The sequence below is a fragment of the Rhinolophus hipposideros genome (assembly GCF_964194185.1).
Source record: "Rhinolophus hipposideros genome assembly, chromosome: 2".
Classification (NCBI taxonomy): Eukaryota; Metazoa; Chordata; class Mammalia; order Chiroptera; family Rhinolophidae; genus Rhinolophus; species Rhinolophus hipposideros.
The window spans coordinates 46,883,477-46,955,565 of record NC_138048.1 but is presented as its reverse complement, the minus strand read 5'-3'; the positions used below and the strand labels follow the sequence as shown (position 1 = coordinate 46,955,565).

The 72,089-nt window shown below is 43.7% G+C and overlaps 1 protein-coding gene across 2 annotated transcripts; it reads left to right on the top strand.

The window, feature by feature from the left end:
- Positions 1–15,518: 15,518 nt before the first annotated feature.
- On the top strand, positions 15,519–70,264 carry FSTL1 (follistatin like 1; the record flags this gene model as incomplete). 2 transcript variants are annotated; one of them, XM_081030395.1, is made up of 11 exons in its annotated part: positions 15,519–15,648; positions 15,809–15,865; positions 50,971–51,075; positions 53,326–53,455; positions 54,342–54,374; positions 55,694–55,824; positions 60,014–60,132; positions 61,432–61,544; positions 61,855–61,965; positions 64,368–64,444; positions 67,591–70,264. In XM_081030395.1, the coding sequence occupies 11 exons, from the start codon at positions 15,646–15,648 to the stop codon at positions 67,633–67,635; spliced, it is 924 nt and encodes a 307-aa protein (XP_080886521.1). In that variant the 3' UTR covers positions 67,636–70,264. The 2 variants fall into 2 exon arrangements, with proteins under 2 accessions (XP_080886521.1, XP_080886520.1); XM_081030394.1 differs by lacking the exon at positions 15,519–15,648.
- Positions 70,265–72,089: the final 1,825 nt, after the last annotated feature.

Below are 72,089 nucleotides of genomic sequence, written 5' to 3'. Positions count from 1 at the left end.
TCTGTGGCCTATCTACTTGGCTTCCAGATGGCCCTCTTGTCACTGTGTCCTCACTTGGTCCTTTCTCTGTGGATACATCACATCACATTTAGGTGTCCTAATCTCTTCTTATAAGAACACCAGTCAGATTGGATTAGGACCCACCTTTATAGCCTCCTTTAAACTCAATCAACTCTTCACAGGCCCTATCTCTCCAAATACAATTACATCGTGAGGTACCGAGGGTTAGTGCTTCAACATATGAGTTTTGGAGGGCACAATTCAGCTCATAACAATCTTTGGGAAAAAGAAAGAGTTTTGAGCTCTAACATACTGGCTTTTAGTTATCAAAAACCAATGCCCCCATAAGACTCAGGGCATAAAATCATGTCACACTATTATTATGATGTCATATTATTAAATTATAAATCCCATATTTCATACTTGGCTTAGATTCCTCTGAATTTCAACTAAGCTCTAAGACATTTATCAATTACAGTACTGGTTATAGGAACAAATGAGAAATTTAAGATATGTTATCTTTACACTAAAGTCCCTAGATGGCATTGATGTTTTAAATGTTTATACCTGATTTTTGTTGTACTTCTGACTCCTCCATCAGTATCCTATCAACAGTGATTCTCACTGTTTGCGATATATAACGTGATCCATCAGTCACCAACCCCCAGCTAGCCTAGAAACTTGATAACTGAATATGTTTGAATATGTAAATAAAAACAAATCAGCTTTATTTGAGGGTTTAAGGGGCTTGCCAACGAATGAACTATTTGGTGTGTGTCTTCTATGAAACTTGTTTTAGTGATCTAGAGTCTTTGCTTGCTACTTCCTACCCCCAGCTGTGTTTAGATTGTTGAGGTTGCCCCATCCAACCCAAGTTTCAGGTCCATGAGATCTTCCCCTATGTTAGAATCTTGGCAAGGCAAAACCTTATACCTTTCAATAGAGGAAAACCTTGACATTGGCAAGGAAACTCTGGGATCTACTTAAATCCCCAAATTCATGAATACTCCATTGGCATATAGAGTGGTTAATATAATCTGAGTGTTCTCCTACCCACCCCTAAGGTTTCTTATATCTCTTCACGATTCTCCATTGGACCTAGACCTGAAGTTGTCATTGCCTCAGGGTAGGTTTGTTACAACAAAATGCAAATAACAAAGAAGTCAGTTCTTAGCGTTTAAGTTTCAAAATAAGCTTTGCAAGAAAAAAAATGGTTTTGAGATCCAAAAGCTTGATCTTTGGATATCAAAAGCTAATAATACTCAAAATAATTCAGGGCATAAAATTATGTCAGATTATATATTACTACATTTTGATTCCCATGTTTCTAAAAAAGCAACCTAGAAAGTCTCTCTTTATTAATTCTGGTTATTTTGTAATGAAAGAAAACAACAAAATATGCTATTTCTGGACAGCTACTAGAGTAAGAATAAAACACGGTTTTAAAAGAAAATGTGCCATAAACAGTAGACTGAGAAGAATTCGGGGGGGAGGGGGGAGGCTATGATCCAATCCCCCATCCCAGGGTTGCACAGGAGGAGAGAGAGAGAATGTCACCTAGGTGACTTGAGAAAGACCCTTGTACCCTTCCACAAACTAGGGAGGAAAATAAATAGAACTCTCAGAATCTGTTGGGGAAATTTAAGCCCAGGAAGTGGTAAGACTCCACCCCTGTGGGGCAGGGGGCAGGTAGATGGTCTGGCCCTAGAAAGGGTGTGCAAAGGACCCTAGAAAGGGTGTGAGTGGAGAGGACGGAAGCTCCCTCAGAGAGTCCCTGTGCACCCAGGCATCGGGTCTGGACCCCAAAAGCTGGTGGGCCAGGAGAAGCCCCACAGTGAGAACTGGGAGAACCAGAGGGTGAGAGGGACATTTCTGGAGAAGCCAGGCCTGCGAAAGTGGTGATGACCCAGGGTTATAGCCCATCCTCCTCAACACACGCCCCCAGGGGAAAAGAGGGAAAACACTGAACTCAGTGAAAAAACTCAGATTCTGCTACTGGGTAGAAGGAGACAATAGATAGAGCTCAGCACAAAACAGGAAAGAATGTTACTCCCCCTGCCTCCACCCCACACTTGAGTTTGTATCCTGAGGAAATGTTCCCACTACACATATGATTTTTCCCCCTCGAAAGCTGTAAGTATAATTGAAAGTTATGCTTCCAGTTAACACTTGCATTTCATGTCCTACACACTCCATTGAGATGCAGATCCTAGCAGCCTGCTAGGCACAGTTTCTAGCCGAGCAACTCATTTCATGCACCAACTCAGAGGAAGTGTCCCATATATGCCTCAGTGCACCTGTTACTACAGGCCTGCCAGAGGGCTTGATGGGAGCCCACTTGTTTACAAGGACCAGAAATACTCAAGCTATCATAAGCAAAACATTTTTAAAGAATTTATTAGAAGGATACCTGGGTATCTCATGGACCCCAGAGTCAGAAAGAAGAGCCAGGCCTTGCACTGGAACAAGGTCTCTGGAGTCAGAGCCAGGAGATCAGGAACCCAGCCTCCATTCCCCATTCCCCAGGGATCTCAGGCTCACTCCCCTCTGTGTGTTTCTGCACCTCTGCTTCTCTCATCTCTCCCTGCAGTGTAGCTTTCTCTTCTGTGTGTGCTTGGCCCCTCCACCCAAGATTAACTCGCAGTTTCTCAGCTCAAAGCCTAAGAGAGATGGCTGGAGCCTCTGGAGCTAATTTCTAACTTAAGGAGTTTTGTTATCTTTTGTTTTGTTTAATCTTTATAAAGAGACTTTAAATTTTCCATTAAAAACTCTTTCTAACTTTTAAAATTTTAAAACAAAGAAAAATGGAAAGAATAGTACAATGATCACTTATGTACCTTTTAGTTAAATTTACCAAACTCTGTGATGTTTGCGCGCGCTCTCTCTCTCTCTCTCTCTCTCTCTCTCTCTCTCTCTCTCTCTCCAGAACCATTTGAAACTACCATGAGATGTGATTCCCAATTTCTTCCTCATATATGCCCTGAAAACAAGAATAATCCAGGAGAGAAAATTGGGTTGGCTCACTCCCCAAACTGGCTCTCCTTGGATCAGGTGTCAAACCAGCTGTGATGAGGGGTCATGAGGCACAATATCAGCTCTGGGAGCCATCTCCCTGGACAGGGGACCAGTTCTCAGGGAAGGACATGGCTGGGGGTGGTACTCAAAATGATTCTCCTATATCTTGACTGCTTTATATCACTTTTAGATTAAGGTGAGATATATATAAATAAAATATACCATGTCATGGACCCTTGAGGTTGTCTAAGAATATCTGAAACTGTAAAACTGAAATCCACAACTGTCAAAGGTCTACTACATTTTACAGTCAATCTACCTCTGCTAAATGTCTATAAAATGTTCTGCTCTTGACCACTTCCAGTGATGGAATTCTGATACTGGACAGTTCAGGAATAAAGTAATCATATGCAGGACTCGGTACCTATGAAAACACAAAATAGTTAAGTAAATAGCTAGTAGTAATTGAGTGCCCCCTGTCCTAGGCAGTATGCTAAGTGTTTTGCATACATCACCCAATTTCATCCTCATAAAAATGCTGTGCGATATTATTATTGTTCACATTTACAGAAAAAACAAAGGAGCAAAGAGCTTAGGTAACAGGCCCAAGCAGATGGTAAGTTACACTCCAGAACCTGTGGTCTTAACCACTAGTCTGTATTCAAAAGCATAACCATGCCCTGAATGCTTAAGGAAGCTATTCATTTCCCACCCCCACCCCATAGAGAAACAAAACGTGAACCCATTTTTAATAGCAAAGGACGGAAATGGCCTCAATACTAGTAAAATCGGATAGTCTTAGACAATCCTTATCACTTTCACTGCAGGAAGCTCACTGGGGAACAATCATCACAGAGTAAGTATTCCTGTGCCATTTAGCGATATCTCTGAACAGCCCCAAATACTTCAGGTTCAACTAAAAGGTCACATGCCAGATAAAGAGAGGTTATCCTTTCCTTAAGAAGGTGAAGGTGTTGGAATGAAAACCATTCTTTCTAATCGCAGTCCTGCCTCCGCCAACAACATGTCAATGGGAGTCTCTGAAGTGCTTAGCCAGATGGCAGATGGTGTGTTCCCCCCACGAACCGCGTGTTCTGAGGGGCCGTTCACAAGGACACTTCTAATTACCCTCAGCCTTGTAGAGTCCCAAAATTTGACTCTTGCAATACATTTAATCCACAGACAAGTTGACAAATGCACTGTACTGCTGCCTCTGAGCCTGAGTTGGATGGAGGGGTTAAATACTGCCTTCCGCAGAGCCCATCAGGATGCTTTAGCTCACTGTTCATGTCAGGGGCTTCTGGGGCTTCAATCCTCAGGGGTTATTCTCAACATCACCGTCTCTTCTGACTGACTCATCGAGAGTAACCTTGCTCCATATCATCCTGGGTTCGTCCTGCCTGGGACTCTATGTGTTAAGGACACATAGTTATGTCATAGGAGATCACTCTTTTCTGACATCCATCTCATAGGAGAGGAAATACTTCCACTATTCCAACCTTTTCCCAATAACTTCTTATGACTCAACCATGCTAATAATTTTGAAAGCTTTTCTTAAGCCTACTTATTTATTTATGTATTTTTATTTTTTGTGGGAGTGGCATGTGTTCTGAAACTTCCTTTTTGCAGTGTAAGGTACTGCTTCCTGTTATTGACCTAAACTATACTTTTTCAAGTTTCCTTGGATGCTCTCTAATACAACTATTCTCATTTTAGTCACCAAATCCCTTTCTAAAGGGAATATGTACCCCTGTGGTTAGCGAGGTTTTTTCAGGCTGTTTAGAAAAGACACACCCCTATTAGTGAAGGAAATGTGCTCACTGCAAGGCTACACAATGTGAGGCAGGAGGCAGAATCTCTACCTTGGCCACAGACTTCCAACACTGAGGAGCACACCAGGCTGCAAGAGACCTGGAACCATAACTCAGCATTGTTTCCACTCAGTCTAAACTCTAGTCACCCACTTGCCCTTTCTTCACCTAGCATTTCTTCTTCCACAGACAGTGGACTGGATCAGTTTGTCACACACCCCCACACACACTATAGCAGCACTCCCCTTATTGATCAGACTCTGTGACTCTTGGTCTTAATCATGCCCAACCATACCTTTTAGCTGTTGACTCAAGGAGAAATCCGTTGTTCTGTCAGTAACGGCCAGGAGAGCAGGATGAACACACGGCATATAAGTACTATTTGAAAGAAAGCTGGAGACATGACAGACATTTGTAACTTCATGGTGCATCTCCTAATTTATATTTACTAAGGTCTGTTTCATTATTTGAAGTTTTCCTTAATGCAGGAAATGCCATGGTCACTGGTAAATGGTGGAGATCAAATAGTTAACATAGCAGGCCTGAGGCTGCTATCCTTAGAAAGCCCTGATACAAGGTTGGTCCGTGACTGACATCAGGAAACTTGAATTTCAGGAGGGTTCCCAGCATTCCTAGCAATGAGAGTGACTAATTATGCCTAAACTGTGTAAACAGTATTATGCCTTATGCTGAACACTTTCCTTCTAAAAGTCCGGAATTCTGGTATGCATTAGGCAGAGAGTGCCAATGTGACCAGTCCCCACTAAAAACCCTGGACACTGAGTCTGTAATGAGCTTCCATGGTGGACAACATTTCACAAATGCTGTCTCAGTTTGTGGCTGCAGGAGTTAAGTGCGTCCTGTGTGATTCTACTGGGAGAGGTCTCCTGGAAGCTTGCACCTGGTTTCCTCTGGTCTTTGTCCTATGTGCCTTTTCCCTTTGCTGGTTTTGCTTTGTATCATCTCACTATAATAAATCATTGTCATGAGCACAACTATGTTCCCAGTCCTGTTAATCCTCCTATCACATTGTGGAACCCGGGAGTGGTCTGGGGGATTCCCAATACACAGTCAGTGAGTCCATACATTTTCATTCATAGTGGAGTAGCACCATGTCTTCAAGCTGGAAAAAGAAACTATATGTCTCTTCCTTGCAGAGATATTACATCCCCCTCTCTCATACATCCATTACAGCTATTTAAAGCAGTAACTTGAAAGAGTCAGTTTTCTTTGGAAGTAGCTATAAGCGACTGAAAATTTAATGAGAGCAAAGAGGAGACATCAAGGGGGCAGACTCAGCGGGAGCGGGGCTTCAAGGCAGACCCACTCTGAGTGATATTCAGCAGGTTAATGGCAGCATTTCTATTTTGCCATGAAAAGCCAGTAAAAATGAGTATATTCTGCCACGTTCACACATTCTTAATGAGCCAAATTCTTCTACTGCACGACCTTCCTATGCAGGTCAGTTCCTTTAACCAGATGTATTTATTATCTTCCATTTTTAGGTTTTGCTGGTGCATTAAAAATAATAACAAAAGGTCTGAAAGTAGCCCTGTTCCAAAGAGCCTCATTGTTCCAAAGAGCCTGATTTACTCTTGGGGAGTAGCCCAGGCTCTAGGAGAATCTCTGTCAGTGAGGTTTTATGATAAATATCAGTGATCATGCTGATAACAGAGTGTTCCTGCAAATCTAGGCAGGGGAAGACATTTTTTCTTTTCAGTGGGGAAAAAAGCATCACCTGCTTTCTACAAAGCCCACGGCTAGTGTGTTAGCATCTTGCTTCTTCTCCCAAGGGTAGGAATTGGGAGAGAAAGAAGGAGGGGAGGCAGAAATAGGGAAAGGAAGTGGCCAGAGAATGAGGAAAGGCTCTCTTTAGCATTGGGCTCTGGCCATGAAAACCCCTATCCCCAGGAGTCTTCTCAGGGGATCCCCAATGTATCCATAACCTGATGCAGCCAATTAACTTCATGGTGCCACTGAGGACATCCTCTCATCTCATGTAGACCAGTCCCACTAGGACTGGTACCTATAAGAGGGTGGACCCATCATTTTGATCAAACATGCAGCTTTTCCCATTTCCACATAAATTCCAAAGGCAGTGTTTTACTCCTACATCTAGATTAAAGTGGGGAATGTACAATGTCCCACGTCCCCAAGATGTCTGTTGTTCTTCTGCCCACACTCCTACATGTCCTTCTGGTGTCTGTCTGAAGGTGGTAAAGAGCCCAGGAATCTGGCCAACTCCCTTTCAGTGGACATTTGTTGTTTTAGTCTGCCCAGCATCCCTTCCTTGGAAAAACCTCCTCCCTGGTATGATGTGGTTTTTGAAGCTGTCAATCAGTGTGCTGTCTGTTATAGGTATGATGTCATGACCCAGCCAAATACAGGACCTCCCCCTTGGCAATGTGCTTTGTTCTAGGTGGGGGAGGAGACACATAACACAAACAGGACCAATCAGAATCCTTCCCTGAGTTGGATATATCAACTTTGGGAAAACAAATGCTCTCTTCTTGCTAGGGTTCTACAGCTGGAAGAATGCAATTCTGGGATTTGCTAGCCATCTTCTCAGCCATATGGAAAAACTAAAGCTGCAGAATAAGCTGAGAGTCTAATGAGAGAGAGGGAGAGAACTTACAGCATTGAGTCCTGGATTCATCATTTCCTGGGACTGCCATAAAAAATTAGCACAGCCGTGGTAGTTTACAACAACAGAAATTTCTTCTCTCCCTGTTCTGGAGGCTAGAAGACTGAAATCAAAGTGTCGGCAGGGCAGTGCTTCCTCTGAAGGCTCTGGGGAGGATCTGTGCCTTGCCTCTTCCAGCTTCTGGTGGCTGCCAGCATTCCCTGGTATTCCTTGGTTTGTGGCCACACTACTGCAGTCTCTGCTGCCATCTTCATGTTTGCTTCTCTGTGTGTTTCTCTTCTCCTCTGTCTATGTCTAATATCCCTCTGCCTCTCTCTTACAAGGATGCATGTAATTGCATGTATGGCTCATCTGGATAATCCAGGATAAGCAACTCCTCTCGAGATCCTTAACTTAATCACATCTTTGCTGTACAAGACAGTACTCACGCTTTTGCATATAAGGTAACATTTGCAGGCTCCAGAGATTAGGAGGTGCCTATACCTTGGTGTGGATGGAAGGAGCATGTTTTTTAGCCTACCATAGTCCCATTCAAGTCCCTGAGACCTTAGTCCTGCAGCTCTCCCTTCAACCCCATGTACCCTCACCAGTCAATAAGTTCCCTTTTGGCTTAGGCTGGTATGAGTTGAGTTTAGTCACTTAAATAACACACATCCCCATGTCTGCAGCAGGCTGGGAAATAGAGAAGGCAGCCTGGTGCGGTGGACAGAACATCTGCTCTTCTGTAAGTGTTTGAGAAAATCATTTCCTTTTCCCAGCTTTGATGTTTCATAGCTATTACAAATATTAGGCTTAAAGGACTGTTGCATTTATTTATGCTGTTTTATTGTTTTAAACACTCTGTAATTATATTTATGGCCTGATGATCAGTTGGGAGTTTTTTCAATTGTGACCAAATACCCAACCTAGGATGCTTGAGCAACAAAGATGAAAAGTATGGGGCTAATCAAGTCCAGCTCAATTTGACACAATGATGGTATTACTGGGCTCCACCTCTTGGCTCAGCCTCTTTAGATTTGGCAGTATCTCAGGCCCCAGGAGGTACCCCCTGCAGCTTCAGACTGACATTATCTTGTACCCAGGCCAGTGGAAAAGATGGCCAGTTCCCCTGGTGGGTAGAACAAAAATCTTGGAATTGGATCTCATTGGCCCTACTGGCCTGACTTCTGTCAGATGCCTACCCCTGAGCTGTGGCCACGGGAATGAAATGTACTGATTGGCTTACCCTAGATCAAAGCTTTACTTGTAGAGTGGAGCAGAATGCACAGATGAAGAGTGAAAGAAGAATCATATTCTAAGCTTAAATAAAGTCAGGAGAGTGTAGTCCTGATACTGCTGGACTTGTCTGCCTATAAGGAGAGGAAGAGTTACCTGGGACACACACACACCAAGGAAAAGCCATGTGAGGACACAGTGAGGAGGTGGCCATCTGCAAGCCAAGGAGAGGGGCCTCACGGGGAAACCAATCCTGCTAGCAACTTGATCTTGGACTTCCAGCTCCAGGACTGTGAGAAAATAGACTGCTGGTGTATAAGCCACCCAGTCTGTGGCATTCTTTCATGGCAGCCCCAGCAGACTAATGCACTCCAAACACATGTAGCTCTAAATGGAAAATGTGCAGCACTGGTTCACTCAAAAAATTACAACATTCATTTTTGAGTCCCGTAAACCAATCATGCAAAAGTTTTGGTTAGAATTTGGCTAGCAATTTTTCATCTGCTCTAGAAATTATTTGTTCTTCAAATTAATTGAAAGTTGTTACATTTTTGTATTTTTCACAAATAAGTACATAAACCACTAGAACTCTTGGTGGAAGATGTTTTTAAACAGATTAGAAAATCTTGTTGAAGTTCTTAAAATGTGCATATCGGGGGTACCAAAAATATGTATACAAGTTGACACTTTGGTCCACGTTGCTCAAACAGTAGTTCACCATAATCAGAAGTGTCTGGACGCTGATGGTAACCACTTTGAGCACGTCTTGTAATTGCAGAAGCCAAATGTGACTTGTATTTATGTTTTGTAATTGGTACATATTATTACAATTTTAATACAGTTTTCCTTTCTAAAAATGTGTATACATTTTTTGGCACCTTCTGTATATAAGGGTTTTTATGGGTGCCACACCTTTATTATTTGGGACAAGAAATTCACCCAATGATGAATATTTCCAAGTATCCAATTTCAAAATATTTTCTCCAGGGCACAGGTTTTTAAAAGCAATTACTTTCTCACGCATTATTAGTATCACAAATTTTCCTCAAAGTGGTAGATTGTGTGTGAATTGTTTTTAATTGATAGGTAGCATTCTACTTGTTATCCCATAAAAAGATAGCTGTCTTTATGTCAAACAAAGATTTGTGTTTTCAAGTTTGACATTTACGGCCTCTGCCCCAAGATCATGTGTGAGCCTCAGTGATGTAGCAAACATTTTCAATCACTTCCCATATCATTACTAAGTATTACAAATATTCTATTATATGTTAATTTATAAGATGAACCACACTCGTGACTTTCTACAACAGGTTCTGGACTCAGTGTCTTTGCTGCAGTAGCTCAGGTGTGAATGGTAGCCAAGGATTCCATGAAGGTGGCTGTGGCACCTTGCCCTGAAGCCTCCTCGCAATCCACTCAAAGCAGCCACTCCTCTGTGGCTTCACAGTTCTTCCAGAAAATGTTACTTTCTTTAAGGAAGTAATTTAATATTAAGAATGTATCTTTTCCAGTATAGCATTCCTTAGTTGCTCACAAACAAAGCAGTTCTTTGTTTACTTCATTATTGAAACAGAATCTAGCCATATAATAATTTGAAACAAGAAACATTTGAAACATCTGTAATTTCATTCCCTGTATAGCCATGGTGTAATTTACTTTAATACTTGTTCCCCGCCCCCGCCCCCCGCTAATCTTCAGATATGGATATATAGATAAATAGATATAAATTTTTTTGCCAATTTCAATGATGTAGGCTGACTACAGATGCATTTTAGCTTGTCATTATATTGTTTTCCATGTACTGCTTCAACTATTCCTGATTAGAGCAGGAAGACAATTGTTTCCCTAAAGGTATGTCTTTTGCCATTAAGTAAGAAAGCTAAAAGAAAGTCTCTAAACATTTAATATTAAATTGCGTGCAATTTTGTAAAGTACTGAATTAAATATTGCGTATTTTCAAGCATCACCAAAAAACAAAAAAAAAGTAGTTATTTGTCTTTGTGTTCTGGATACCTGGTTTTTAATGTTCTTGCTAATCCTAAGTATTTTTAACTGACGTCTCAAAGTATATTTAGCATGAGGATTATACATCATTAATAATATTGAATGTAAATCTGTATTTCAAACAGCCTTATTGTTACTTTTAATTTTTTTTAAGGACGGTGCAGCTCACAGCAGCCCCTGTGGGGAGCAAACAGGCGACCTTGGCTCTAACCACCCTACTTTTGAATTTTTTGACTGACTTATTGTCAAATCTGACTGAGTCATTGTTTCTACCTTGCTCAAGTGGCAGATAGCCAGCTCTTTACAGAAGTAGGAAATATGTCAGCTCTGCCCTTTTCTTATTGATAGGAAAAAGTTTTATCCTCAATTTTTGGTTTTGTAGCTGAAATGTTTTTAATCTAGTTTAGTTTAAACTAGATCGTACAGTAAGTAAACCCAGTTCAGGGGGCACAGTGCAGTACATCACAATATGTTGAAGGGAACTAGCTGCTGTCAGTCCCTCTGTGTGGGAGAGCACCCACTCTCCTCACAGTGCTTGGCAATGGGGGTGTAATTCATGACTGTCTGACACAGGAACCAAATATAGGAGGCAGAGTCTACCTACATATTTGCATAATCAATTTCTATTTTTAGGTTGGATATAAGTAAAAATATATAATATTCTTTTCCCATGCCCTCTGGGGACCCTGCACCCCACTTTGGAGAGCCCGGGTTTCACAGTGGAAGTTGGTTATTCGTTGCTGCAGTGGACACTGGCTAGTCGCATCATTCATTACCAGCATTTCCTGCCAGCATTAGCCTGATTTTCTGGTAGGTTGGTCCTCAGCCCTATCTCCAACCCAGTGACTGGCATGGGGATATGGGGCTATCAAGACATTTAATTTAGGCTTTAAAAAAAGTTAGTCCTAAGACTTTTGTAGCAGCTGCCAAGGCTCTTTCCTTCACCTGGATAATGTAGTCCAAGGGCATGATGAGGCTGGCACTGCAACCTGTTTACCACCTTGAGCTCATAGACCGGAACTCCCAGGAGCCACAATGTGGAACCCAGGGATGAAATAAGATTGCTGAAGGTAAAGGGAAGAAATGGCAAGAAACTGGATGCTTGGTGACCTTACTGAGCTCCTGGATGGTCTTTCCTAAACCCAGACCTACCCCTGGATCTCTTGGTTATACGGGCCAATAAATTCCACTTAACTGCGTAAGCCATTTATTTAATTTAGCTTCTCTATCACTTGGAACACAAAATTCTTCACTGATATAACTGTCAACTCCCTCATGCAGTTTGTTTTATTGATATCATTTTTTGTTTGTTTTGTTTTTTGTTTCTTGTAGAGAGTGAAGTTAACCATACTCTGTAGCACAGAATTATCCTCAGTACCTGCAAGGCATTTCTATTAAATGATTTCCTTAATAGCATACATTAATTATAAGCTTATATACCAGGCACTTATAAGTAATTTACATATTTTAACACATTTAATCTGCATAATAACCCTATGGAATAGTACTATTATTATCCTCATTTTACAAACGAGAAAACTGAGACACAGAGAGGATAACTGCCCAAGGTTACACAGTAAGAGGAAAAGGCAAGATTTACTACCAAGGCACATGTGAAGCAAGGCAATCTGGCTCTTAAACCCACGCTTTTACTCACTACAGCACACCAGAAAGACTGTAGTACTCACATACTAACATTTGGCATTGTCCAACTGTCTAATTTTTGCCAATGTGATAAGTGTAAAATAGTATTTACCACTTATTGTGTAACCTTGGACAAATTATTTAAAATCTCTGTCACAGTTTCTTTATTCGTAAAATGCAGGTAATAAAATAATATTTCAAAGGGTTGTTGTGTAATTTAAATAATACCAGTGACCTTGAGCATCTTTTTTCTACTTGGTGGGCATTTGGAATGGCTTTTTGGGGAATTACCTGTTCATATCCTTGCCCACTTTTTCTACCAAGTTTCTTGTCATTTTATTATTGATTTGCAAGGGTCACATACATATTGCAGTTATGAGTTCCATGTTAGTTGTAGATACTGAATATCTCTTTCTATCATTTTTTCTTAAGGTGCTCTTGATCGAGCAGGAATCTTTAATTTTGATATGGTCAAATCCACCAATTGTGCCCTAGATATAGAGAAAATAAAGATATGAAAACATTGTTTATGCCCTCAGCAACTTAAAATCTAGCTGGAGAATCAAAAACAACAACTATGTGAACAAGTGTTAAAGATTATACTATAACAATGTGCAATAAAAATGCCAAGTTGTAAAGCTATATTACTAACTGTTAACCTTAGAAAAGTATCCATATTTTTTCTGAGCTTAAGTTTCCTTATTTGGAAAATGGAAACAATTAAAAAGTACATTTCAGTGTGTTGTAATAATAAGACATGTTGACTGGCTCTATAGTACCTGGCAATAGTACCACTGCCATTCAGATGCAAAGCAGATTGATGAAATAATAATAAGTACCCTTTATGGAGGTCTATTACCTGCCAGGTACTTTCTATAGTGTACCATATTTAAATTTCACATCCTCCTGCAAGGCATTATCTCTGCTAATTGTCAGGTGCAGAAACCTATGTTCAGAAAGCTTATGAAATTCGATGAACGTCACATAGCAAGCTAAGTAAATGGTAGTGACAGAATTAAAAGCCCGATTTCTTTGACCTCAAACCTCATGTGCTTTCCACTAAGCCACTATCAGAAAAGGTGCTAGAGAAGCAATGAAACTTTACTTAGGTCATGAAAAAAAAGGAGACAGAATTTTAAGACACAGAACAAGTAGGAGAGCAAAGGAGATCGTGACAGATTCTGAGGGGGTGCAGTGCATGTGCAAGAGATGAAAAGTATTGTAAATTTTTAGAAGACAGAAGCAAAATCTTGTGCATCACAGTCCTAGCAAAGACACCGGGATAAAGTAGCTAGTGAGGGACATCTGTTCCCTACTTTTCATATTTCCACATTCAAGAAGCAGGAGTGAGTTATCTGGCTAGTTATCTAAGCTTGAAAGAGAAACTATATAAATACGCGTATGTGTGGCTCTGACCCCTCAAGTTTGGGGAGCAGGCCTGCCCTACCAAGCATATGTTTTCTGCTTTTCCAGAAACGGTAAAACTGCAGTCAATTTTCACAAGAGTGGTCCCTCTGCACCTCCCCTGCACCCATCCGCTGTGAGGGGCATCTCCAGATCCCCAATTTATACAGATTTTCCAACTCTACTTGTAACTCCCAGGTACTAAGACAGCCATTCATCATGTCTTATTTTATTTATTTCTGGGGTAAAGTATTAGCAGGTCCATTGTCCCCGGAGATAGAAAGCCACAGCCACCCATCAAGCTTTTACCAGGAACAAAGCTGACATTTTGCTCTCCATCAGTCTGACTCTGGTAGCTATTTCAATGGATTGTGAACAAGCATGAGGAATATGGATGTTATTTGAAGCCCCTAAAACCACAACAGTAGGCACTCAACAAACCATGGTAGGAGAATGAATGTGACAGGTTCAGAGGACAAGGGAAAGACTGGCTTGATCTGAGCAGCAGGAGTATATTAAGTAGCTGAAATAAGGTTAGACGGATGGGGTGGCCCCAACAATGGAAGACATACAAGAATGGCAGAGTTTGGAACTGATGTGGAAAGAAGGCTGAAAGTTTCTGAGCAGTGGAAGAGCATGAGGAAGGCAGTGTTTAAATTAGGTAGTGAGAATATGGCAGTGAGTTGTGCTGGAGACTCCAGGCAGAGAGCCTGGACCTGGAGGGCAACCAGTGGTGGTTTCCAGAATTCTCCAGTAAGGGCGAATGAAGGTCTGGCCTAGGGACATGGAAATGTGAATGACAGTAAAGGGATACAAAGGAGATTTCAAAGGGAAAACTGCCGGGATATGGTGACAACTGGGGCCTGGGAAGTGGAGAACCATTTTCACTGCACTACTCTGAAAGAGGCAGATGAGCAGGCCTGGAAGCTGCTGGGAAGTAGGGCTCAGACATGGGCATGTTAAAACTGAGGAGTCCAGTGGATTTGTTCTCCATACCAGGGACACCAGATGCAAGGTAAGAAAGAGGCCCCAGTTGGCAGTTTGGGGAGTCAATACAGTCAGAGGCAGCACACATTTGAAGGCCGTTAGGAAGAAGTTGGTGGAGATGGGAAACATGAACTTGGGGGGGTAGCTAAGATGTCAGGGGTGGGAGCAGGAACACAGGTGGGGGGGGGGTGGAAGAAAGAAGAGGGGTACTGCTCCTGGAGGGAGGGAAGGACAGGGTGCGGCTGCTAGCAAACGCTGGAGTCAAGACCTTTCCAGCAAAGCTGGGCTGCAGCCACCTTTCCTCTAGGAAATCCACAGTTCAACCCAAAGTAGCCTTCCCCACGCTGGCTGGTCTTCCGGGCCCTGCGCCCACTTTCTCGAGTTCTGGCTACAGTGACCTCGGGTTGTGGGGGTCCCTCTGCACCTCTAGCCCTCTATCTGCCATGGGGGGCGGCTCGGCTCCCCAGGCTGCGGTGGGGGGGGGAGGGTAGGGCACCGCCGCAGCCCGCTGGAGCTGCGCAAGCCAGCGGCCTCTCCCGGGGGTGGGGTTTCGGCTCCCCACCAACACACACATCCTCTGCCTTTGTTGCCATGTCCCCCATAGTACCCCCGCTCTGCCAGTGCCTCCATGTCCTGGGGGCTGGGCAGGCAGCGGGGTTCGGGCGGCGCCAGGACGCACACGGGCTCCCGAGAGCCAGGGATAGGGAGGAGGGAGCGGAGCCGGGAGCCGCGGGGGCTGCTGCTGCAGAAGGGGGAGGAGAATGGGGAGGAGCTGGGGGGCAGGCTGTCCGGGAAGGAGGGGTCTTAAGGGGCGGCGAGCACAGGTCAGATTTCCTTCTAGGCAGGCGATCGGCAAACCTCCCACCTTAGAGCTTGCTGCAGCCACCCTGCCCCGCGCCCTCCGGAGACCGGGAAGGGGCCATGGTGAGATCTCCGTGCGGGACGTGGAGCTGAGCGTGGTGGCCGGGCCCCTCGGGGCGGCCGAGGGTGGCTGGGCCGAGGGGGCGAGCCTGCAGGACCCGAGGAAGTTTCCGGGGTCGGCGCGGGGCCGGGTGCCTTCAGTCTCGCTCTTGTCTCTTCGCAGATGTGGACACGCTGGCTCGCGCTCGTGCTGGTGGCGGTCGCCTGGGTCCACGCCGAGGTAGGTGAGCGGCTGAGGAGGTCCGAACGCGGGCTCGCGGGCCACTGGGGTGTGCGGGTGGGGCGGGCCGTGGTGCGTCCCGGGGATGCTCTCCCGGGAGACTAGGAGTTTCTGAACGTGGGGTGAGGGGGCGCTCCGACAAGGAATGCTACTTACGAAACTTGAACCTCAAAATCACGAAGTTTGGGCCGTGAGCGGGAGCCCCACCGTGGCTAATATGGAGGGAGAATGGGGAGGGGGGAGCGGACTAGCTGGGCCGTTTGGGACGGAGGCGGCGACAAGAGCAGCAGCTGAGTTCAAAAAGGCGCCTTGAGTTTTTTTCTTGTACTTAAGAGGAAATCGACCAGAGTTAGGGACTTTTCCTTTCCGAGTCTGTCTCCTCGGGTTGGGGGTGTGGGGGGGACACTCCCCACAAAACACTAAGAGTTTTCTTTTAAGGCGAAATAAAATTTTTTCTCTTTTGTCAAGTGAGATGATAATTCCCTGAATTGTCTTCTTCCTTTGTAAAGGGCTCCGGATTTTGTGTTATCAGGGCCATATAACGGCCTTGTAAAATCTCCAAATTTCCCTTAAACTAGCATTGCGCAAGTCTGAGCCGTCCATTGCTCTGCTCCTGGAGGGTTCGGCGTTTTCAGTCGCAGTATATCAGTGCTTTTTTTGGGTAATGTTTTTCTTTGCAACTCCAGTGACCTTCCTGAGACACTACAAACAAACCAACAAACCCTTCACTCACAAGCCCCTCCATTAACTCAAAGGTTTATGGACAGAAAATAAACAGTTCTAAATTCCCTGGGTACTAGTCTCCAGAAAAGTGAGGTCAGAAACCAAACATTTGATAATTATGGCAGGAAATGTGGAAGGAATTAAAAAGCATGAGGGAGAAGAAATGGAATGTACATTACAAAAGAAATAGTTCCCTAGTGGGTGGTTATTCTCCCTCTTTGAATTTTTTTCTTCATATTACAGTTTACCCCACCCTTAGCACCACGCAGTTTGACTCTGCCCAGAAAAATCATAAAAGCATGCAAGGTCTCAACGATTGAAAAAATATACACATTATACTGAAGTCTCATTTAATTTACTATTACAGTGTTGATTGAACTGGAAACATGGGCTGTTTTAAAATGAAATAAAAAATAGCCAAAATTTATTGGATATCTACTTTGCATTATAATAAAACTCCATTTTAATGATGAGGAAACTGAGTCATAGAGGTTACATAATTTGTCCAGTGCCCTAAACTGCTAGATGGCAGGGGTAGGATTTGAACCCAGTCTAGCATCACACCCCAGGCTCTTAACCTGCAGAAGGGCCTCACATAATTGCTATGTACTTATTGTATAGCAGATATTGGGCTGCATGCATCATTTCTTTTAAAGCTTCTCCAATTTTGCAAGGTCTGTTTTGTCATCCCCATTTTACAGAGGAAGAAACAGATTTAGAGAGATTAGGTAACTTGCCCAAGATCATATAGCTAGTTAGTTCTGAAGAAAGATCTGAACCCAGCACCCTCTGCCTTTGGAGCCCATCTTGAAACCCAGATCAACTTCTCAAGCATTTTGTTTGCCAAGATTTGAATTTGCGGGAGGATCCCTCTTCACTGGCTGGTTTAGCCCTGGCTAAGGAATGCCCTTCCTCCCCTGCTGTGGCCCTCAAAAGGCAGCTGCAGTCCAGTGATGGATGAGGGAATTCCTGGTTGGTTTTAGGGCAGGTTTAGGAATTGCCAGCTAGTGTGTGAAATCGCTCTATGAACTGGAATGCAAATGTGAGGTGAGAGGAGGCTATGGCTTCTGTCTTCACAAGGCTGTGTGGCTGGCCCTAGGTCCTGGATCTTTTCTAGGCAGCCTATGCTACACTCCCTCCCTGGTGCATTGCTGGGAAAAGCTTAGCTTTCAAGGAAGTTCCCTCAGCAGTAATTTCCTGCTTCAGGTGGAACAGAGAGTACTCTCATGGAATTCCCAGGCAAAATCCATGGGGAAAGAGGCAAAATCAAAAAGTGCTGAGATATGAATGAAAACTGAGGAAGATGGTGTAGAAAGAAGGCTGTGAACTCAGGGTATGTGAGGAGTGAGGACTAGGTATGATCTAGGTTACGTTTCATGACTCCAGATTATTAAGGATTATCTTTTAATCCAATCTCTTGGTGTCTGGCCCTACTAACATTCAGCAAGGTTTTAACCCATGTTTTAATAATATACCTTTAATTATTAATTAAAAGGTGAATTAACCGTAACAATTTAGATATTCTTTTAAGCATTTTATCGTGCAGTTAACAGTGCTTGCAGTAGAAATTTTTTCCCTTGTTAGTTATAGCAACATATAGCAAACAAAGCCACATAATGATATTTACAGTCTTTATTGACATGAATTCACTTTGGTAGACTTCAGGGCTAAAATTGTACAAATATTGTTGAACATTTAAAAAATGAAATTTAGAAAATAAACTGAATTTTCTTGGTGCTTTGTGGTTGAATACAAGCACAAGGACTCAATTCAGCATATTTCTTTAAAATGTGATTGCCTGACAAATCACATTGTTATTTGAAGAAGCCAAGCCTTTGGAATATTAGACCCTCAGAATCAGAGGTGTCCCAAACTTGGGAAAAGGTAGTTGTCATCATTATTAATGCCGGTCTGTAAATCCTGTTTGGTTAGATTTAAGAATCTAGTACCAAATCTCATTAAGGAAAGTGTTATAGGTTGAATGTTTCCCATGGTCTCTTACGTACTTGGCACCTGCTGGTTGCTTTTTTGATTGCTTCCTCTCTTTATCACTTTCTCTTTTAATTCTCCATCACCACCTGAGCTCACACCCATGCACTCTATTTAGACTCTGCTTGAAAGGCATTGTAGGGGGTATGACACACCTCTCTTCATAAGCATATATTAGCATCTGGTATGGATGAGGATTGGGGGTAGCAGCAGCAGAGGGAGTGCTTCAACTAACAATTGCACAGCTACCCTTTTCTAGATTCTGTTGGGAGGGGGTTGTGTGGGTCTACTCACTCTCCCTCACCCATCCCCCTCCCATTTGAGAATTACTGTAGTCGACATGAGAGCCATTGATGGTGGAGGCTGGGAAAGGTGAGAACCCTGGCATTAGCACATGTGCCCTTGAGTCTCAGTAGATGCGTTTGAGTTCACTCCAGCATGGCAGATTGGCGGGGACCCTGTGGCCCAACTGCCTGGTTTTGAAAGACAGCTTTGACAAGTGCCCGGGCACATTCCCACTCTCCTTTGGTGGTTGTCTCTGCTAGAACTCTGATTCTCAGCATTCCAGGTCTATATAGTCATGATAAGTCACATAAGTACAGGGGACTGATTCACAGATCAGAACACTCATTCCAGCCAGGGTATACTTGACCCACGAACTGTAAGTGCATTCATTATTTAACATAATAGTAACAAGGACAGTAACAATTTTACAGACAGACAAGAAGATATTAGGGCATTGTCCCTCTAAAGCCAGATTTCTTAACCTCATTTATACCCTATTATCAATTTTGTTGGCCAATGTGGGGTCTCTTCCATATTCTTTAGAATTATTCAAATGGTAGATTCAGGCAGGCCTAGAGTCTGACCCACATCTGACTTCTTGGAACTATAGGAAAACTAGGGTTTTAATATCCATCTTATACATTAACCACTAAAATAATCTCTTGTTTATCCTTTGGCAAATAAACTACTTGCTATGATTATAAAGACTATTGTTGGAAATTAGGATGTTAAAACATAGTAGGACTCTGCTGAATAGCCAAAACAGATGGATAAGTGTCCTGCAAATTGAGGCCCTGGCCATTGAAAATGTCTTTAGAAGGAGGACATGTTACAATTCCCATAGAAGTCTCTCTGGATTGGGTGATGGAAAGCAGGAGTCAGTTCCCAGGCTCCGAGGAGCTAGTTGGGGAGGAGCTGTGAGGTGGAAAAGATCGAGTGCATGGGCTGCAGTGGATGTAATGTCCCGAAGAAGAAAATAAAGACAGTGAGGCATGAAGGCGTGTTTCCAGGAGAATGGAGAAAGTAAAGGATGAGCTGTAAATACCAGTGGTCATGAATGGAGAATTGGAAATGTCACAGTAGCTTTTTCCTACTCTTCTTCAAATAATTGGTCATCCAGACATAAAATTTCTAGCAGCCACAAATAGTATTAGTTTATTGATACCAGATATTATAGGATTGAAAAAGTACTTACACTTAGATGGGTTCATTTTGTAAGCCAGGTGATTAATGTCCTGTAGGTTAAGTGCATACTTTCCTCTAAAGTACTATCTTCTGATGCCTGTGACTTTGGTGCAGGGTCCTTTCTCCAGGATTAAGGACACGGCCTTCCTTTCATGGTGCCCGTGAGGCAGTATTCTTTCTACAGGCCAAGCACACCTACACACAGGGCAGAGTCATGGATGAAGTACAAGACATCATCTCTGCCTTCAGGTTGTTTGCAGCCTAATGGGGGCCAGGTGTTTTCAACTGTGGCAGCTATATTGTATATTTTTATAACTAGATGGTGAACAAGTATCTTTCCAGTTATTATTATTGCTTTTTTAAACATTAACATAGGGCTTCTCTTGATTTTTAAAATTCTTTTACATTAGTACAGTGCACAAATTTTTAATGTCTAGCTTGATGAACTTTTACGTATGGATACACCCAATAGCCACCATTCAACCAAAGCTGAGGGAGTCGTTGCAGAAAAGAGGCTAAGACCTCAGGGTTAAAATGGAAAAAGTGAGGAGTAGTTATGATTAAGGTTACGTTTCATTAGTCAACAATCATTATGGTTTAATTACTCCAGTCTCTTGATGTGTGACCTGGTAATATTGTTTAATTCATTTTTAACTATTACAAACCTTTAATAATTAATGAAAAAGTAAATTAACCCTATCAATATGACTTGCAAGTTGAATATTATTGTAAGCATTTTATCTTCTACTTAACAGTGCCTGCAGTAGAAAACTGTTTTCTTTTTTAGCTACAAGGACATATAGCAAACAGTTAAATATATTCTTTTTTTTTTAATAAATCATAATTTTTTTAAAAAGATTTTATTGGGGAAGGGGAACAGGACTTTATTGGGGAACAGTGTGTACTTCCAGGACTTTTTTCCAAGTCAAGTTGTTGTCCTTTCGATCTTTGTTGCGGAGGATGCCATTCAGCTTCAATTGTTGTCCTGTTGTAGTCCAACAGTCTTAGTTGTGGAGAGCGCAGCTCAGCTCCAGGTCCAGTTGCTATTTTCTAGTTGCAGGGGGCGGAGCCCACCATCCCTTGCGGGACTCGAGGAATTGAACTGGCAACCTTGTGGGCAACCTTGTGGTTGAGAGCCCACTGGCCCATGTGGGAATTGAACTGGCAGCCTTCGGAGTTAGGAGCATGGAGCTCTAACCGCTTGAGCCACTGGGCCGGCCTAAATGTATTCTTCATTGACATGAATCCATTTCAGCAAATTTTGGATCAGCTTTGGGGAAGCTGACTTGACTGCTTTGCAGGTGGATATTCCAAAGCTCAATATAATCTATACTGAAAAATGAAATCAAGGAAAGAAACTCAAATAATTCTATTTGACCACTTTGCCCTGGTCATTTTTACTTTTAAAGGAACTCTACATAAGATGACTGTCAAATTATTTATAATAGGTAAGAACTTAAAACCTATTATTAATACGTATCCAAAAATAGAAGAGTCAAGAGTTAACATCAATATGTGCCACTAACAGCTATGTTTACAAAAATTTTTAAAGCTCTGGCAAATTATTATGATTTAATTTAAAAAGCAGAATACCCCCTCACTCCAATGTTTTATCTTCACAACTGTGTGAAAATTTATACAAAAGTTTAACAAAATGTCTTAAAATCTATCATGAGGATTCTTCTGATTCCTCTCCTTTTTCAAGAGGAATTTACCCTCTTCATATATGCTATTTTATTTAAATAAAGTTAATATGTTATTTTCTGATAAAATAGGAAAATATGCTCATAAAAAGATTACAGAATATAGAAAAGACTAGAGCAAATAATTAAATTACCAATAATTCCACCACCTGAAGATAAATCAGCCCTTCATCTATCCTTTCAGAGAAATTAGTCAACAGATGTGTGTGATGAACCTACTAACACTGTAGACAATAAAAATAAGTACCTCCCAACACTATGCAATAAATGACCTGCCGAGATAGCACAAACATGGCATGCATGTCACCACTACTCTCTCCCTTACCCATGACAGACATTGCTAATCAACCACAGAATTCTTTCCTTATGAGCCTGGGGGAGGTTTGAAAATACTTCTCAGCAATGTTCTAGGTAGCCACTAGCAATCAATTGGTCTGTACATGAGATAAAAGTTTGTCTGATGGTGGAGCGAAGGTAGAATGGCCACCATAATGAGAAGGTATCTTCAGACCAAAAGAACGAATTAGGCAACTCCACAGAGTACAACAGAATTTATTTTAAGGTAACTTACTTACGGGAAGATTGGGTTGGAACAGAAATGACCCAGTAATCTATGCCGATTATTCTCCACTAATAGACCCCTGTTTTAGTACTTTTTTTTATAGTATAACTCAGGTATTAATGATTGACAAAACAAAGGGACAAAGAATGTAGTAGCACCAGGGGCCATACTTCCTGGTGGTGTTGTGATAGATGATGGCTTATAATCTATACTATTGCCACTTTGATGTTTATCTCAGTTGTCATGCCATTCCGGATATGACTAACAAAAATATTTATGGCTACATTTTAAGAAACACATAATCATCAACTAGAAATCTTTGATATGCTTGTCACGGACAGTGAGGCTGGTCAAAGGTCACAGTACGAAACTTAAAAATGAAATGAAATTTGGGACACAGAGGAGTTGGTTTTGTTCATATCTATATCAATACAGAGATATTTTCCATTACTACTAGAAAAGTCAATACAATTTGACAAACATTGGTGTACCTTTAATCAAAATTAAGATGATTAGAAGGCAGAGTTTGGGACTGTGACATGGGGTTATAGGTGATAGGACCAGGGTAGAAGATGGATGAAAACAGCACTTCATTCCTAGCCCAGGCTTCTAAATTCTTTTAATGAATTTGAACACCTTAAAGTAAGGCAATCAACAAAAATGTTGGCCATCAACAAAAATACGATAATGAGAATTTTTGAGACTGTTCTGATGGAGTCAACAGTCACTCTTGCTAAGGCTCTAAGAGCTGCTGCTATCATAGATAACAGCAGCCATCAGGCAATAACCTGCTAATAGAAAGCTCTTTGGGTAGTTGGAATACAAAATATATCCTATAAATCTACATTTTCTGCTGTGGTTGGAGGATTTCCATGTAATTTCTTCACAGACTTTTTATATGCTCATTTGGAAGCCATCACCAATAAGCTATTCCCAGGATTCAGTCTGAATTTATGACCCTTCAAATGTCCCCTGAATACTCCTCGACACTATTTGTGACCAATTAAGCTGTTGCAAAACCAAGTCATATGACACATGGTAAAAGCCATGACATGTTGCAGGGCTCATTTTATACATGTGTGTTTCATGGGATATTGGCTTGAATTGATGTAGGGAAGAATGTCCTTTTGTCTTTCCTTTTTGTTGTGTTCAAGATTTAAAATCCTTGTGTCTGAGGCAAAATTTGTCTTATTCCCCCACAGTCTTTCCTTCTATCCTTCAACGGTAGTAAATGAGTGTAAATTATTAATCTACAAAAGTGTCAGACATTATGCTAGTCATTTTGCACAAATGCAAAAGAATCATTTGGAATTAAAAGGCGTACCATACGTGGAAAGACTAGGGACCTGAACACTAGCTTGCTGAAAAATGGACCGGTCCCTATGGTGTGCTGCTAGTCACACAGCACTCTAAAGCTTGCTGAGTGACGCCTCGGATTCACCACACTCGAGTGAAGCAAGCTCCCATAGAGGAAACCCCAAGTCCAGCGAGTCTGCATGCACTTGTGCACCCACTGAAAACTTAAAATTACTCTTAAAAAATAAAAAGAAAAGGAGCAGACAACTGGGGAAGTTGTAAAAGGTTTGTGAAAAAAATCTTCAGAGAGTTTATGTATGGTTAAGCTAAATATGATTGATTAAGTAAATCTGAATATCAAAAGTAAGCTGGTTAGATTAGAGTTACATTTTCCCTTTCTGCTAAGTATGACTGTTAGACTGTTGCTCTGCTACTGATACTATGAAAAAGCTTTCTGCCAACAAATGAATAAATAATAAAAATAAAAGGCAGACCATATAGGTCCGTCCCTATTCTGCAGGAGCTGCTACCACCGTAGGTACTATACAGCTCAAATGCACCTGGGGCCAAATCTATGGCTTTCATAGAAGTTACCACCCCCTTCCCCACCTCTTGCCACTGGTTCAGAAAACCCTGTAATGCAACAGTGGGATGAATGGCTTCTCAGAATTTGAGAGGCTCCACTAGAGTTGCTGGGGCCATTTCAGCCTGTCCACCTTGACCACTTGACCAGTCTGTCCAGTAGGGGTTAGTTTTTTTATGTGTGGAACTTTATCTAAAATGGCGTCTGTTCCTGGAGTGCTGGTGCTTTTCCCTGATTTCCCATTTTTGTGTCACTCGAGCCTCCCACGCTGTTCCTTTCTTCCTTCTCTTCTCTCATTCTCATATCTAGGTGTTTCCAACTCTTTTCTTTTACATGGACCTTCTTACAGAACTTTCTCGTTTTTTAAGAAGGACCTTATAAAACAATGAAAGAGTCCTTGACTTAGAAGTCCTGCTCTGCCCCTTTCTTGCTTTTTAAAAGTCACCTAATGCCTATGACTACAGCTTCAGTTAAGAGTGAGGGCATCGGGGTAGTGGAGTGGGTTTGAATTCTGGTGTCGTCTGGCTGTGAGACCTTGTGCAAGTTACTTAACCTTCTTGAGCTGACGTCCCCCATCTGTAAAATGGGAATAATGGCTATTTCTCTGCCTGTCTATCCAATTCAATTATGGAAATGATTTCCTCTACTCATGGCTCATAATCAACACCAAACATCTGCAAGAGATGAAGTCCCTCTCACCAGTCCTTACTAGGCACTGGCAATGTTTTTAGTGTGTTATGATTTCAACAACAGAATTCTCAATTTAGACATTAACATCCTCTTGGCATTGTCTGTATTTGTACAACCTGCGGTGCTGGCTCAGGCTGTTATTCTGTTTACTGATTTGTCCTTGAAAGGAAGTATAGGATAATGGTTTGGCACTCACGCCTTGAAGCTAGATTACTGAAAATCTAGCACTGCCCTTATAGCCCTAGGACCTTGGGGAAGTTACTTAACCTCTCTGGGCCTATTTCCTCATCTAAAAACTGGGCCTACTAAAGAGTATTTACCCCATAGGTTAATTGTAAGAATCAAACAAGCTATTACATGTAAAGCAATTAGAAAAGTGGTTCAGAACACAGAGTGCAGTAAGTGTTAGCTATTATTATCATTCTTGTGGCATCTCTACTTATTGGAAGACTTCCAAAAGCCATAGTGTGTGTGTTTATGTGTGTGTGTGTGCACATGTGTGTGTATGTGTGTGTGCTCATGGCTTGCAGAAATCCCCTTGCCCCTTTTACTCTCTCCAGAGATTAAAGATTACCTTCTTTTTAAAAGACAATTGGGATATTCATTTCAGTGGGTGTCCAGAATTCATATCAGAACCCTTCTTCTGTTGAGCCAATCTTGCCTTCAGACTTCTAGATAGTGTTTCTTCTGTGAAGCCACAACTCTATCATTCCTCCAGGAAAAGAATTAACTACATACTCATTGAGCACCTCCTTTGAAATGGAGTGAACGAGGGAGAGAACTGGAAAGGGAAAGCGAGTGAAAAAAGGCAAAGAAGAGGGCTGGCCCGGTGGCTCAGGCGGTTGGAGCTCCATGCTCCTGGCTCCGAAGGCTGCTGGTTCGATTCCCACATGGGCCAGTGGGCTCTTAACACAAGGTTGCTGGTTCGACTCCTCAAGTCCCGCAGGGGATGGTGGGCTGTGCCCCCTGCAACTAGCAATGGCGACTGGACCTGGAGCTGAGCTGCGCCCTCCACAACTAAGACTGAAAGGACAACAACTTGACACTGAACGGCACCCTCCACAACTAAGATTGAGGGGACAGCAATTTGACTTGGAAAAAAGTCCTGGAAGTACACACTGTTCCCCCAATAAAGTCCTGTTCCCCTTCCCCAAGAGAAAAAAAGAAAAAGAAAAGGCAAAGAAGATAGGTGATCAAACCTCTCTGAAATTTTTCCACATTCAGTTTTTCACTCTCTTAAATCCCTCCTTAGAAGAAGGAAGTGATGAGGAGATCCAAGATGGAGCAGTATATAAATGCTGTGTTTGCCTTATCCCGTGAACACATCAAAATTACAACTAAATTATAGAACAACCAACCTGGAGAACCATCTGACATCTAGCTGAACAGAAGTTTTGTAACTAAAGATATAAAGAAGTCACATCGAGACTAGTAGGAGGGGCAGAGTGCAAAATGAGCTGGTCCCATACCCACGTGTGGCGGTTAAAAATCAAGAAAGATATCTCCGCCACAGAGGTTTCCCATGAAACAGAGAAGGACCCCTGCCCCCTACACCAAGCTCCCCAGCCCGGAGTACTGGTGCTGGCAAGAGGATCCCCCCACAACATCTGGCTGTGAAAAATAGTGGGGATTCTGACCATCCCAGATGGAAGGCTGCGGGAAACCCAGATGTCCTCTTAAACAGCTCATGCACAGACTCCCTCAAAGGCACTCACCTTGGGCTCTGGTGGAGGGACGATTATTCTGGAGGCATCAGAGACATACAGGGTATGTCTGAGGTATGTGGTTTTGAGGGGAGGAGTAGAGGGACAGTCGGCATTTTCCCTGTGTGAGGTCCTTCTTCCCTGCAGCCAGTAGGCAGGTGCCATCTTTCCTGTGTTGAGCCCACCCCCAGCACAGCCAAATCTGAATCTGATTGGCCTGGTGAGCTCAACTGCGCTGCTCTGCTGACTCACTGGGACCCCACCCTACCCAACTGCCCCAACTCCAGAGGCACTTTCTCCTTGAGCAGCCAGCCCCGCCCACATTGCACTCTTTCTTGGAAAACTATCAGAGTCTAGCAGGCCTCTGGCAGGCAGCAACAGCCTTGGTGTGCTCTGAGACTTTTGCTGAGTAGCTGCAGCTTTCATACTGGCACCAAACCAGAATTTACATTAACCTGGTGACCACAACTCTTCCCACTGAAGTGACTCTCTGAAACACTGCCTCACCCAGCTTGTATACTGCATGAGACTTTATCAATAACTGAACCTTAAGGGAGCCAGCAGGTGGCAGCCGTCCTCAGGGTATCCTGGCTTTTTGTGCTGCTACTCCAGGCCCTGGTACTGGTGGCAGCTGTTCTTAGTTCATAGCATGGACTCTCTCATGTGCCTCTAGGTACAGCATAGGCAGCGACCAACTGTGGATTGCTTTGCAGTCCTACCAGGTAGTCCCTGGCCAGTCATAGGCCGTGGATGACCTGGGCCTGCACCAGAACCCCTTTCAAGGGGCTCCAGAACCAACATACTTGAAGACTGGCTTTCAGACCACAGCAGAGCACCACCCAATTAGCTTCACAAGCAGCACACACAAAGGGTGGTCTCAACAGGCACCAGAGCCCACTGGGACGAATACTGCTCCATGGGTTTAGCGTCCCACACAGCAGCCCATAAGCTGTGGACATGGTTAAACCTCACAGCCAGTTAGCCCGAGGGTTAATACCACCCACTGACATGCCAACAACAAGCAAGGCTCAACTATAACAGGAGGGCACACAATCCACACAAGGGACATTCCTGGAGCACCCTGCTCAGATGACCAGGGAGACTGTGCCCCTCAGCCCCACAAGACACCTATTACATAAGGCCACCTGGCAAGACTGGGAGGCATAGCAGCTCTACTTAATAAATAGAAACAAACACAGGGAGGCAGCCAAACTTAGGAAACAAAGAAATATGTCCCAAATGAAAGAACAGGAGAAAACCTCAGAAAAAGAACTAAATGAAATGAAGGCAAGCAACCTATCAGAGACAGAGTTCAAAACAATGATTATAAGGATGCTCAAGGAACTTAGTGAGAACTTCAACAAAGAGATAGCAAGCATTAAAAAGGACATAGAAACCATAAAAAAAAAATCAGTCAGGAGTGAAGAATATAATAACTGAAATGAAGAATGCAATAAAATGAATCACCAACCGACCTAATGAAGCAAAGGATTGAATCAGCGATTTGGAAGACAAGGTAGCATAAAACACCCAGTTGGAACAGCAAAGAGAAAAAAGAATCCCCCCCCCAAAAAAAAATTCAGGATAGTTTAAGAGACCTCTAGGACAACATCAAGTGTAACAGCTTTCGCATTATAGGGGTACCAGAAGGAGAAGAGAGAAAGCAAGGGATTGAGAATTTATTTGAAGAAATAATGACTGAAAACTTTCCTAATCTGGTGAAGGAAATAAACACAAGCCCAGGAAGCACAGAGGGTTCCAAAAAAGATGAACCTAAACAGGCCCACACCAGGACACATTATAATTAAAAGGGGAAAGTTGAAAATAAAAAGAATCCTAAAAGCAGCAAGAGGAAAGCAGTTAATTACGTATAACGGAGATCCCATAAGACTGTCAGCTGATTTCTCAACAGAAACTTTGCAGGCCAGAAGGGATTGACACAAAATAGTCAACCTGAAGAAAAACAAGGATCCACAATCATGGGTGCTCTACCCAGCAAGGATATTTAAAATTGAAGGACAGTTAAAGAGCTTCCCAGACAAGGAAAGCTAAAGGAGTTCATCAACACCAAACCAGTATTACAAGGAATGTTAGAGGGACAACTTTACGATGGGGGGAAAAATAGATAAAAATATGAATAATAAAATGGCAATAACTGCAAATCTATCAACAATTGCTTGCAATGTAAGTGCATTAAATGCTCCAATCAAAAACATAGGGTGGCTGAATATATAAGGAAACAAACCCTTACATTACTGCCTACAAGAGATTCACTTCAGATCGAAAGACAAACACAAACAGAAAGTAAAGCGGATAGAAAAGGTTATTTCATGAAAATGGAAATGAAAAGAAAGAAAAAAACTGGGGTAGCAGCAGTTATGCCAGACAAAATAGACTTTAAAACAAAGACTATAGCAAGAGACAAAGAAGGACCCAGTAATTCAGCTTCCTGGTATTTATCTGAAGAAACCCAAAACACTACTTCAAGGGGATGTGCTCATCCACATGTTCATTGCAACGTTGTTTACAATGGCCAAGATGTGGAGGCAGCCTGGGTGTCCATCGATGGAAGAATGGATAAAGAGGAGGTGGTACATATATATGATGGAATATTGCTCAGCCATTAAAGGACATGGGTTCTTGCCATCTGCAGCAGTATGGATGGACCTGGAGGGTGTTCTGCTGAGTGGAGTGTGACAGAGAAAGACAGATGCAATGTGATTTCACTTATATGTGGAATCTAAAGAACAAAATAAACCAACAGAACAGAAACAGGCTCATAAATACTTATGGTTGCCAGATGGGAGAGGGTTGGTGTGGTGGCTGAAAAAGGGGAAGGGATTAAGAAGAACAAATTGGTTATTACAAGGATTGAGGATATAGGGGATGTAAGTTATAGCATAAGGATTATAGTCAGCGATACTGTAATAACTACGTATAGTGTCAGGTGGGTACTAGATTTGTTGGGGTGATAGATGGGAGGGGGGTTGGGGGCAGAGTGAAAAGGGGGAAGAGATTAAGAAGTACAAATTGGTAATTACAAAATAATCATGGGGATGTAAAAGTAAAGCATAGGGAATATAGTCAATATGGTAATAACTTTGCATAGTGCCAGGTAGGTACTACACTTAATCAGGAGGGTCACTTAATAAATTATACAAACGTCTAACCATATGCTGTACACCTGAAATTAATATAAAATAATATTGAATGTCAACTGTAACTGAAAATTAAAAAGGCGGGGAAAGGTGAAGGGGAATAAGAGGTCCAAATTTCCAGGTATAAAACAAATAAGTCATGGGTATATAACGTACAGCAGGGGTAATATAGTCAATAATATTGTGATAGCGTGGTACAGTGTCAGATGGCTGCTGGACTTATCATCGTGATCACTTCTTTCAGTACATAAATGTTAAATATCTTGTATACCTGAAACTAATATAATATTGCGTGCAAACTATATTTTTCATAAAAATCTTTAAAAAAAACTAAGGAGGTGACTACCTTGGATTTTTTTCTGATATGCTCGTTTTCATACATTCTTGCTATAGTCCCCACAGCACATCTGTTACTGGGCCACAAATTCTAAATTTGGGAGTTGGAAAAATATGATCAGTCAAAGGAATAAAACCTTTGGCCTTCATTGTTTGAAAAATAAATATCCCCTCTGAAAGACTGAGTAGGGAATATTCATGGAGCAGGCTCCATTTGTTCCTTGGGTGTTTTGCACACAAACCTTGAGTCTCGGCACTGCTGTGTCTGGCGGCCAGCCCCAACTGCAGCCTCACGTGACCACCCATTCCCATGCCCTGAGGCTGGGTCTCTATTGCTCCCTGTGTTGCTCTTTGCTTTCCTCTTTGTGTTTCCCCTCTGCCTTCTTGTCTCTCCTTTATCGTCTTTCTCCTCCGCCATTACAGAGAGGTCGTCCTGGAGGGCTGCGTTAGGTGCTGCCAAAATATCCCCAGACCACCGGGTTCACATTTTATGCAGAGAGAAAGCTATACAAAGTCTTAATGCGTTATTTTGCTTCACCCGTCTGGGACAAAGTAAATTTTCACAGTAACTGAAGAAAGGAAAGTAAGAAGTATCATAAACCTGTTCTCCGTCAGGCACTGAGTGACTAACACACAGACCCATCCCTAAGTCGCTTGCAGTCCAGTGAGAGAGGCAAACAGTGGCATAGGGTGAGTGATCCAGGGTGGTGAGTGCTAGGACAGGGCTGAGAACCAGTCCAGGGCGAGGAGGGGGTGGGGGCGTTTAGGAAGGCCTTCAAGAAGGAATAGCCCCACAAGCTGAGCCCTGAAAAATGACTGGTAGTTAGCCGGACAACAGGCTAGAGAAGAAGGAGCCTTGTCTTATTTAATTCTCATAACCTGATAATGAAGTTATAATCCTCATTTTTATCAGTGAAGAAACTGTGGCTCAGAGGCTTCAGTTAGTTACTCAAAATCAGACCCCTAATAAATGGTAAAGCCAGGACTTAAACTGTCAAGGCAAATGTTCTGTGTTCTAGGCCCACTGTGTCTTATTTCTGAAAGCGACTTTGAAAACAAACCCCAAACCATTTTTTTTCTAGATAACAGGGACTCAAACAAAAAATGTACAGGTCTCCTCACATTACATCAGCTGTTAAGTGCCTGGATCGACACTTCAGGCCTGGTCATTCTGGCCACATAGATATGGCATAGACTCGACTTGGTTCAGGTCCATCTGCTTCTCTGGCTCCCACTGAAGTGTATGTAGTTGTTCCATCAGAGCACTTGCAGCATAATGGTCAGCTGCTCAGATATTTTGAGGCAGTTCCTTTGTCCTCCAGACATACTCACAACTGTTTCACATTGAATAAGACCAAATTTCAAGACAGATCTAAGAGTCCAGGGGAGTTGCTCAGTATGGTTGTTCAGGTTGTCTACTGCACCAGTGAGGCTGGCCGAAGGGGAAAATGGGGCTGACTCCATTCTGCATTCTGCTTACCAGGCTATGTGCCCTGGCATGGGGTTTGTCTGCTCACCCAGAGGATGGAGCACCTTTTTTTTCTAACTGATGTTCAAAGCTCCCAAACCCAACATTTTCTCTCATATATATATGATGTCTTTTGAAATGGTCCACTTCTCCATCTGTACATTTTATAAATTGACATCATTCAGTCTTATAAAATTTTCACAACAGGCCTCCATCAAAAGCCAGTTCTGTGTTTTTGTGGATTTTCCTCATGGATTAGTTAAGATACTATAAATAGAAATTTAAAAGATCTGCTTTTTTGTACCCACTAATGTGCTACTTTTGGCTGTTGCCCAACTCTGTCTAGTTTGGGAACTATGATTCCCCAGGAATTAAGAAATGCATTCCTAGCTTCCCTCTAATTGCTGGATTAGGAAAACTTCCCACAGCTGAATTCCAGCCCCAAGGAAGAAATGCCTTAGACTGTGAATTCCCAACCTGGAGCCTGTCACAGGTTGTGTCATGTGTTTGCATTAGCTGAACAAAAAGTAAGCAGGCTTTCCGGCCTTGCTCCCCCTCCTCCCCACATCCCCCTCTGGAGAGGCCAGTTAACGTCTAGACAGTGTCTGCTTGGCACTGCGCCTTTTAAGCACAATCTGTACCGTTCTTCAGCTCTGACTTGGTTCCTCTCTTCACTCGTTCCCCCAGTTTTCTTAGTCAACCTTACACTGTCTTGGGGGGACTGGTATGACCGCATACATAAGAAGCAAGTGAGTGAATTTATGAGACTGTCAGGATTCCGCTGTCTTGAGAGGTTCAGAGTTGAGAAAATACCACCAGTGCTGCCTGAAGCAGTGACTAAGTGTACAGAGATCCCTAGTGTGAGCTGGCTTCAAACAAGCTGCCGTTGATTGGCCAGAAGTGGGCTGGAGCAAATAACCCAGGACAGGCAGGCACCCAGGTAATAAGCCTCATACCTTCCATTGGTAGTGTGAACTTGGGCAAGTCACTGGATCCCTCATCTGCAAAACATGGGGGTTAGAGTAGGTGAGCTCTAAAACCTAGTTCTGAAATCCTATTCATAAAACAGAGGGCAGACATTTTAGGTTGGATTATAAAAATTATTCTCCTTAATGAAGTTCGGATATTTGATTAGCCCCTGTCTTAATTGACCACCCAGGAAGGAGCATCTTGAAAGAGAAGCTGGTGCAGGAATGGAAAAAGAGAATGAGTAAAAGGGACACGTGTTGTGTCCCTTACTTCCTCCTGCGTATGTAGAGCGCAATATAAGCAATACAGCATGTGGCACTAAACAGTCCTCATGCCCAGGAATCGCAAATGCTGTTTACTCCATAGATAGGAATCACTTGATTTTCCACTTCAAAAACCAGCCAGTGCTCAACAACAGTGGGCAAAAAATGAAGAGTGCTGGGTCTCCTTGGGGTTGAGCAAGGAAGTGAAAATAAAGAAAAATGAACCCAAAATTCCAAAGTGTGCAACTTGAGCTTTTATCGAACTTATTAAAAAAACAAAAACAAACAGAACTCTCTTCTGACTTTTGTGAATGTTCATATTTTCTTTTAAACACAACGGTGCAGTATTGAAATGGCTGTATGAAAACAGTTGTCTGAAAATGTTGCATGGACCCTCATTTTGTTTCCTGGAACCCTTCTTGCCTTCTCCTCACATTACCTGACCATGACCAGAATCCTGGGCTTCCTGAGCAGGTATTGATGAAGTTGCGGTCCTGGTCCCCATGCCCTTTTCTCTGACTCAGTTCAGGGTTTTTGTTACAGATGAAGGCACTGGTCTTTTGCCTTGACCTCAGTGGTTAAATTAAGTGACTTGCTAAGGTGAATGCAGTGAGGAAACAGAGGCCAATGTGCATGGTTCAGTGCTGCTTAAATGCTTGGTACCTTATCTTCACTCCAGTTCCCAAACCCCACTAGATGATCCCAGTATCCTCAATTGTGCTGGCTCGGTCGTGAGTTGGGGGCCAGCGCAATGTTGCATGTGGCTTTCCTAATAAGACTACTTGTACAGTGTCAGAGTTAAATTAAATTTGGCTGTGCTCCAGGGTAGGCTATATACACAAACACATACACTCATAAATTGCACTGTTTCATTGACTTAAATTTCACCACTTGGAAAACATGACCATCTCCCTGTAGTTCAAATATACTTTCCTCACAAAAACAAGTTCCTATGGAAACTAATGAAGGGAAGCATGTATATTATTATATTTTCCCTTAATTTGACTGTTTTGCTTAACTTAGTTTTTGACTTCTGTTAAAACTGTGCCGATTCCTTTCTGAGCCTAAGCACATAGAAAATCATAATGAGGAGTGCTTATTTTTGCGGTTGTGAAGTTTGCTTCTTAATGGACATTAACATAATCAACGTATGTTCATTCATTCATTTATTCATTCATTCCCTATCTCATTCCAAAAATAAGAGGTATGTTTTTTTCTCTCAACTCCCGTGGCTTGCAGGTCCTACTAGTTTCTCTGTTAGTGTTAGGCTAACTAAGCTGATTTTCAGTTATGGAGAAGGACCTACGTTTGTGGTATAACATTTGCAACAGAGAGAAATAAAATTGATGAAGAACTCAAAAATAATCCAGAGAAATTTCTCGTGACTGTCACCAGGATTACCTGGCTCATCTAAACTAATTCAGTTTCATCAAGAAGACTTCTCTGGACCCCAGAACCTGTCCAAGGGTAAATCCTCTGGGAGTGACTCCATACTGGACCACTGGCATGGCCATGATCGTACCTGACTACAACTGGCTGGGTTGTCTTGGTTATCAACTTGAAGTACTCAGGAATCTTCTTTTTGGTTATTTACTCACCCTGTCCATACCCACTCCATTCGCAAGACCTGTTGGCGGTACTGTCAGTACATATCACATCTGTATTGACTGTTCTTGGTCTCCATCACCACCGCCCTAATCCAAGCCACCAGCATTTTGTGCCTGGACTATTGCAATAGTATTCTAGCTGCTCTCTCTTTTTTCCTTCTTGCTTCTCTCCATCTGTGTCTCTACAGAGCAGCCAAAGTCATCTTTGTAAAACACATGTCTGACCTCGTCCGTCTCCTGTGTAAAACCCTCCAGTGGCTCCTGTGTTGCCGAGAATAAAATACAAACGTTTTGTCAGTGCCTACAAGGTCCTACACGCTCCAGACCATGTCTGCTTTTCCCAGCTTACCTCTCCCAGCTCTCCCTGCTGGGCCCTGTGTGGCAGCCACACTTTTTTTTTCTGTTCCAGGAATAAGAAATTCCATCCTGCTTCAGAACCTTTGCACTTTCTTCTTCTATTTGAATTGCTCCATTCATCCTTCAGGTTTCAGCTCAAGAGTGTTCCCTAACCGCTCGATCTAAGTGGAGCCCTTTCTCCCACATTTCTCTGTCAAACACGTCTTCTAGATGTTCATCACAATCTGAAATGATCTTGTTATTTGTGCCTATTCATTGTCCTCCCTCTAAAATAGGTACTTCTTCATGACAGAGACCTTCTCTGTCTCATTCACTAATGAATATCCAGCACCTAGAACTGAGTTTAGCATGTACCGTGTTTCCCCGAAAATAAGACCTAGCTGGACCATCTGCTCTAATGCATCCTTTGGAGCAAAAATTAATACAAGACCCGGTCTTATTTTACTATCATATAAGACCCGGTCATATAATATAATATAATATAATATAATATAATATAATATAATATAATATAATATAATATAATATAATATAATATACCGGGTCTTACATTAATTTTTGCTCCAAAAGACACATTAGAGCTGATGGTCCAGCTAGGTCTTATTTTCGGGGAAACATGGTAATAGGTGCTCAGTAAATTTTTGTTGCATTAATACACTGGCCAAATGGATTAATTAATAAATACAAATGTCTCCAATGTGATATAAGAAGATGCATAGTATCCTGCCTATAATCTTTGTACCCTAGTCACCTTTTTGGCAGGTTCTGCAAGTATTTGTACACCTGTGAAGATGGTTGACAGCACTTGCCCATCAATACTTTGCTTAAGCTTGGACATGGTAGTAATGTTGGGCTGGCTTACTCTGACACCCAGATTCGGATTCTCTCAAGCGTGGGTGAAGTTGAAATTTAAGCAGAGACTGGCAGAATAGTAAAAATGTTTATTCTTTCCTTCATGATCATCAATTCTGATTTAACTGGGCATTATTCCCAGAATAAGCTAATATCCCAAGGAATATAAAATAAAGCATTATATGCTGTTGTCGGTGATTTTTTGCCCCAAAGTCTCTGGTCATGTTGTCTTCTGACATCACCGTTTGCTGAGACTTTTACTTTTTGGAATCCTTTCTGCTCTTGCTCTCTCTCCTGTTTCATTTGAATGGCAACTGTGATGTCCCCAGGGTGGGTAAAGCAATGTCGCTGGATTTATACATTAGATCTCAGAGAAGTCTTTGTCCTAGGGAAAGTTCCACCAAAGGCACAGTGATCGGAAGTGGCTGGAGTCCCAGGTAGCAGAACCTGAAGCCCTACTCTCTAAACTCTCTTACAGTTGACCCATAGACCAAGTTTCCTGATTTCCATAGCCTGTTGCTCCACTTTTCAACAGAGTCAGGGTAACCAAAACCAGCTAAATATGTGGCATTTCTCCAGTGTTCAGTCAGTTAAAAGTGCAGGAGAACAAAGCCTGAGAACTATACTGCTACATAATACTTGGGAGTGTCTTTACTGCAAATGATAATCTTACAGGCTACTTGCCCCTAAGCTAGTAGGTTTTTGTGTAGAGTTTCTAATGCAGTCTTTGGGGGAAAACAAAATGAACAGAAAAGGAGGTCTTTGTGCATTGTTGGTACAGTTTGAGGGTCTCACAGGATTTTAATCTCTGCAAAAATAAGGAGGTTTGCTACAATGGAGCAGAATATCTGGCAGTCTCTCATTGGTGGGCGTCCTGTCAGCTAAGGCCTGATTGGCCAGCACAAGTAGGTTTTACAGCTCCTTCCCCCCAGCTGTGACTTCCCAACTGTTCCAAGGAAAGAATGCAAGGCAAGAATGTCTCAAGAAAAATAGAATGTGCATGTTTTCATTGACTTTAATCTCAAGGCACTAAAATGTGAGTGTGTGTGTGTGTGTGTGTGTGTGTGTAATATTATTGAAAGCTGGTGGCAACAGAGTGTAGCAGCCAACCCAAGAAAATGGAAATAAGTTTTGAGAAATATCCACTTCATTGCCAAATTTGTCTCTGAACTTTTATACAAAAAAAAAGTATATTTAAATAGTTAAGAGAAAGCTCCAAATATGTAGTTCAATTAGCCCCTTATCATTGTTTAACCAGAGAACCCATATAAAGTCCTAAACACAGGAGGTGACAAACATTTTATCTTCCTGACAGAGGAGAGCAGAAGGGGGAGGCGACTTGTCCACAGGCATTGCAAGCAGAGCCAGCATCAGGCTTAAGTGCCCATGATGCCTGCCCATTCTCAAAGGCCTGGGTGTTCATTACTTCCGTATCCTGGACCCAGATGTAGCCCAGTATGCTGCCTCACCCATGTGTTTAGATAATGTCTGTTGATTTCAATGATAAAACATTCCAAGGTAAAGAAAGTCTTGCTACTTCTACCTAAACTCTCCTCAATTCAGCGCTCAGCAATTTGTCAGAACGACACCAACTTACTGTTTAGAGCTGTGCTGTACAGTAAGAAAAGCTACTAGCCACGTGTTAGGGCTATTGAGCTCTTGAAATGTGGCTGGTCCCATTAAGATGTGCTGTAAGTACAAAATACATGCCAGATTTAAAGATGTGGTATGGGGGGAAATGTAAACTAGCTCAATAATATTGATTACATGCTAATCAATGGTAATATTTTGGCTATATTAGCTTAAATGAAACAAATTATGAAAATAATTTTAATCTTTTTCTTTTTATTTTTAAAATGTGGCTACTAGAAAATATGAAATCATCTATGAGACCGATATTATATGCACTGCTCTAACACTTGTCACTTAACCATACATTGCAATTAACCACGCAGTGTCTTGAGTTATCTCTTATTAGATTGTGTTCATTCTGTTATGTAAAATTGCACATATTTATGCCCCACCTCCTCATCTAAATTGCCAGCAGCTTAAGGCCATGCACAGTGCTTTATTCTTCCTGAGTCTCCAGCATCCAGCATGATGTTTGGTATTTTGTTGCTTGATTGGCTCACATTTTGTTGCTTGATTGATATATTGCTTACTTGCTTGGAAAAAGGTTTTGTCCGATTCCACTTCAGACAATGATAAGGAAATGCAAATTGGTTTGTGTTTCTAGTGTTGCTTTTTCCAAAGGGACTGCTTTTTATGTAGTCCTTAATTTGGTCCAGAAAGGTTAACATTTCTCTAAACTGGACTGTTAAAATCCAGGGGACCTGCAGTGAGTGCCAACACTTCCTGACACGCATACCCAGCAGAGAGCAGTGGTGTTAATGGATGGTTATAGGTTGTAAGGAGACCTCATGGCCATCCCAAAAATCTTGGGAAAGCTCCACATTAAGCTCAGAAATTTGCACCCCACTTTCCAGAATCTGTCTGGGTTTAGGTGCAGGTAAAGAAGGCACCAGTGACTCCCAACCTTAAGCCACGATTCAAAGAAGAGGGCCTTGGTTGCCACGTAACTGCCAGGAACTCCTACCAACTGGCTGTGATTCCCAGGGTCCCTGAGAAGATACTGGGAGATGCACCCTGGGTGGGCCTTTCCCTTTAAACATCCTACAGTTTTGTAACTGAGCTTGTGGCTGAACCACATGCTCATAATTTCTAGGCTGGCTACATTACGCCAAAAACACTGTCATTTCTGCTGGTTCCCTGGGAGAGTCTGACCTCTCCCTGGGTTTCGTGACCACAGGATCCCTGAGCCACTGTTTTTGGTTCAGTTGTTCAGGAATGTGTAAGAATGTACTCCTGGAAACCTCCCCTCTTCTGGGAAAGATTTAGTAGGTCTCTCTGCTGTGGAATGATCCCACTCTATTGACCACATTATTGCTGTGAATTCACAGAGACCTATCTCCATTTGGCAACAATGCATGAAATGAATGATTCTCCCTTTATGGGAGCCATTGGAAGGACTTGTAATGACATAGATATTAAAGCAAAAGTTGTCCCATCTGTCCAAGTCCCCAGCTTCACAGCAACAGAAGCCCATGGGGTAGTTGAATCAAGGAAGATTAAGACTGAAAGAGGAATCCATCCCCAGAGCAGTACTTTCGTTGGGTCTCTCATCTTTCTGAGGTTATGCCCCAGGAAAATTGAGTCCTCAAATCTATAGCTGGGTTTCTGGGCACTCATAGACACCAGGTTAGAATTCTCACTCTGTAAAATAAAAATAGTCATTTTTCCCTTAGGCAGCCTAATAATTAAGGTGACCGTGTGTTATTGTTTGTGCCTATTGTTCAAGTGTATCTCTTTTAAAGGTGCCATTTTACGCTCATAAAAGTCCCAGTTTGGTTGACAAAATACAAAGTTGCCCTATTAAGCTCAGATATTTTCCCACTAAGCTCACATACCCCTACTTGTCCTGGAGCACCCATCCTGCATCCTACCCCACAGCGGAGCTGGGCCCCATGGTGACACATGCAGCTTCACTCACTGATCCTCAGCCTCTGGTCCAGAAAGCCCCTGGAACCAGAGACTGCTCAGAGAACAATGTCACAATATCCTGGGGCAGGGATGTGGGGAGAATCCAGGATGAGGGGGAATTGGGTGGGGAGTGTCCTCAAGAATTGGGAGAGTATAGTTGGAGGCACAAGCCCTGCATGTGGAGCCCGACGGTGATGTACACCACCTACCCTTGATGTTTCTTTGGAAGACTGTATCCCTCGGACTCCTGGTTTTCCCCACTTTTCTCCCAGCCAGGAGTTGCCATGGCAACACAGTGGCTGAGAACTTCTAATTACATCTGTCTGCTTCTCCTAGAACCACACTGAGACACACATATGGAGACGTCATTTAGCCAGGAGTTTCTTGCTGGGTTTTAACCCTTTCTGCATTCCCTTAGGCTGGAGAATAATTGCCAAGATGCTATAAACTTGATGGCTGCCTTGCAACCACACTGTCCCCAAAGATTCCCAGGGCTTTGTCCATGTTTTTAAAGTGGAGACTCATGCTGCTCTTATACGCTAGGTCTCTGAGGCTCTTTGTTCCTGTCAACCTTGACCTCCTTGCTATCCTGTCCCCCCCTAACCGCCCCCGCCACCCTGGGCCCCTTCATCTGTCAAATTGTCTTAGTTCTTGATTGGACATCACATTTCCTTTTAAGGTGCCCAGCCCCAGAGAAAATAAACCAGTTGGGCACAGCTGAAGCCGCACCCTTCCCTGGCAACTCACGTTTCAGTGTTTTCCAGCCTGCTACAAGGAAGAGCCAGGGGGGAGAGGTCGGAGACCCTGGAACATTCTAGGGGTCTGGTAGGGGTAGAATAAGGCAAGAAGCTGCTTTTTCCGGTCTAGGGAAACTGACCAACTGGCCTCCCTTCTACCTCATAAGACAGACAATGTAGGGGTGGGGTTCCTGGGAAGAGTTAATACGAAACAGCTGCCTTGGATAATGAGCCCATTTTCACAATTTCTCTTGGCCTCTTCTCACTTGCTTCTCTTCATTTCCACGTCTCCCTTGTTATAGGCCACCACCCTACACTCTGAAGTCCCACCCAATTTTGCCTTCCTCCAAGGTACCTCACGTTCCCACATTACCTCATCTTCTGCCCTATTATCCTCCACCAAATTCTCATCCCCTCGGCCTGTCAGCTAGGTGATACATTGATGGTGGACAAAAGAAATGACGGGGAGCCATTTTCAGTCCTCCATTGCTCTCCTGTGCACTTGCCCAACACACACACACACACACACACACACACACACACACACAGGTGTTTCTGTGGGTGTAAAACAATCTCTAATTAGTAAAATTCCAAGCTGAATATTTTGGGCCTGGTGGAGAAGGGTGGGGCCTTCAGTCTATTTCCCCCAAAAAACTGGTCCTGGAATGGGGCAGCCCTAAAAGAGGAGGTGGCCCAGGGGCTTTCTTTCTGACCCTGCTCCAAGTCCTCAGGATGGTGTGGTTCGATAGCCCTTTTGTGCTTGATTCAACAAAGGTTGATTGGCACAGTGTACTATGGGAAGACCTACAAAAGAACTCTATAACGTGATCCTTGTGCTCTAGGAACTTATAGTTCAGCTAGGAAGACAAAATCTGTACAATCAATTAAAATTTTAAAAAAGTGATCAAAATGAGTTTAGACAAAGAGCAATGACAGTTCAGAGAAGGAAGGAGGAATGCGTAGCAAACAAAAGGAAAAGATCACTGGGGATGGAGTAGTATAACTTGAGGTAAGCCTTGAAGGACAGGAAAAATTCGTGCAATCCAGGCAATAAATCAGACTTCCAGATGGTGAGGTGTTTTTTTTAGCCGGTCTTGTGGGACATTCTCTGCCCATCTGAAGGTTAAAGAAGCATCTAACAATAACTAACAGTGCTGACATTCTCAAAGGGTAATGAGTTCTCATTTCAAACTGCAGAACCTCAGGAGCCTTATACACTTTATTTTAGTCTGCTTCTGACTTAAATCTGCTGTGGCTACCTCCTCTACCTACAGGCACATTTGAAGATTCCTGTAGCCAGAGGACCTTAGGGAGGGTTACTAGAGGTAAGGAGACCAAGGATCTTCAGGCCATGGAAACAATGAAGTCATCCAGGAGAGAGGAAGAAGACTCTGAGATACATGCCAAAGTCCTTGTTAAATGTGGCCAAGTAGATGCCAGTAGGTGAGTGTCAGGCCTCTGACTCAGTGCCAGGTCATGTGAACCACCTTGGAGAATGGTGGCTTAGACTTCAGTTGTAGGCGGAGCTGTGTGCAAGTTGGGACAATGGAAAGGAGCCATAGATGTGATGCGGGAACTATTCCCCTGTTCAGGGTTCTCAGAACCCAAGTTCTCTGCTAGAGTTGATTCCTTCCCTAGTAGATATATCAGGAACTACCCAGGGGCTACCTAAATTCAGTAAACCCCTGAGCAAAAGGGATGGTGAGAAAACGTAGCTCTTAGGCTATATCCATATTTCACCTGCCTTCTACCAAAGCAGGGGAGCAAATCCTACATTCCACTCAGAAGCCCATGAATGTGAATCCTGTTTGGTTCCAGGCTTGGGAAGCTTGGAGAGGTGGAGGGTTGCCTTACTCGAGGTGCTGGGAATGTGCAGAATGTTGGTCCAGATGTAGCAGGCACCGTAGGGCACGCTCTCCCACAGCTGCCCTAGAGCTTTCCCTCCTTTTTAGATGAGGGTATGAGGATTTAGGTGTACGGGTTGTTGTTTTTTTTAACTTTTAATCAATTCTTCTTGAACTACATGTGGAAATAATTAGGCCATGAATGCTGAGTAAATGTGAGCCCTGGCAGTCCCAGACATACTTCAGTGACAGGTTCTTGGCAGAAATGAAGAATTGTGAATCTCATGTGAATTTCCTTTAACCATTCTCTCCCTTCTTTTCTTTCCTTTTTTTCTTGCAAGGCAAACACAAATAGAATAAAAATGTTATTAATGGCATTCTAGGGGAGTAGAGTGTTCCAACCAGTTAACTGGTTAGTGAAATCAGGCCACTTGATTAGGGTCCCATTACTGCTCCTCTGATTTCCTCTGTCATGATCCAGGAGAGAATGAAAAGGCAGTGCTTATGAAAATTCTTTGACTAGGAAAGCCAATTTTAATTCCCCCACCAAAACCCTGAAAAACTCCTGAAATTCCCTCAAGGGTCTCTCTATAGAACCAGTCTCTTTAGATGGGTGATTTGGATTAGCTTCCCTGGCAGAATAAAGTTTGACTTTCAGGAACATCTGAGATGGTAAATTCCTGTGCTTTCTAGTTAAGATTATCCTAACAGTTTAAGGGACTTTGGCATCATCTACAACCCTTTTGTTTTACAGATGGGAAAACTGAGGCCCAGAGAGGTCAAGCACCTTGCCCCAAGCACAGAGCATATTAGAGGCAGAGATATGTCCAGGGCCTGTCTCCAGGCTCCTGTGTTAGTTCTTCCATGGGACCTCAATTCTCTGCCTCTGTTCAGGTTTTAGTAGAGGTTTGAAGGCTTTTTTTTTTCTTTTTTCTTTTTTTTAGGTTGTGGGGGCGGCTGTCTCATCCCAACGTTTGCCAAATCATTTCTCAGACAATGGCATTCATCATCCCTTTCTTGGAGTTCTCTAGACTTTTGCTCCCACTTTTCTCAATGTGCCTGCTCTGCTTTCTTGGCTGCTTTGCTTTCAGAGTCCTCGTATGGTTATGCAGGCTGTTCACTGCATGCGTTGGTGAGGGGGGCTGAATTCCAACCCCTACCCTGCTGGTCAAGCCCTGTAACCTGGCTGGGTATTGCGTCTGCCCAGAGGGAAAGGCACCTTTTCTGATTTGCACAAAGACCCCATGCGAGCTGGTGGCAACCTGTTCTCCTTCCTGTTCCTCTCTGTGCACATCCTGTCCCTTCCTCTCCTCAGCTGCCCTTAGCCCTCCATCCCTACCCTTTCCTCCTGAGTTCATTTGTTCTTTTGGCTGCGTTTCTTTTGCTATGCGGATGATGTCCAGATGTGCACCTCTAGTCCTTTATTTTCAACTGTCAGTGGGATGTTTTACATCCCCTTAGCCTTACGCCCATAACTGACTCATCATTGCCCTTCCCCCGCTCGGTTCTTCCCAGGGCTCCATCTCTGGCAGACACACCAGCAACCTTCCAGGCCCTCAAAGCAAAGATCTTGGCAGCTCCTCAGAGTCTCTCCTTCCTCTCCTTTATCCAATATGTTGCCAGATCTCCTTGTTCTTTAGAAATTTCTCTTGGATTACTTCCTTTCTCTGTATCCCTGCCACCACCTTACATGAGACTCATCACCGCAGACTCTGTCTAGCTGGTTTCCTTGTGCCTCCAATTCCTCCTCAACCATTTCTTCCCATGTTCTACTGCCAAACTATTCTTAAAACCCTCCTGCTCAAAAACCTACAGGGCTTCCATCCAGATCCTACCATTCTTCAGGGCTCGGCTCAAGTCCCATTTCATCCATGAAGCCCCATCTGGAGTCAGCACCATTTCTTTCAGGACAGCCTTATTCTGTGTGTGTTGGTTTCAGCACCCTAACTAGGTTAAAAACTTCAGTGAAGACAGAGGCCCCTCCTTTCGAATTCATGCCATGGAGTTTGTACCAGGCTGGTCACGGACTGTTATCATTCTTGTTTTGTTGTTCTAAGCACTCATCAAATATGCTTTCTGATAAGTTTAAATGACTTGCCTTGGCCTTTGCTGAAGAAGCCTGGATGAGTATTCCTATCCCCTACTTTGTCCTTGGACACGTCTTAGGCAGACAGTTGGAGAACGGAAAACGAATACCATGTTCAAACCTAACAGACTAATTCCGGGCAGAAAGTGGTCTGGCTTAAAAGGTTCCACTCAGGTATTCTGAAGAAACGGAAGGGTGAAATTGTGAAACTAGGGGACTTGCAAAAGCACTCTCTAGGAAGATTAACAGAATATCTTGGACACTCTCAAAGATAACTTTGAGGACCATAAACCGATATTGGGGAGCCTGGTAGACCCTGTCAGTCAGAGTGGACTCACTGGATGTGCCTGAGTTGAGGAGATAGCATAGCACTCTCTTGGGAGACACCCCAACTCATCGCCAAAGACCATGACCTGAAAGCGTGAGAGCACTAATGCCCTCCACAGGTGCTGGAGTCAGAGACACCTTGACTCAGCTCTGTCACAGCACAACTCAGAGGCACAGTTCCCTCACTGCCAACAGGGGTGTATCACCCAACACCATAGACCCTTGTGAGATTATTTTCAGTCCTGTTTGAAAGTGCCTTGCATATTTCTAACCCTGTAAGTGCTTACTAAGTGCTGCTGTATACTTCTGCTAGGCTGGCCAAGACCATGACGGAAAATGGAACTTACCATTATGGAGAAACCAAGCATCCAGTTTACTGTGCTGTATCTGGGCCACCTAAAGAAAGACCTAATAGATGGAGGGGGAGGTATTCCGGAGAAAGGGCTTCCCTAGGAAGATGGTAGTTTAGGTCCTTCGGCCTGACAAGGCAGACACTTAGAGAATGTGACAGAACCTGTAACATAATAGACAATGGTTAAGGTAAACAGGCTTGTCCCATTTGAAATTTGAAAGTAGTAATTTCTAGGCACACAATACTTTATCACATGAGTGAAAAATGTCAGGAGCATGTTATCTCGAGAATAAGCCGTGGTAGAGGATGAATGTAGAAATTAATACAAAGGAGAATTGGATAATTCTTGAATGACAGGTCCATAATTGATTTTTTTATCTTAAAGCTAATCCTCTTGGGTGATACATTATTTTTATTATTTCCTTATTTTAATGTCACGAAGCCCAGCCACGCAAGCATCCTAAGTGCCATTGTCACTGGCCACTGACATTAACACTAATCTGAATGGACCACAAATGACACTTAATGTAAAAAATGTTTATTGAGCATATTCTCAGGCAGGACAAAGTGGTGGGTCTGTGGGAAGCCAAATGTGCAAGCGCTTAGTCTACTTGAGATAAGCTATATAAGTATAAAATATTAAAAAGGGCTATGACGTATAGACTAAAGTTTTCTTGTTTATGAAGAAAATAATAGGGTAGATTGAGACAGATTTACTGTGAAGCTAATTAAGCGTTAGTTTCAAATCTTTTATTTGCAAGGTCCCTTACAAGACCCTGTGCCCAATATTTCGGCCATAGTTGTGTATTCTTTTTCTTAAGGGGGGCCTCTCACGTTATTTAAACTTCAGGCCCCACAAAACCTGCATCTGGCCCTGGTGCATTAACTTTGAGATGAGGGATTGGTTGTGAACACGTACGAGGAACGGATGCCATCCTTGCAAATGTATGCCTACTGCCAAGCCCATCAGGACGTCTGCTAGAAATCACCACTGTTTCCTCCTCATTCCTTAAAATATGTAGGATGCACCAACATATTCTTTTCAGAGAAGAGTCATCAGAAAACTTGAGCAAGGTCATGTGATGCTTCCCCTAGATTTCAGGGTTCTGAAGTGGTTTTGCTCTCTCCTTGGCTTTCTTGGGCCTGTACTAATGGGTTCCATGATAGAATGGCCTCCTGGGAGCAACCAGCATCCCAGCCCGGTCTCCTGCTTACCCAGTTCTGTGAACTCCTTTGTCCCCAACTGCATGGTGCTGTGTGTATCTGTGGGGCCCTGGTGTTCCTGTGAAGTTTCCGTGACTAATTCTGGCAAAGCAAGGAGAGCCTTTCTCACGTCAACAAAGCCGCTCTGTCACAGAATAGTGGCAAGTGGAGCCAAAATTCCACCTTGGCATACGTAAGGGCTTCCCTGCCCACCCCCACACAAAAAAAGTTGGGAAGGAAGAAAAGGATGGAAGGCACAGAGCTGACCCAGTTCACTTTAGTGATGGATGGTATATTAAGATGCAGTTTTATGGCTTTGCTTATAAGCTTCCTTCCCTACATTGTTCTTTCAGAAATTGTACTTCAGAAGACGTTTTAAACATTCAAAGCATATTTATGTTCAAACTTAATGCTGCTTAGCCCAGAGACACACTATCACCTCTAGTGGTGGTTTTGCAAATAACTTGCTTTTCCCTTTTGCTTGCAAAGGATCTTTTTCAGTTGTAAAAATAATTGCTGTTTTTTCCGACCTTGGATCCAAGAGGACACTTTTCTAGCTTTGATGTTTAAAGAGGCAAAGTGGCTTAGTGGAAAGAGGGCTGTCATTAACACTAGGCCCCATAGGTCTTGGACCAGTCACAGGGAGCCATGAGTCTCAGTTTCTTCTTCAGAATAGGATGTTATATCTGGAAGAGTCTTAGAGAGTCTTAGAGAGAACCCCTGCCTGCCTATCCTAAAAGGTTTTGAGAATCAGAAATGATAGTAAAAATTACAGGCTAATAGAAATTGCAGTACAAAAATAAAGTATCATTGTTACCACGGAGTGGCTGACAGTTGTTCAGAGAGAAAGTTTTCCCTGGTAAAAGTCAGCAGTGCTCCCGGTCTGTCTTGACCTCACACTGCTAGAGAATATTCATATGCCAATATGGTTATCTGTATATAGATGTAATTCTCATACAGACTTGGGACCTAACTCCTAAAATTGTTATGGTGGTAAAGCAGACAATGCTGTTTTATTTGTGAGAACTGCACTGTGCCCTGTGACCTCTCCCTGTGTGGGCTCTTGTAGCTGTACCCTCTCCGCACATCTTATTCCCTTTGCTCTTCCCGTAAGGGACTGTCGAGGCCCTGGGGTCAGGTTGACCTATGTTCCAATCCTGACTAGTTTTGTGGCCTCTGTACATCACAGAGCTTTCCTGAATCTTAAATTCCTTCCCATCTGTTACATGGGACTAAAAATACGGAAACCTGCACAGATGTTGTGAGGACAGATATCCGTGAAGAGCCTCCCTCAGCTGTAGGTGGTCTAATTCATACTAACATTGGACCCTAGGCCATTGTCATCTCTCACAAGATCTCTGCCTTACACCTGGCAGGTTTCCCTGCCTCCAGCCTCTTTCCATCCAGCTGCCCTACACTTAGAGTCAGAATTTCTGAGCTGAAAGGGACCAGGCACAATATTCCAAAGTACCACATTCATCATGTCAGCTGTCCCATCCCACACTTACCCAAGGTCGTCACTGCCAACAAGACCCACAGAGAGCCCCTCGGCTCAGCTGGCAGGACCTGCTCCCCACCACCTGTCTCCCTGCTTCATCTCTCTCTTCCTCACCACGGCCCTTCCTCCGAAGCAGCCATGTCCCTGTCCCAGGAGCACGTTCCTGCCATGTGCATCCACTCTCCAGACCTTCTCCCCCACTCAGAACCAGTCACGCAGCCGATGGGTGAGACCACTGCCCACCCTAAGGAACTTTCCAGGAGCTTTGGGGTCGCTCCCGACATCCCTGCCCCAGAGGAGATAGGGCTTGGGGAAGGGCTTCAATGGCACAAAGAAGCCACCTCTTGGGAGAAAAATTTTTTCTTTGTTGATCTCTGCATTAAAGCATCCCTGTGAATGGGAAGAACTGGGGAGCACACGAGGGCTCAGGTAAGACATTCTTTCCGAAGTCGGCCAACCCCCAGTTCTTGGTACAAGCTGCTGTGCCTGTGATGTACCTGCCCCCATCTCCCACCTCCCCCACCATATCTCCCAGGGAGGCAGGGAGGACGGAGCTAGGAGGAGCTGCAGGAGCCAGGGCCGCACTTCTGCATTGCGGCTCTGGGCTCTGTGAGACAAAGAGAGAGATTGCCACCTATTGACAGATGTGCCACCTGCAAAGAGGAATGCTTGTGTAACCAGCATTTCTCTGTGGTCTTCACACAGGGTAACGGGTTGTAGGCCCTTTGTGTTTTTTTCCATGCAGTCTGTCCTCCTGCTCTCAGTATAAGGAGGATGGGTGGGGACATGACAGCCCAAGGTGGTAACAGCATCTCAGTGGGAAAATTGTCTGAAAATCAGGTGCCCACTGTAACGATGGCCAATTTCGGCTGTGTGGCAGGCACTGTGCCACATGCGGCACATCTCATTTAATCCCCACAGGGCCCTCGCAGGGATCAGTGTTCTCACTGTACACAGGAGGAAACAGGTTTCAAGATGGTGCCTTGCCCACCACTAGAGCAAGTAAGGAGCGGAGGGGAGCTGTGGGGATTCAAATCTAACTGACACCGTCTTAAGCACGTGCGCCCCACATTTCCTAAGTATGCAAGTCACATCCCCATTATAATTTCCTTAACCTTAAATCTTCTGGATAGAAAAAAATCAAACGTCAAAGAACTTTTCCTTTTGGTTGGGTAGAATCCTAGCTCTGCCACCTTTCTGAGTTATTTATCTTATAAGGCTCAGTTCCCTCATCTGTGAAATGGGGATAATTATGATGTTTAACTTATGGCGTTGTAGAGCTTAAATAAGATAACGTACAATAAAAATCTCTTAGCAGAGTGCCAGGTATTTATAAATGGGAGCTTAATCATCTAGTGGCTGAAGACTGGGTTGGAATCTTAGCTCCTCTCATTTTCAGTTTTGGGATCTTGAGGAAGTTACTTGACCTTTCTGATCTTTCATTTTCTTATCTAAAAGATGGGGTTAATAACATACATGTTTTTGCAGGGCTGTCCGCACAATTAGGTGAAATCGTATGTATTAACACACTTTGTAAATTTTAATTGTACTACTCAAATATTAGTCTTTATGTTTTAAGCAAAGAGTATCTGTGTCCTCAAAGGGATTTTTGAGAACTATTTCTGAAAAATGGGGTTGAATTCAACCTATAACTAAAAGCTTTAATTTTTAATACTCACTAAAAATAACAACATAAGATAAACAGAGGCTCTATAAACGCCACCGGCTATTCTGCAGGAAACTCTATAGGCATTAATATTAGTAACACTTTTCATAGGCAGGAAGCTTTACATTTATTATGTACTTCCAAATGTATTATTTCATTTCATCTTCACAGAGAAGGGCTGGTATTTACCCCTATTTTACAGATGAGGAAACTGAGGCTCAAAGAATTTACAGACATGCAGCTAGTAAGTGCTAAAGGTTGTGGGTGTCTGCCCGTGGACCTGTGTGCTCGTGGGTCTTTGAATGTAGGCCTACGTCTGAGCATGCTTTTTCATGCATTTGTGTGTCTGTAATTCGTGTGACACATCCACAGAGGGTTATATATGTGTCTGTATGCCTTGGTTATCATGTTGTTTCCTGAAAGGGAAAGGAGAAGTATCTGACTTTTTTTTTTACACTGGTCAGCGATAGCCTTTTCCTCTTCCTTTCTTAGAGCTGCTTTCCATGCCCAGGCACAGTTTCCAGAGAGCTCTGTCTGGGGAATATGTTCAATTTTGTCTCCATTCCTGGTTTAGAAAACAGCAACTCTCCAGTCCTTTCACCCTCTGGGAATTACTTCCTCTTTTCTTCTCTGCTTGCCAGCTTTATTGAATTTGCCTTAGCAACATCCAAAACAGAATGGGTTTAGCAACAGCATGGGAACCAATGAAATGTGGTCATGGCAAGGGTTTCTAGACCAATGGGAGCCTTGCATGACAGGCAAGCTGGCTCAGGAGAGAAAAGAATAACCTGGAGTTTGCAAAGCAGCCGCCATGGGGCAGCAGACCAACTGTGTTAGACACAGCCCCTCAGCTCTCAATATTTACTTTGTTTTTTGCTTTCTTTGACATATTCTTGGATCTAAAACATTGACGATTGTAAGAATTTACTGTCAGAAGCTTTGTGGGTGTGAGTTCTCTACATGACATGATAGAAATGACCTGAGGAGAGAAGCTTAGGTTCCACCCCGACTTTTAGTACAGTCAATCTGCTGACCCCATCACAACTCCTGCCATCTCGGTTGGTTATGTCACAGCCAGTACTACCTCGGTGGACTGGGGCTGGAGGCCTGTGGTATTGCCTGCCCGTCCAGTCAGGGAGAGTGGTGGAAGGAACCGTATTCTCCTTCATTCAACAACGACTACTGCTGTCCTGAGTGGCAAATGAGGTGGGGCTGGCTTTTAGCCACCAAGCAATGTGAGGAAAGGAATGTGTCACTGACAGATTAGTGCCTACAAACACCCACGTTCTCAGTGGCATAGATTGGGGCTGTTCCCGGCCTTGTCAGTTCTGGTGCATATGTCTGAACAGGAAGGTCTGACTGTAAGTGGATTGAGAATGGTTCTACTGTTTGTCAGGTGGTTTGGCTGTCTTGGTCTTGAAGCCAGGGGCAGATGTGGACAGGGGCTCAACAGGACAATATCAAATAATAGCAGATCCATGTTTTGATGGTTTAGACATCCTTCTTTTGCCCTTTGAGATGATAATTGCCTTAAGCACGACTCAGTAAGATTTTGGTCCTTCAAATATCCATATTTCTCTCAAATGTTTCCATTTCTGCCTGGCTTACTCTTCTCATCCTTTAGGAATCAGTTAAGGCATCCTATCTTCAGAGTGTCTCATCTGATTCTCACCCTCCTCCCCTCCAGCTCCCTGGTTCTCCCGTTGTTATAATTCCATATTGCGTTCTAACAGTCTCTGTGTTTCCTCAGAGAGCCATGGAACTTCTTGAGGACAGGGACTGTGCTTTTATATCTCCACTCCTTAGTGTAGCATTGGCATATAATGGGTAATATTATATTACACAATAAACTTCTTAGAAGAAAGGGAACATGCAAGAAAGGAGCTCTTGCTCTTCAAGAAACAATCTTAAGGACTCAGAGGTAACCTGGCCTGAGATGGAGCAATCCCAGCAAGGCTGGCCCTGGCTGCTGGGGACAGCATCTGGCCATTCAGAACCCTTCAACACCATGAGCCATGACTCCAGACCAAAGCCCGAGACTGAAAGTTAATCACCACCATTGGCTCATCCCATGATGGCCTTATCTCAGTGACATGGTTTCCTTTATGATTTTTGTGTTTTAGGAAGAACTAAGGAGCAAATCCAAGATCTGTGCCAATGTGTTTTGTGGAGCCGGCCGGGAATGTGCAGTCACAGAGAAGGGAGAGCCCACCTGCCTCTGCATCGAGGTAAGTCCTGAGGTCAGGAGCCAGGGGACAGTGGCCAACATCAGTGTGGCTACCCTACTGGAGCTTCCAGTTGGCACAACATTGCCAACAATTTCATCATCTTTATAAAAACACACCTGTCTATCTGAAGGAAGTGGAACGTTCATCCCGGGAGTTAAAAATCAGTTGTGAATGCAGGGATATGTTTTTCTTTTTTAAAAAAATATTTAGCTTTAGAAAATTTTATATTACAAAATTAACAGTTGCTTTATATAAGTGAAATAGTACAGACATTTGTACAAACAGAAAATTAATAATCTTCCCCATAACCCTAATCCCATTAGTCTGAGATAACCAGTGTTAACAGTTTGGTATATATTTGTTCCACATGTTTTTTTCTTTGCTACTATAAACATATAGGGTTCACCCTATTTTATAGAAACATGGGATCATTAGATAGATGATAGGTAGGCAGGTAGGCAGATAGATAGATAGATAGATAGATAGATAGATAGATAGATAGATATAGATATGGGTATTTGCATTAAAAGTACTTACCTTTGTATTCATTTATATGCCATGGACAGCTCTCCAGATCAACAGGTGTGGTTCTAACTTGTTTTTTATCAACTGCGTAATATTTAGCAATATAAAAGAACCAGATTTATGTAATCATTTTCTTATAGATGGACACTTAGGTTGTTTACCACTAAACACTAGCATCCTTGTGAAAATAGTCTTTCATGCTGCTGCCTTTATTTCTGTAAGATTGATTCCCAGTATGGCTGGCTAGGTCAAAGGATATGCGAATTTAAAAAAATAGAATGCAGGTTTTACAGGTTTGATTTGGTTTCTAATGAACTATAAAAAGTCAAGTCAGCTTTCAAGAAATACCTTTGAAAGCAGGATTCTAGTAAGTTCTCACTCCTCAGGCAAGCATAAATACCCTGAATGTGTGGCCATTCCCCTCTTTCTGTCACACCAACCCAAGCCGAGAAATACATCTGTCTTTCTGTAAATAAATGCACCCAAATTAGTCCCCAGGTGAAGGATCCTGACCCACTGCCCTAGAAAGGAAGTCTCCCAACTCTGAAACCTGAAAACCAGGTCTGCTGGGGATCCTGCCAGGGCCTCACTAGAGGTGTACCTGGCACTGTGTGGTGGCTTGAGCCAGACTTAGGGTCCAGAAACCTGGTGTCTAATCTCAGCGTGGCCACATATGTACAATTGTGTGATTTTGAACAATTTAGTTGTCACTGGGTGCCATGAAAACAGAGACCACGTTTGGCTTTGCCCGGCACCCATTACATATTAAGAATTCAGTAAGAAGTATTGGTTAAGTGCAGTTCATCTTTCTGGCTTTGGTATTCTCACCTGTAAACGAGACGTTGGGCTACCTCCCAGCTCCAGTGTTCTGTGATTTTTTTCTACCACAGCCACTCTTTCTTGCTTTGGTACTTTTATTTGGTCTGAGCTGACCTTGCTTCCCCCTCTTTCCTTTCAAAAACCACAAAAGTCTTAAAAAACTGAGCTTGCCTGTGACCATGGCACTTTAAATAGCCAAAGTAGAACCGAATTGCCAAGTGAACTTTAGTCCATTTCCTGGTCCATACGGATTCTCCACAGTACTTCACAAAGACCCAGGCGCTCCTACCCCCCCCCCACCCTGCCTCACAACAGGCATTGTAAGATTAGGAGGAACACACAATGGCCCCAAAATAGTAAACAAAGCAAGAGAGCAAAGATCCTTATAGTTCAGCCCCAGAAGAGTTGAAGAAATAAGGTAAGGGGTGGGGTTGCCTGCTTTTCAGTCTCTCCACATTCCCAGCTCCCAGCTCTGGTTGTCTTATGTCACAGAATGTTGGAATTTTAAGGGATCTTAGATTATCCAAAGACACTGAGGGACTTTCTACAAAGAGACAGAGAATCCAAATTCCTGACTTCTAATAAAATGCCTTTCCTGCTAATTTGATGGGGTGGGAGGAGTAGGTGTGGGGTGGGAGGAGGGGGAGGGAGGACCTATTTCTTCACTGAATGGAAGAGATGACTCTGAACCAGGGAGGGCCCTGTGGGGCTGTAAGGTGGTAGGGTGCCTCCAGCACCAAGAAGGGTAGGGTCACTGATGTCAGAGTTGAGGCTCCCTATGCCCTGATTGGATAGAGGCCATTCCTGCTGGTGTGGCACCCCCTCATGGGATGGCTCTATGTGCGCGCCGTAGTGTGTGTCCCAGCACAGGTGACCTCTGGGACATGTTCTGCGGGTCTGTTTCAGCAATGCAAACCTCACAAGAGGCCTGTGTGCGGCAGCAATGGCAAGACCTACCTCAACCACTGTGAGCTGCATCGAGATGCCTGCCTCACTGGATCCAAAATCCAGGTCGATTATGATGGGCACTGCAAAGGTAAGACGTGCTCTCACCACCACATCCCAACTCCAGCCATGGGAGCCAGGGAATGAAGCAGTGTGGTGTGGACTCCTGGAAAGCTTTCCACCGTGACCACAGCACCCAAAGCCATGGTGACCACCCACGGTCCTGGAGGCATGTCCTCTGGGTGCTCATAAGCCTGCTAGGTTTGCCCTGGGTGCCCCAGGCCTCTGCCCAGGGTTTCCTGCATGAGATCCTCCCAGGGAGGCTTCCAGCTCTGTCTGCAGCTGGATAGTGGATAGAGGAACACATCAGTAATCAATTAATACTAAGGAAGTAGTTAAATGAATTCTGTACCTTTTGAAAAAGCAAGTAAATTTCACTTTTTCCCATGCTTTTTAAATTTGGGCACCTCTCATCCCTGGTAGTATTATATGTCCTCTAGTTTGCACTCAAACTATTCATTCCCATTAAGGTAACAAGAAGGGGTTCCCAAGCTGGTTGCTAATTAGACACCAGCCCCCTGACAAGCCACCACCCTGCCTACCCCCTCTCTGCCTTGAACTTCCCTGGAGAAGCAAGAAGCTGTTTCCCACATGTTGGTTTCTACTCCATTTTCCTGTCCATAGTGATTCCATGTGAATTCTTCAAGTCCCAGCAGCCCCTCCACTCCTCAGCCTAATGGGATGAGCCGTGAGACACAGAGGGCAATTCAGTGGCCCCAACATGTCAAACAAAGCAGGAAAGAAAAGATGCCCATATGTGGGCCCTGGAAGAAGGAAAGGAGACAAGGCCTGAAGACAAAATGATGAAAGGGTTACAAGTTGCCCCCTTAATGTGGGGCCGTTTTAATTCCAGCAATATACAGAAATTTTCTTTTTGCTTCACTTTGCATTATACATTTTCTCCTTTTGTCTTGCAGAGAAGAAATCTGTAAGTCCATCTGCCAGCCCAGGTGAGTGCCTTTTTTTCTACAGTGCATTTTAGGAAGAAATTCTTTTTGTGGCTAGTTCACAGAAGTTTCTTGTTCCACATTCCCTGCCAAAGGTCACAATATTTTCTATGTGCCAGCACTTGTGACCCAGAACTGGTTGTTGCTCAACACAGCTCAGAAAAGCTGCAAACCTGCATTTTTTTGTGTTTGCCATTTGAAGCAGCTGGTTGGGTCAGAATGTTGACTGTGTTTTCCATTTTTGCTGAGTAGTGATTGAACTGCAAGGACAGGAAAGTCACTGAGTCCTTCCTTCAATGCTTTATAACACATGCTGATGTCATGGGACGAGCAGAATCAGAAGGCACAATTTTTTTTGAAAGGGGAGTTCAAAATAGCAGTAAGACTTCTGTGATTTTCTATGAATAAAAAGTAAAATGTCCTCATGGTTTATAGTTACAGACCCTATTGGCATAAATTTTTCCTTAGATTTCCACAATAATCTTGTGAGGTAGATCTTATAAATGAGGAAATTGAGGCCCAGAGAGGCCAAGTGAATTTCCCTGAATCACAGAGCTAAGAAGTGGCTGAGTAGGGTGAAGTGCCCAGATTTTCATTCCGCTGGCTGAGTGCCCTTTTCACATCCTGACATATGTTGTCTTCCAGGAATTCCCTTTTGTCAATGCTTTCCCTTCTGTACTTCCCCATCCACCCAACTCTCGGCCCCACCGGTTGTTTCCATGTGGTTTACAGCAGCTGTCCAGAGCTGGCTTCCACATGGCCCTTCCTTGGCCTCCTTTTCTGTTGTTTATAATAAAGGATAATGCAGGCAATGTAAAATTTTAGGTGGGAAGAGATTTTTATAGACCCAGTTGGTGACAAAGGGAAAAGCTATACAGAAAGAATCATAAATCCAGTGGCATAAAGAATTGTAATGTTCCCGTTTATTCATTTGTCATTTCAGCTTCTCTTTGAGCCAAGAGAGCTCTCTTATTGCTTAATTGACTTTTTCCCCCTCCGCTTCCTAAAGTTAATGAAAATGTCCTTTATTTCTCTGTTGTACTTTTTTCTCACCTCAGCCACATAATCTCTCTGTCTCAGTATTCTTGCTCTTTGTAAGTTTTTGAGAGACGTGAGCTGGAATCCTGGGATGGACACTTTCCAGTGTGTACCCTGGGTTGACTCCTCCGTCACATGTGTGTGATTGTCCTGTTTCCCTGAGGGCTGGAGAAATTCAACGAGATAACACACATGGAGCCCCAGGCACAAGCCACCCGCGCAGTGGGTGTCGGGTGACACTGGGGTCCTCACCACTCAGCAGACCTCCCTCTCCTTTCCTGCAGTCGTCTGCTATCAGTCCAACCGAGATGAGCTCCGGCGTCGCCTCATCCAGTGGCTGGAAGCGGAGATCATTCCAGACGGCTGGTTCTCCAAAGGCAGCAATTACAGTGAAATTCTAGACAAGTACTTTAAGGTAATCCAGAGTTGGGGTCAAACACTGGTCAGCTCCAGGGAAAGGGAGACTTCCTCTCCCATTGCCTGATCACAGCTTCCCAGACTCTAGGAAATTACAAACCCGCATAGGGTCCCGGTGTGTTTCCTCATCACAGATCATCCCGTGGAGCTGTGACACTTCCCTTCTGACCAGCTTGATCGGTGGGAGCCCTTTGGGATCTAACACATACATTAGGAATCTAATACATACATTTAACTACCCTTTGGGTAGTTAAAACCACAAGGTCTTGGAGAGCCTGTCCATGAAAAATATGGCCAGGCTGCATCCCCCTACCCCCGTATGATACTTTATAGATCTGGCTCCTGGTACAAAATACCTTCTGATTTCACCCAGAACCAGGCCGCGCTTCAGCCTCTTTTCCACCCAGTTTGACATTTCTCTAAGTCAATGACTTGGCTGTCCATGGCCTGCAAAGCTCTTTTTCATCTGAGAAGAGTCAGTGGACTGGCATTTCATGGGCCCAGTCCTTCATGAAACTAGAATATTGCTGCTCCCTTCATATTTAGTAGAAGAGACAAATCGTTCCACTTAGGGACAGGAGAGATGCTGCTTTCAAAAAGGAAAGTGAGGGAGGAAATAGTACTTAGCAGTGAGCAGGGCTTTCTGTCAGAGACCTTGAGCCTATTGTTGGAAGAAGCAGTTAAGGGCATTCTTCCAGCTGGTTGACAAGAAGACTCGTGCACACATATGCACCTCATGCTCAGAGATAACTGTGTCAAATGCAAAAGTGCACACACACAACACACTCCACTTACTGAGATGTGCACATCACACAGAGGCACAACCTACTCATAGACACACATTTCCACATAAGCACAAAAGCTTCCTTCACTTACAGACACACATCTAGATAGATGTCCTCAGATGCTCATCCCCAGACATACACGCCCTTGGGTAACTTCTGGGCCTGCTATCCCAGGGCCTAACCAGCACAGACTCGGGAGTAACCCCAGACACATGAGGGACGTCTTGGCAGCTCTGTGGCCACCAAATGTGGTCAGCGCCATTGTAGTCTATGAATTCCTCTTTCTAACTGACATTATGGACCCCACAGATAGAGAAATATTGGGTTGGGTTGAAATAGGATATTCAGTCATTTAAGATTCACTTGTGTTATTGTCTTTGTTTTAGTTTCGGTGTATGTGTGTGTTATTGTCCTTAGATAGAGTTCTCTGTTCTCTGGCAGAAAGTATATTTCTCTGGATTCCAAGTATTTGAGATCACATCAGGATGAGAAAGCACAGCCCTTCCCACTCTGTCCTCTGTCTCAAGCACAGAGGACAGAGCCCACATTACAAAGCCCTGGGGTAGGGGGTGGTTCCTCATCTACAGAGAAACACATCGTATTGCTGAACCAGGAGAATTGGATAGGAGCAGAAAATAACTTAAAGAAAATGATTTTTCCAAACGGTCTGTTGCGAGCTGTGATTTTGCCATGGTCATGTGGCACGGGAGTTGTGGCGCCCAGGACACTCTTTCCAAGGGGCCTCTGGGATCTTGTAACAATTCGTAGTGGCCCCTTGCTGGCACCCTGTCTGGGGCATCTTTGACACCTGCTATTGATTCAGTTCCCAAGCACCTGGGCCCCACACCCCCTTCAATACAGCTCCACCTCTTCTGACAGTAGCTTACTCCAACAGACTCCATTGGAAACCTACAAAGCCACTTGAGAAAGTAGGTAATTCTCACTACCAACTAAGGAAGCTTGATCATGACTGACACACACGACACTCATTCTTCCCAGACTCTCTGGCAGTGTCTTCCGAGCAAATACAGGATTCACTATCTACTTTTTGATGATTATCTGAGTTCTGTGTGATGCAATCTTCAAAGAGAGAGCCCCTCCCATTAGGCAAACAGCTGCCTGTTGGTGAGAGATCTGAGATGTATCTTACAGAGACTATTTCTGAACCAGTGAATTGACCTCTAGCCCAGCTGGCATTCCTTATTAGTTGAAAAGAATTTGGATAAGACCAAAATCAGACTATCACCTCAACTGGTGATTCAGTCACTGTTTCTTAGGTGAAAGCGTAACAGAATGAAGATGGTAACACCCAGTAGAAAGTGTCACTCACGGCCATGACACACACATACCCTGGATTCCGGGTGGCAGACTCTTGGTGGCCAGGGCTGAAATTGGAGCCAGCCTTCTCATCTCCCTCACCCTGGTATTACATTCCCCATCGCCGCAGCTGCTGTGCATGGTGAGCACCTGGCCTAGCCCATCTCCTCTTAACAGTCCCCAAACTTGCAATAAGCTCCAAATGTGTCTTATACACATCTTCCTGCTTTTCCACAATGCTATGGTTACACAGAAAAAAAAAAAAAAGATTATCTCAAGTATAAAGCTGGGAAAACTGCAGGTATACTATGCCTTTATAACTGGTTGGTTGAACAGAGCTGAGTGAATCAGTTGGCTCATGGTCCAAGTTCATGAAAACCCATGCAGGCCCCCTAGGCATTCCAGGCTTTTCTGGGGCAGGTGCCAGACCTCTGTTTTTCTGTGGATTCCACATACAGATCTGGCCTGAACTGCTCCCTCACGAGATCAGTGCAAGCAGGTTGGCACCTCCCTCAGCTTCCGACCTGACTTCCGATCCCACTGAATGTGAAGTGAGTGCGCTCAGCACTGCTCTTTGCTGCCTGGGCTGTAGTCACCAGGTTCCGGGTACCCCTGGTTGCCCTGTGGGACCACAGCCATTGCCTCTGCCCACACGCACTCCGTATGCAGGCCCTGATGGTGTTGGGGGTCTGTGAGAGTTGCTCTGGTCTGTCTAGCACCGACAACATTTGGACTTCAGAAAGTCCTGTGCGGCTAAGAATGCATCTGGCTATTAATTAATCAAGACCTCACAGGGTGAACACTTAGGGAAGTTTCCTCAGAGTGAACGTATAGTGACTACGGAACATCTGACACCTGAGACCTCCCTAGGAGGTAGGGCTAGAATGAGAAACAGGTACTGAACAAGGGCCTACATAGTCACCTTAAACATCCCTGTCCTTACACACGCCATGGAAAGATTTACAACCTTAGAGTGGAATACAGGTGACTGTGACGGTTATGCGAGGAGAAAAGGTAGCTGTCTCTTTACCGTCTACCTGGAATTCTGGATGTAACATTGGGGGTCACTGCCCAGGGCAGCAGTATGAAGCAGCCCAGGGAAAGAATTTTGAAGGGAAATAAAGAGTCCCTCCCCACCCCGCCCCCCGCATTGGAACTATTTAGGAAAACAGCAGTATCTGATTTGGAATTCGATCAGAGCCATGAAATTGACACCCTCCTCCTGCAGCTGGGGCCTGGGCACCTTCAGTGGTCCCAGTTGGCTAAGGGTCCAGTTTAGCGCCTTGCTGAAATGGGGACAATGCCAACCCCCACTCTCGTGCTCATGGGGCATCAGCTAGGTCATGAGTGCATCCTGCACTGAGTAAGTCAAGGACCAGTGCGCATGTCTATAGTGGGGCCCACAGCACAGGGCGGGGGGCAGTGAGGACTCTGCACCACCTCCGCCTGCAGGTTACCAGTTTGGGCCCTTTGCCTTTGACTCCTCACTGATGTGCTCAATTCGGGGTACCAGTGTGAAAGTTAAGCAATGAGAGTAGCTAGGGACGCTGGCAATCAAGCAACAAGAAATGGTCCTGTGATTGCCAAAGTGAGCTCTGAGGGCCACCTGAGTCACTGTTTGTGAGCACTGTGGTAGAAATACGTATCGGGGGCTCCACCGCAGACTCTGACTCCCAGCTTTGTTATATGTTCGTTAAGGTTTAAGAACAAGGCGTGGTGGCTGAGCTGAACCCAGGGTGCGTTCGAGACTGCAGGACAGTCAGGGATGGGGCAGCAGAGTGCTCTCAAGTTCCCCGGCCCAGACCTCTCAGGCAACACAGGCCTACCTTCAGGCTGCTCTCCTGAGCACTGTCTGGGTTTGAAAGGCCCTCCCTGGTGGACTCTGCCCATCTTTGGGCGCAGACACCTTCTCTGGGCGCCCCAGGACCTCAAGCCTGTGTTGCTATAGCTCTCTGAGGCCAAGCCAGGGCAGGGTTGGAACGTGTCAAGAAGAAAATGAACGAGAGATGGGTCCAGTCAGGTGGGAGAATGATGGAACTGGGTTCTACAAAATATTCCTGAAAGATCTTGTCATTGCCTTCCTAGAACTTTGATAATGGTGACTCTCGCTTGGACTCCAGCGAATTCCTGAAATTTGTGGAGCAGAATGAGACCGCCATCAACATCACCACCTATGCCGACCAGGAGAACAACAAGCTGCTTAGGTAAGTGGAGTGAGGGGGGCAGAGAGTGGTCCACGAGGGGAAGGCTAGATAGGAGAGGGAATGGGAACCCTTTTTTGCCTGCAAAGGAGCCACCATTGCCAGTGCGAAGTCAAAAAGCCAAATAGGAATTCTGTCCTCATCTAGTCTGTGAACATTATGAACCACTGGTATCTGATCAAATAGTTATTGTTTTTGCCTAGAACTTTCAAGAAATAGAAGAATGCAATTTTGAAATAGATTACCAAGGTCACATAAGAGCAAAGTTGTCTCTGACTGTTGTGGATAATATTCTAATGGTTAATTTTCTGAAAGAAATACTTTAATGTTTTATTTAACCGTAAGTCTAAAATAGTTTTAGTTTGGATTTTTAAGATAATTGGTGCTATTTCATGTCTCTTCCCTAATTGTTACAAATATGAGCATGTCCCTCTCCTTTTCTGGTATTATTCCCAAGTAAATTAGAATAAAAAATGAACCCCTAAGAAACATCTGGTGTGAGTCTAGTACATTGGTAAGAATTAAAAATAGTTTAAGCACCTTTTTGTTCAAAAGAAGTACAAAGCATGAAGTTGAGATTCTAGATGTATTCTTGCTTCATAATAGTTCATCATATTAAGGAATCCTCCATATTTTGATAACCTAAAATTAGACAATATTTTACAAGTTCAACACTGGATCCTCACAACATCCGAGTGAAGGAAGACTCCTTGTCCCGATTTTACAGATGAGAAAACAGGTGCAGAAAGGTTGTATAACTAGCTCAAGGCCGTTTGGGTAGTAAGAGATTGAGCCAGGTCCAGAGACCGGGAGAGTGAAGGAGCTGGTGTTCTACCAAACTTTTCTGAAAGATCTCTTTCTAGAATGGTGACAGTGGTGATGCTTGCTTGAATTCCATATTCTTTCTAATCACGTGTTCCTTTCATATCATCGATTCTTCTCTCTTCTGTTTTGATTTTCCTGGTTTGGTTGGTTTGACACTTATACACGGGGAAAGGCAATTCCTGTTTGAAGGTGCTCAGGTAGTGTAACATTTGTCAATCAAAATGGACAAAACTATTCAGGAAATGTTAGTCATTTGGGGAGGAACATTTGAACAGCTTGAGTGATCTGACATGTGATATAACAACTAAAAGTTGGATGCTTATGGGAGTCAGGAGGGTTGATGGTTGTGGGGGATCAATGTAGAAAGCCCTCATTTCTCACTTAGGGCCCCAGGTGTGTGTGATTCTGATGCTTATTTCCTTTCTTTGGGAGTGAAGCTGGGGTCTGGCTGACGAATTCCCGTGTGTTTTATTTCAGAGGACTCTGTGTTGATGCTCTCATTGAACTGTCTGATGAAAATGCTGACTGGAAACTCAGCTTCCAAGAGTTCCTCAAGTGCCTCAACCCGTCCTTCAACCCTCCGGAGAAGAGTATGCTTAACCTGAGAAACAGGGAGTTGTAGGGAGTAGGAGCATTTTGAGGGGGCCCAAATTGATGGAACTCTCCAGAGCATGCTAAGAAAATTCCCTCCCATGATTCTAGATTAGGCCCCAACTCATCATCTTGATGGTGATGTTCAGGTCCCCAAATCTTTGGGTGGATGGTAGCATTTGCTCAGATATGGTGCCTCTGAGGCAAGATAGGTCCTGTCTGGGGAAAAGGCTAAGGTGCCCAGAGTAGCCAAGGTGCTGTATTCCACATTTACTCTAAACTGTTGCCCCTTAATTCTGGTCCCAACAGAGTGTGCCCTGGAGGATGAAACGTATGCAGATGGAGCTGAGACCGAGGTGGACTGTAATCGCTGTGTCTGTGCCTGCGGAAACTGGGTCTGCACAGCCATGACCTGTGACGGTGAGCCGTGCCTCGGGCAAAGACAAGGGACAGCAGGAAGAGAGCTTCCTTCATGAAATCACCATGAGGGAAGGGTGGGGACGCTAGAGAAGACAGTGGTGGCTGGGAGCAAGGAACCTATGGACAAAGTGACAGACTCAAACTTGTAATGTCCGCACTCCCAGGAGCAGCACCGAGGACAAATCACTTGTCGCAGGTGCTAAAGTTTGAAAATCACTCCAGAGTCTTAGAACAAAAGAGGTTCAAGACCCAGGGCAAGATCAAATGTTGATGTGAGATTGGAATAGTCATCATAATAATAATGAAAGCAAACATTTAGTGAGAACTATGTGCCAGGCACTCTTTTAAGCACTTTACTTAATCTTTATGACAGCTTAGGAAAATCTGTATCTAAAAGACTCAGGTGTTTGAAAGACAAAATGACCCCTCCTCTGCATCCATTCTCAGCAAAAAAAAAAAAAAAAAAAAAAAAAAAAAAAAAAGAACTTCTTTAAACTAACAGAATTGGGTAATCCTAAGAAAAAAGAGAAAGAAAGAAATTTGAGATAGTGAAGACACTGTCAGAGTGGGTTGGGGATATAGAGATGTTAGAATTTGGGGGCCAGTGCAGAAGTCCCCTGGTATGTTGGAAACAGTAGGGTCCCATCGGAGTCCTGGGCTACAATGATGTCAAAGATCAAGAGGGACTCTTGAATCAAAGCCAAGCCCGGGGGGTGGGTATGGGAATGGGGGGACAGACAGGCACCATTCAGAGTGTAGGCAAAACAGAGAAGGGTGTAGCCAGATCACGCTCAGTCTGGGAAAAAAGGTCCGTTGGAAGAAATCAAGCCCAAAATTTACACCAGATGGACTGAACCTAAAATTATATCTTAAAGTCAACTGAGCTAGGAAAGCAGGGTGGTCCTAAGATGTCCAAGGTGAGGTATGCTGGTAACTGGAGACAGAGGTCAAGGACCCAGGAAGAGGTTCATCTAGATAAGAAGCTAAGGCAGTACCAACAGGTGGAACTCAGTACTACCCAGGGGATCCCTAGTCTCCTATTGCCCAGGACCAAGTCTCTTCTCAGTGTGGGAAGACAGGAAACCAGCCTAACCCTAGAGTCAAGTGGAAGAGCAGGAGGAGACTAGAAATGCTAGAAGCTGGAGGCCTAAACTAAGCCAGGGTAGCCAAGCCAAGGACACAATAGCTCCTGAAGCCAAGAAAGAACATCTCAAAACAGTGCCCAACCGGCCTCAGCCAGGAAGCATCCTATACTCTCTTCCCAACACTCTCTGCAGTAGCTTCTCCACACCTAACTGCTCCTGGCCTGGCTTTGTAAAGGTAGCCATGTATTTCTAGGATGTAGGCAGTTGGTGAACTGATGATTTATGATCATCTGGATAATCAGCCCCATCACATACATTAGACAAAGTTCCAATGATTGCCCCCATGGGACAACGCCCATTTCCACGGCTGCACTAGACTGTTATCCTCCGGATGGCCCAGGTTCGGAGGCCTGCATGGGTATAAAGCACATTCTCAATGGTGGTGCCCCCACAGGCCTGAGCACGTCTTGGTGTGGGGGCCATGGGTCTGAGAAGACATTACAGAAGGTATTCCAAGGCATTTTCAGGTCAGTACCTGAAAGTTAGTCTGGTTTGAGATCATAAATCCCAATGATGCAAAGAAGAAGGGGCATCAAGATGTGAAGCCAGCTGGAGCCAGAGCTGGCGTGAGGGGCAGCTGGATGCTGAAGTCAGGGAGACTTGGCTGAGCAGTGTTTCCTAACAATAAACACTATTCTTGATAAACATGCAGATTCCCAGGCTCCATCCCAAAACTACTGAATCAGAATCTGCAAAGGAACAGCACGGGAAGCTGTGTTTTTAAGAAGTATTCTATGATTTTTTTTTTTCAGTTTGGAAAACACTGCTAATATGCTGTGGTTATTAAGCCTGGCTGAACAGTAGAACCACCTACAGAACCTTTACAAAACCCTAGTGCCCAGGCCCTCCCTCACAATAATTAAATCAGAGTCTCTGAAGGTGGAATCTAAGAAACTGTATTTTTGAAACGTTCTCCAGGACGTTTTGAGGGCAGATGAAAAGTTGAGAATCACTGTCTCAGAAGAGCTTCCTGAGTCAAGATCCATATTTTCTCCTTGGCCCTTCCTGCACAGCCATCTCCTGGCGTGTATGTGCTGGAGCAGTTGATGGCACTAGGAACAGAGGCCAGAGAAGAGTGGGGGTAGATTGCTTTGTTTACAGTGAGTTACTTTAGAGGTTGTCAGTTTCACTGGACGCATCTCTTCCACAAGTTAAATGGGAGATGAAAGTAAGACCTAGACAGTAGATAGACATTGGTGGGATCCCTAACAAGCTTCCTTCAGTCACCACTGCTCTGAGCCTTGGTTCTTCTTGCAGGAAAGAATCAAAAAGGGGCCCAGACCCAGAGAGAGGAGGAGATGACCAGATATGTCCAGGAGCTCCAAAAGCACCAGGTGAGTTGAAGCCTCCATACTGGCTCAGGTACCTCTGTGGCTACCAGGCCCTTCCACCATCAGATGTTGCCTAATGTCCCAGGAGACCAAGGAGATGTGCTCTGTTCAATACAATAGCTCCTGAATGACACACACCTATAGTGTCAAACCATGCTCCCTGATAGGGTCCTTGCAGGGTCCCACAGGTTGCAGCCAATATAGGCTGCAACTTGGTAAATTGCTTTATAAGTAAGAATCAGCCAGGGGAGGATTTGCAAATGGGTTGGAAGTGGTTTGCAAATGAGCACGGTCTAATGAAATGTTACTGTTTCCTGTCATGACCTGTGCCCAGACCTGAACTCCATGAGCTCCTGGAGGGCAGGTGCTATGGCTTGCTCACCATTGTGTCTCTGCATTTAGTATAGGGCCTGGCATATAGCTGGCTCTCAATGAGCTTGAAATGAATGGATTTGGACTATAGCAAAAAGGATGAAAGTTAAATGTTAGGCTGGCTAGAAGACAGCCTGCGATTGACAAACACTGGGAACTTAGAGGTTCTGCTTCCTGGAGACTTGAGAAGGTAATAATAAGTGAGAATTCTGTTCGGGTTCTCTGTCATTAAGTTGAAAGCCTTCTTGAGGAAAAGAAGCAGAATAGTGATCCACTGATATATTGTGCCAAGAGGATGGAGAGAAAACATGGCTATGCTGGACTCCTGGGCCTGTCTTTCCACGATTTTACCACACAGTCTTAACAAAGGATATTGTACTTTAAATCACCTCTCTGTAGACTGGGTCTGTTAATGTAGGCGTTTCCTCTGACGTAGAAATTCTTAAGGAACATAACGATGACAAGAACTGCTAAACTACTGAGATGAAATATTTGAGTTGAAAATAAAGAACTGTTAATATTAATAATTGCGGGGCGGCCGGATGGCTCAGTTGGTTAGAGCCTGAGCTCTTAACAACAGGGTTGCCGGTTCGATTCCCACATGGGCCTGTAAGCTGTGCCCTCCACAACTACTTTGAAGGACAATGACTTGACTTGGAGCTGATGGGTCCTGGAAAAACACACTGTTCCCCAATATAAATTTAAAACAATAATAATAATTGCTAAAAAAATAATACTTGCTCATATTTATTGATTTTTATATGCATTTTGTCATTATTGTCACTGTTAGTGTAGAAACCTCATGTCATTTTTTTAAGCAAAAGCAGAATCTCCTATCCTTTTGTTTGTCCATACTTCAGCAGCACTGAGTCTCCAGATGAGTACAACTCCATAAAAGAAAAAATGAACTTAATAGCAATTCCTTTCATCTAGGGTGTAGGTATGATCAGAGTAGACAGTGGGGAATGAATTATAATAGCTATCATTTTTAAGTGTCTCTGTCTTCTGTGAGTTCACTCAGAAGCAGACCCTAAGGCAAGGACTTAAGTACAAATAGTTTATTTGGAAGACAATCCCAGGAAACACCAGAAGGGGAGTTGGGAAGTGAGCCCAGGAAGGAAAGGAAGCAATAAAGAGTGTGTATCTAGGAGAGTTACCACTGTGGGCAAGTGAAGCTTGGTTGTGTTGCAGAACTCTGGGAATAGTCACCATGCCTGAGGGGGAAGGCAGCTGGGTATTCCTGAATCAACTCCCGTCAACCATTGGCTGAAGGCTGCCACCAGCAAACGTGAATTACCTGGCATTTCTGGCCTACCAACATGTGTGGGCAGAGCAGGCTCCAGCAGCCAGAGAAAGCCTCAGGCAAAGAGATGCAGGTGCTGACAGTACGAAGCCATGTCAGTGTGCTAAAGTGGTAAAGAAAAGGGGCTATGCGTGGGGCACCAACAGTGTCTGCTACATGCTAGGCACTGTTTACTTTTTGTATTGAGGCATAATTCACATATAAAATTCACCCCTTTAAAGTGTACGGTTTTAAGTATATTCACAAGATTGTCAACCATCAGCACTATCTAATTCCAGAACTTTTTCATCCCGAAAAGAAACCCTGTGCCCATTAGAAGTCACTCTACATTTTCTTCTCCCCCATTGCCTGGCAACCACAAATCTGTTTTCTAATTCTACAGATTGGCCTGTTCTGGACACATATACGTGGAGTTATACAATATAGAGTGTTTTCTGTCTGACTTCTTTTATTTAGCATAATGTTTTCAAGGTTTATCCTTGTCGTAGCATGAATCAGTACTTCATTCTTTTTTATGGCTAAATAACCTTCCATGGTATGGATACACCACATTTCATGTATCTGTTCATTAGCTGATGGATATATAGGTTGTTCCCACTTTTGGGCTATGATGAATAATGCTGTTATGAACATTCCTGTACAAGTTTTAGTGTGAACATATGCTTTCATTTCTCTTGTGTCTATAGACCTACATAGGAGTGGAATTGCTGGATAATATGGTAACTCTGTGTTTAGTCTTTTGAGGACTTGCCAGACGGTTTTCCAAAGGGGCTGTACATTTTACTTCCTCAGTTTCTCCACTGACTGGCCAACGTTTGTCATTGTCCATTAGTTTTTCTTTTAGCCTTCCTAGTGGGTGTGAAGTGGCATCTCCTTGTAGTTTGCGTTTCCCTCATGACTGATGGTGTTGAACATCTCCTCATGTGCTTAATGGCCATAAGAAGAAGTCTTCTTCAGAGACATGTACCGCCGTTATAAGAGGGAGATACTTTATTATCCTCATTTTGTAGTTGAAGACATTGAGGTATAGAAGTTTTCATAATATGCCCCAAGTCCCCCAGAAAGTAGCACAGCCATGATTCAAGCTCAGGCATTGTGCCTCCTGAGCCTATTGCTCTTAACGCTTCTATGGGCTTGGATTCAGGACATCTTATAGTACTTCTGTTTAGTATCCTTTTCTTCATCTTTAAAATGGGGATAATACTGTCTGACCTGATTGTGTCGTAGGAGTGCCCATGCGGTCAGCTCTTAATTCAGTGACAGCCCCTACATGACCTTGAATAAGACAGGATCCTTGCCCTCAAGTTGTTCGCCACCCTCGGAGGAGACAGACAAGTAAATAGAAGTAAAATTCAGCGTATTCATATTCAGCATATTCTGGCAATGCTATGTAAAGTTTTGAGGTCTAGATAAATGCCAATGATTTTTTTTTTTTTAATATTTCACAATACGTATTTTCTCTTGCTCCTCAAAGGAAACAGCTGAAAAGTCCAAGAGAGTGAGCACCAAAGAGATCTAATGAGGAGACATCTGGGAACGGTGTCCCCAGCCCGGCACCTTCTCTTCCATTTCAGCACGGAGTCCAGTATACGCAAGTGTCTGCTACAATCGCCAAATCACCAGTATTTGCTTGTATAGCAACGAGTCTTATTTTGTCTATTTGTTTTGCAATAAAGGAAATGGGGGTGGCTGGCTAGGAGAGGAAGGGCCATAGCCTTCATTACTAGAGAACCTGTAAATGGGGCTCGGGAGCTGGAGGCAAGTAAGGAAACTGCATCAGAGTTGGGAGAGGAGCGAACCCAGATCTGAGCCACTTCTGAGTCTACCACAGCTGTAGACACTCTCACTGCAGGAAGTGCAGACAATGCCAGAGAGAACTTGGCAGGCTGACCTGAGAGGAGGGGTTTGGGAAGCTCAGGGGGGAAGAACACGTTCTGCTTCCTGCCCTTTCTGTTGCCATCAGCATAACAAACTTCAGGATCAGTGCTTCTCCTCATGGCCCCAACCACTGCCTCTAGATACACAGCCATCCCGCTAGTGACCCAGTGTCCCTCAGACTTGATGGAGTTTCTGGGAGGGTGCCCCCAAATGATGCAGATACTCCTGTACTTTCAACCAACCCCTTAGAGACCTAACCAAATTTTAAACATACTTTTTACCAAAGGTGCTATTTTTCTGTAAAACTTCTTTTGGCGAGTTGACTTCATTCTTCAGTTATTATCATTATATTATTGTTGTTTTTAATATTTTATTTTCTTGACTAGAAATTAAGCTTTTGTAATTATTTTTCAGTGGTCTTACCATTTCAGAGGTGGGAGAGTTTGGGGTTCTTCCTCGTGCAAGGACCGCTATAATCCAGACTCCCCCATCCTGCCACATACTAGCTGCAGCCCAGAGTTCGGCTCCCTGGCTTCCAGTGGGTCAGCAATTTGCCCAGAGGAGCAGCGGGTGCCTCAGGCAGAAGGCAAGGAAGAGAAGTGTCTCCATACAAAGCTTTCAAGATCCAAAAAGTTAATTTGGATTCATTTATTCTGATAAGTTCATGCAAATCAGTCTTTCAAAGGATGGAGACAAGTGCAGCTAAGCAAGGTTTAGATATCCCAGCCTATCAATATGCTCGTTGATCCACCACTAACTAGGACAGTGACTTTGTCCCTCTCTCTTCCTATTTCTGGGCCTCAGTTTCCTCAGTGAACAGGTAGAAATGCATTAACCTTTCGATTTCATAAATTATAAATTCTGTGGTTCTGATCACTGGTCCAGAGGAAACACGTTCCTGTGATTTCCTTCTTCTCCTTAGGATAAATGAAACTTTGTTGTTCTAGCAAGAGTCAGACAGCCAAAAACAAGATGACCAAATTTGACCTCAGTCTGAGTAGCCCCTCAGGTTGTGCTGTGATGCAGAGCCCTCTTGAGTAGAACCTGCCCAGGAAGAGAGTGGGAAGGAGAACCACTCCACTTTGTCTTCACTTTTGCATTTCCTCTTTAACCTTCTGTGAAACAGAAATGGCTTTCCCTTTAGGGATGAGGCTCAAAGGAGGTTTAACATTTCAAAAGGTGGGGGGAATGGAAATTGAATCTTAAAATCGTGATTGGGGAGAAGTCACTTTGTCCTGTGTCTTTTGGCCTCTGTCATTGTTATCTGCACTCAGTGCCATATTTAAGATGCATTTGGAATAACATTAAAAACTTGACCTAAGATCTAGTTTCCAGGAAGCATATTACGTACCACTGGAGGGAAAGTATGTAGGTTGTACTGCACAGGCAACTCTGAGAAAGTTGGGCTGAAAATGGAATTTCTTCTAAACAAGTTTCCTTGTTCTCCTTTGAAAGGAGAACATTCCACTTTGTTTAGAATTCTGAGATTTTGTATGTCATCCCACTTAAAAGCTCTCTTCAAACCCCACTTGTGCAGTCTGTAATGTACTGCTTTGTCCAAGTGCCTTGGAGAAGTCCCTTGATCATGTTTTGCCCCCCCTTGGACACTTTGGGAGAAAGGGCAAGAATACCAGTTTAAAGCAAGAAGCCAGACTGTCTCCCTGTCAGTTATATTTAGGACAGTGGTTGCCATCCAAGATGTACCCTGCCCTGCAACGCTGAATTCCCAAGGGCAAATCTGTATTCCTCCTGTAAATAGGGAAGCTATTGTCTACACCATAGAATCACATGATCTGATGACCATCCATGGGAAGCTGCTAAATAGCCTAGTTTGGGGAGTCTTGCATAGAGCTTTGCATAGAGCAAATTAACAGGATTAAATTGGGTTCAGTTCCTCCAGCTTTCTAAAAGCACAGAGATTAGACTTCAAGCTTCCTTAGGCTTTCTCTGTGAGTATACACTTTTATAAACATTAATTACGGCCTCTGTTAAGATCCAGTGTTCATGGAAACCTCACATGCTATGACTCTGGATTCCATAACTGTTTTTGGAAAGCAGGGCTCCTCTACCTGCTAATATGCCCATGTGAACCAGTCTGAATGTCTTTCCTTTACACTTATGTTTTTAAATAGTCAAATTTCAAGAAGCAATTTGAACAGGTTTCTGTTGCCTATGTGTTTGGGAAATGTATTGAGTAGGTTTCCATATTGCATTTAACTTGTTTTTGTAACTCCTGATTCTTTTTTTTTTTTTTTTTGGATACTATTGATAAATAAAGAAATTAAAATAAACAGTTGTATTGTTTCCTTCCTCTAAATAAAGCTGTGAGAACATTAACCTTTTACATCATAATAGTGGATTTGGGTTTCAGGATTTGGGTTTAAAAGAGGCCTCAAGAATTTCTCCTAATAAAATCTTAACTGCAGCTTGGAGGGAAGGTTCACTCAGGGACTGATTGAACAGGCTTACTTAAAAGAATGGTAGATGGTGGCTCTGGGGTAGGAAGTGATGAGAAGTAAGAGAACATTTCTATATTGGGAAGAGGTTAAACTAAATGACTCCTAAAGCCCCCTTGGGTCTTATGAGACTGGAATGGCATCGGGTGAGTGGCTGCAGTTAAACCTGTATGAGAAGCCAAATCAACCGGGCAGGTGGCACAGGGAGCATGCCAGGGTCTTGTTGGATAACGGTAGTGGCTTTTACCTGATATGCACTTACTATCTATAGGGATAAACATTTCCAAATGGACTGAATGTTGGCTGGTTAAGAGCCTCTGTTCTGCTCCATCTGGGAGACACATGACCAATACTTGCTGTCCACCTCCCTGTCTAAGTGATTATTATAGGTATCATGTGCTCCCCACCCCGAATAATTCTATCTTCCAAAAGAGCTCATTACGGTTGATGGTTTAAGCTTTCTTAATTTCAGTCATATGTGTAGAAGTCTTGCTTCTCTAAAATTATAGCCAGGTCACCTTGATTGGATTTGGGGTATTACTCAAATGTTAATCAAATATTAAAAGCAGTCTGTGTTTATGTCATTGTTACAGATTACTGATCTCACTAATCACAGTTTGATTCTTCGAATTTTCGTTCTTGGAAGGGAATCTTGTCCACAACCACTTTTAAATACTGGTTTTTCTTTCCTAACCTTCTACCATGTTCTGGGAGCACTTTTCCTGTTATTACAGTATGTATGTGTTTAGGAAGTAAAAATAAATTAAAATAGCCTGAAAGAAGCATAATTCAGAAGGTAAGTTTCCTATAACCAAAATATAATATTTTGAATTGTGCAAATTAGTACAAAACACGTTAATTAACTTTAGTTTTGGAGCACCTGTATTAAGTTTCCATCAGTCTTCTTGAATTATTTCTGAAATACGGGGAAGGAGGGACGGGGGCAGAAGGGGAGTGGAAATAGGAATGTGAGTGAGTAGATGGATCTAAGCAGATTCCCTCAGGGCTCTGAGAGTGCATCTGGATGGACATGGGACGTGGAGAGAGTAGTAAACCCTGGGCTACTGCTGCTGAGAGCTGTTTCATAGTGTAACAGGAAGCATCGTGTTGCTGCTGGAATGACAGGGTCTTCCTGTCAATAGGAGTTAATTTTTTTAATTATTTAACATTTATTTTTTATTGAAAAGTAATAGGGCTGGCCCAATGGCTCAGGTGGTTGGAGCGCTGTGCTCCTAACACCTAGGTCGCTGGTTTGATTTCCACATGGCCCAGTGAGCTGTTCCCTCTACAGCTAAGGTTGGGAACAACAGCTCTCCCTGGAGGTGGGTTGCAGTGAGGTTGGTGTGAGCTGCCGTGGGCTGCTGAGTGCTGTTTCCTTGGGCTACCTTGTGCTGCCAGGAGCAGCCGGTAGCCAGTGTGAGTGGCCGGCAGCTGGTGAGAGCGGCTGTGAGCTGCTGTGGGTGGCCCACCAACTACCGGCGACTGACTGCCTCAATGGGGGGCGGGGGGGGGGGGGGTGGTATCACAAGTCTCATAATACAACCATGGGCCAGGAGCTGTGTCCTACACAACTAGATTAAGAAACAACGGCTTAAACTGGAGTGTGGCGGGGAGGCGGAAAAAGGGGGAAAAATGTAAT